This window comes from Pelodiscus sinensis, chromosome 29 (assembly GCF_049634645.1).
Source record: "Pelodiscus sinensis isolate JC-2024 chromosome 29, ASM4963464v1, whole genome shotgun sequence".
Classification (NCBI taxonomy): Eukaryota; Metazoa; Chordata; order Testudines; family Trionychidae; genus Pelodiscus; species Pelodiscus sinensis.
In genome coordinates, this window is record NC_134739.1 from 10,046,539 (window position 1) to 10,114,881 (window position 68,343).

Consider the following 68,343-nt stretch of genomic DNA (forward strand, 5'->3'; position numbering starts at 1 on the left):
GAAATTGAATTCTCCAGGCAGATATTTTTGAAAACCATTTTATTTAAATAAGGGTTTAAATACATTACATACATTAAAACGGAAACCAAGAATCTGTTGCTTCACAGGGCATCGGGCAGCAATTATTAGTAACATGTAAGCTGTGCAGCTTTATCTACAATTATCCAAAAATTGATCCCTTGTCAAAAGTTTAACCCAAGGTAATGTTTCCTTTCAATACTCTACCCCCATATCTTTGGGTTTAATACCAACAGCTGATGCGGCCTGAGGTCAAGAGAGTCAGCCTTGCAGAAGCGTTCTTCCAAGAATCTCCTAAGATAGGTTTCTTCAGTTACTCTTCTTGATCAGTGTCAGTTTTCAGCCAGACCTCCAGAAGCAAGCCCTGCCTACAGGACGCTATTTCCCCATTCAATGTCACAGCTCATGTTTGGTGCCTTATGCCATTTAGGACCACAGCAAGCATCTCAAGTATTAAAGTCCATTTAAAAGGAAAGGAATCGAGACTGAAGAGATTCAGATGGCCTCTGGACAAAGATGTTGAGTCCCTGGACTTAACACAAACTTCTGATTTTTAGCTTCAGGCTGGACACTGCCTGATTTACCTTTGTTTAAATGAGGGACAGCAAGACAGGACAGCATGGCTCTTGCCAGTTTATTACATCGCTGAGTTACACTACCAGTCCAGACTGAAACAGCGGACTTGAGATGGTTACATTACACAATCCAGCTGGTTTTAAACTTATGACAAGGGACAGAAGGGGATTTTATTCATTGCAAGGCAGTCCTCTTACTTAGTGACCCACAGGCACTTAAAACCCATGGACCTTCAGCTGGTCGTCTTTAGCCAGACCAATCTGTGGAAAAAAAAAACAAAAACACATGACTATGCCTTACCGAACATGAACCAGGTTGGCTTCAGACAGATACTAGCTAGATATGAGATGATGGTGACAAGAACTATGGAAGCCAAAGGACAAAGCTACCACTAGACTCCATCCCTAGAAAAGCAGCACCATTGTAAGCCATGCAGAGCTTGGGAAAAATTCAGGGAATGTCCCGAGTACCTCTCCACCCCACCTCGTGATCCTTATTCTACCTTTGGTTAGCAGGAAGTACCAAACCCAGTACTAACAGCTCATTAAGCCACAACAAAGGGAGTCATCTCTGAGAATGAGCAATTACACAGGAAGGCTGATTCTAGGGCACAAATTCTAGAAGGGAAGGTCATACCTCAATGAGGAACTGACATATGTTCTTGCGCTGGTCACCTTGCAGCTGAATCACTTCTCCATATTCAGGGTGTTCAATCACAGTACCATTGCAAGCAAATTTCTACAAGCAGAGAAATCACGTGTCAAATGCAGTGCGGGTCAGCTGTCAGCCTGTTCCACAAAGCAGGCACACCTCCTGCCAGGTCGTCATGCCACACAGAAACGTAGGCAGGATTTGACATATTTTATTCCTTTCCCGGAACCCTGGCTAAGAAGCGGAGCTTTGCAGCTGTTGCCTCAGAGGTTTGAGACCAGACACGCCATGGGGCACCGTGCTCCCTCAAGGGCGTTTTTGCAACCTGTGTTAATTTGGCAACACCCAAGTTTCACTGCAACCAGCTCCCCCCCCCCCGGTAAACCCCGCCCCAGAAGCCAGGCACAGCCCCCCACCTTTTTGAAGGCTTTCACCAGCTTCTTTTTATCGTAGTCATCCGCGATGCCCTGGACGGTGGTGAGGGTCTTGCGGCCGTTGCGCTGCTGGATCCTTATATGGATGTAGTCCTCAGTGCCGCTGGGCAGCAGGTCATCACCCTTACTTGCATCCGCAAAGGGGTCTGCGGGCAGACAGGCCGTGACGTCACGGGGCGGCGCCTGGGAGGGCCCGCCCCTTCCAACCGCCGCCAGCGAGAAGGGCGCGCGCCATTGGGCGGCGGCGTCGTCGCTCCCGGCCGAGCCCGCCCACCGCGCCAGTGACGCGGCCAGCCGGGGAATTGTAGCTGCGCCACTGGGAGGCGCCGCCCCTTTCCCGCCCGCTCGCGAGCCGCAGGGTGGCCCCGCCTCCGGCCCCGCGAGGCGCACGGACCGCGCACCCCGCAGGGTCTAGCCCCGCCCCTCCCCCACCAGCCGCCTCACGGGCCAACCCCCCCCCCCGGGGCCGCCCCACAAACCAGCCCCCCCGCCACTTCCCGCACCAACCCCCCCCAACACACGGACCAGGCCCCGCCCTCACCGCCCCCCCGCGCCGGGCCCCGCCCTCACCGAAGGAGTGGAGGTTCTGGATAGCGGACATACGATACGCTTCCCTTCCCTCGGTGGGGGGCAGCGGCGGGAGCAGGCGGCGGCGGCCGGGTAGGGAGACGGCAGCGGCGGCTCGAGCAGGGCTCTCGGGGGAAGCGGATGCTTTCGCTGTGGCTGCTCGAGACCGTGTCAGAGGGGCGGGACCGGCGCCGCCCGCTTATATAGCCGCCCCTTGTGACGCCAGCGCGCACGGGAGAGCGAGGGCAGCGATTGGCTGCGGCCGGGTCGCGTCACCTCGCACGGAGCGGGAGTCGCGCCCGTATGGGCGAGGGTGGGGCCGGGCGCACGCGCGCTGGCCACCTTGGGGCCCAGGAAGGGGCTCGACGCATGCGCATTGGGGGGGACACCGCGGGAGAGTGGCGTGGGGGCATGCGCAGTGGGATGGGAGCGGCCTTGGTGGGAGAGGGCCGCAGAGTGGGGGAGGGGAGCCGGGGGGGGGGTCTAGTTGCCAGGCACCGCCACCGGTTCGGGGCCTTGTGCCGCTTCGCGAGTCCGCACCGACCTGCGGCCCTTCCCCCACCCCTGCGACCTCCCGCCCAACCCCCCTCTCAGCCCCTCCCCCATCCCTTTGTATCGTCCTCAACGTCCCTCTCAGCCACTCCCCCACCTTTCCGCATCGCCCTCAACCCCCCTCTCATCCCCTCCCCCACCCGAGCATCGCCCCAACACTAACCCCTCCCCCACCTTTCTGCATCGCTCTCAACCCCCCACCCGAGCATCGCCCCAACACTACCCCCCACCTTTCTACACTGCTCTCAACCCCCCCCGCCCCTCCCCTACCCCTGAGCATTGCCCGCAACATTAACCCCTCCCCCACATTTCCACATCGCTCTCAACCCCCCTCTCAGCCCCTCCCCACCCAGAGCATTGCCCCAACACCCCTCTCAGCCTCTCCTGGCTGGGCATCACCGCCCAGTTACCCTCTGAGCTTCCTTAGCTCCTCCTGGAGCAGCTCTGGGACTGTGCCCTGTGCCGCCCACCTCAGTTAGAGCACCATGTACCACCTGCCCTGAGCCACATTCTGTCCCCAAGCTCCAGGCCCTGCCTTGGTGCCCCAGTGCTACACCCCCAGGACACAGCAGCCCTTGTTGTGTTCAGTGCCGGGTGTCCCCCACCCAGTGTGCCCACCATACACCACGGCTGTGTCTACACTGGGCCACTTATTCCGGAAAATCAGCCGCTTTTCCAGAATAAGCTGCGAGCTGTCTACGCTGGCCCTTGAATTTCCGGAAAAGCAACGACGCTCTACTGTACAAAATCAGCCGCTATTCCAGAAAAACTATTCTGCTCCCGCTCGGGCATAAGTCCTTATTCCAGAACACTGTTCCAGAAAAGGGCCAGTGTAGACAGCTCAGTAGTCTTTTCCGGAAAAAAGCCCCGATCGCAAAAATGGCGATCGGGGCTCTTTTCCGGAAAAGCGCGTCTACATTGGCCACAGACGCTTTTCCGGAAAAAGGGCTTTTCCGGAAAAGCAGCCTGCCAATGTAGACGCTCCTTTTCCGGAAAAACTGAAAACAGAATAGTATTCTGTTTTAAGCAGTTCCAGAAATTCATGCCAGTGTAGACACAGCCCACATGTCCAACTCCACTGAGGAGCAGCACCAGTGAAATATGCTGACCCAACTTGTGAAGGGCTAGGAGGGGGGCTGAAAGGGATGGGTAAAGCCAGATTGTGTGGGAACAGTTTATTAATTATCACATGTAATTCTGAGTCCCCAAAAAGCAGACAGGAGATAAAGTGGGGGATATCATAGTGTTTATTGGGCCTGCTTCTGTTGATGAGAGAGACTCCACTTTGGAGCTACAGAGACCGGAATAGCCATGTAAGCTGCAAAGCATCTCTCTTCAATCCACAAAAGAAGTTGTTCCAATAAAAGATATGCTCTCCCCCCTCCACTTGTTTCTTTAATATCCTGGGACCCCACATCACATCATCAACACTATAGAAGCACAGAGGACTGTTGGATCCTGTTCCAAGAATCTCACCCAATTAAAACTTGAAAACTTCAAAGTGGCCAAATGCTGCTTTGACTAGGAGCCCCATGAGCTGTGTCTGTTCTAGGCTCTAGTTCTCCCCTCCTGCAGTGCAGGACTTTTTTTCCTAAACCTGTTGGAAAGGATACAGACGTGGAATAGAGCAGATGATGTACAGGATGCAGCATAGCCTTCACTGCTTACAGCTCCATCCCCTAAGGATTGTATTTTAGCAGAGGCTTGAGTGTTTACTGTTGTTTCTTGGATATCACCATGATGATAGGTGTAGTGTGAAACGGAGCAGTTAGACCAGTGTTTCCCAATTTTATTTGGCCACGGAACCCTTTTAAACTTGAAAGAATTTTGCAGAACCCCTGATAGTCTAACAGCTGAAAAAGTAGACCACAAATAAGTAAGGATAATAATAAACAAATGCTAAACAAAGGCATGAGAGCAACATTTAGTTTAAATGCACATATTTAAAAACAAATCACATAACATTTTATGATTTAAAAATAATACTATTGTAATGGAATTTTCGTGCAGAACCCTTATTTTCACTTCACTGAACCCCAGGGTTCCGCGGAACACCTTTGAGAAACACTGAGGTAGACAGTGATTCAGAGAAGAGTGCCCACTGATTCCTTGTACTCTCTTCCAAAGCCGCCTTTGTGTAGCCAAAATGTACTGTTTAGTATTGGTTATAAGCAGGACTCGACAAATCATGTAATCTACTCGCCCGTAGCGAGTAGATTACAAGCCGGCACAGCCAGTGCCACGTGATCTGCGCAGCTGGTGAGCAGGGCATGCCGCTGCTTGGTGAGCCCACGTTATAAGAATATAAATATTATGTATAATGACTAAGTTCTGTATGCGTCTATTTCACCCTGTCACAATTAGACAATGTTTGCTGCAGGGCCTTGCTTCTTCTTAGCATTACAATTTAAGTTGTACCCCTTGTCTGCATCACAAACTAAGTTGTGCAAGATTCCTTTTTGTTCCTTTAGTAGCTGCATAATCCCTTCTAAACTCTAATCTTGTCTGAAACTCTCTGCAAAATGGTGTGGTGTGAGTGGAGGATGTATGTGTGTGAGAGCCCTCACAAATGCCCAGGCAGTCAAGAAGTGGGAATCTTGAAGATAATCCATTGTGTCTGAGGCTGAATTAAATTAGCAGAGTTAACGTACCCTGGAGACAGGCAGTCATCCCCAAGAGTGAGAGACAGAGCCGTCAAAGGATAACTGTGGAAAACCCCGAGATTAACACCATTGTAGTGACTGTAGCATGTTTCAGCTGCACCAGACTAACACGGCTACATTTCTACCACAATACCCATAGGGGTTTGGTTCAAACTAATACATCCCGGCACGCACTTTCACTTTTGGAACAGCTGTTGAGCAGAGTAACACACCGGTGAGATCATGCTAATAAAGCACAGGATATTTAAATCCCCGCTTCATTAGCAATTTCGGTCGCCTACGTTTGCATCCCTAGTTCAACGTAGACGTACATAGACTCCAATGGGAACTTACATGTATAAAGTGGGGGGCTTTTGCCATTAGACTCTGGGTTTGGGCCTGCAAGCAAAGCCTCAGAGGAGCCTTAAATTGCAATCGATGAACCCCGACTCCTCACTCAGTCAATTTTGCCTGGCCAGTAAGACTGATTTGAGCCATGAAAGACTGGTAACTACACCATCCGCAGGACCAGTGTGCGTGTGTGTGTTTGCATGTAGATCCAGATGCTGCTTTTCATGTTGTACTTTCAGTAAACATGGCAAATTGTCTTTCCCCCTGGAAAAAGATCCCAGGTGTCTCATAAGCATAACACTGGTATTAAAATCACACCAAACAGCAAAATCAGTAACAATTGATCTCATCACGCTGAACGCACCTACCGAGGTCCATCAACCTCTGCATTGGTTATTAATGCCGACTCCAGCTGGAAATTTGTCAGATCGCAACTGCTGGGTCTCCTTAGCTGCTCAAGGCACCCAAAGGTGCTGCAGGAAGTGGTACCACTGATTCCTTTTGATCCCAGATTGACCACTACCCTGTCGACTAACCCAGCCCCAAATGGGAAATGCTCATTAAACACATGGCATTAGCCCTGTTCTTCCTAAATTCCATTTGAGGCAATTGTATTAACCAACTTAAATTCACCTCTGGCATTTCAACAGTGTACAGTAGAACCCCCAAGTTACAAACTGACCTCACAACCACACACCCCATCTGGAACTGGACGTTCACAATCAGGCTACAGTAAAGACAGACAGACAAGACTTGACAATGCAAGGGAAGTTTCTGTGCTTGTTTCATTTTAGTTAAGGTGGTCAGACAGCACTTTTCTGCATTGTAAAGTTTCAAAGCTGTATTAAGTCAATATTCAGCTGTAAACTTTTGAAAGAACAACCATTGCACTTCGTTCAGAGACGATCAACCTCCATTCCCCGAGAGGTTCGTAACTCTTGAGGTTCTACTGCAAATCACTCCACTTCCTGTCCTAAACTGTTGTGTAGCGTTGCTGGCCCAGAGCAGCTATCCCACTCTACTCCAGAGGGAGAGGTGTGTTGGGCAGGGGAGTTAACTGGATCACCAAGTCCCTGGGAGGCCCGGCTCTGTGCTCTTCGAGAAGGTGGAGTCTTAGAAGGGTGTTCCCTCCACGCTGGCCCTCAGAGCTGGCTGGAGCACACAGTTTGGGGCTTTGGAGCACGCTACATGGTACTCTGGGGGCGATTCTAAAGGGCCCAGGACGCAAGAGTGGAAACTGGGAACCCTGGATCCTTTAGAATCTCTGGGCCCTGGGACAACTGACCCCTTTGCCCCCCCCCCCGCATCAGCAGGCTGGGAAGGTGGGTGAATTGATTGGTATATAGGTGCTCAGTTGAACTATCACAAAGCAGTAGGCTGCTGAGCATCCTGCCAGTGACCAACGACACCTTGGACAACATATCTCCCCCAGCATCCAGTCCGCTGCAGCCACCACGGCGGAAGCAGCTCCTGATAAACTGTAATTACAGTTCACGTCAATTGACTACTGCCCTCCAAACTGCAGAGTGGCAGAGCCGAAAGCAATGCCTTGGGCAGGGTTTTAGGACCAGCAGAGGCTTCCTTCCATCAGTTGTCCCATCCAGCGCCTTCTTGCCCGTGGCCCTTGGAAACGACGGACATTGGGGTGAATCTCTCAGCTCGGACTTGTATGAATCTACTAAGCCCAGATCACATGTCAGCAGGAATTAGTTGTGTCTCAGATCAAATCCGTTCCCTCCACCTTGTGAGGCTGGCTTTGCTGTGGCTGAATGCAATTCAAAAATAGAAGCATCTAATCTGGTTTAGAGCCTTCTACTTTAGAGGTGAAATGGCTGGTTCTCTACAGTCTGGTATGAGCTACAGGTATCAGAGGATGGATAGTTTTTCTGTTGTCCCGTGGTGGCCAAAACCCCCATTCTCAGAGAGGCTGGGAAAGGTCAGTCCAGACGCTATGGGCTTATCTACACTATGCGGATGACCAGCTCTGCCACAGATGAGCTTCTGGGATTCGAATTAGCGGGTCTAGTGAAGCCCTGCTAATTCGAATGGAGAAGGCACCCCCGTCAGCGCTGGTGCTCCTGCTTCCTCACGAGGAGTACGGGAAGGGAGCGTTTGCTCCTGGCAACCTCCCACTGTGTGTGTGCAAACTCCTAATTTGAACTACCGTTAAACCTCCTTGCATGAGGAATAACTATAGTTCGAATTAGGAGCTTTAATTCGAACTACCTAGTCCATGCCGCCTGTAGCCGTGGGCAGGTAGTTCAAACTACGGGGCATTTAAAAATGGCGGTACCCAGGAACATGCAAATAAAGCCTGGGATATTTAAATCCTGGGCTTCATTTGTAAGTTTGAATGCCTACATTAGCCACCCTAGTTCGAACTAGGGTGGCAGTGTAGACATACCGAGGGGGATTTAGTCTGGCAGGGCTGGTAATTACCAGCGTTGGAGAACATCCAATACTCCAACTCTTGTGAAAGGTGCCGCGGAATCAAATTAGGACCAGAATTGAGCACGGCCAAAGGTTCACACCCTCTAATACCTCCAGGAGCACTGCATTTGTGACTCACACGCATGACCACAATCACTTCCTGTGGCAAATGGATTGTTTTCTTGTACCCTGTCCCTACAGCACCCTGCAGAGCTATGTCCAGATATCAACCACGCCAACAGAGAAATCTGGCACCTGTGTCTCCAGCCACTGCCTGACAGTCTGGACTGAGCCCTTGGCTCAATCTTTGTCAAGCCTCCCCGGGAGCCACTAGCCATAGAGATTTGGGGACAAGGGACCAACTGACCCCTCCTGGCAGCTTCTGTAAACAGGCCAAGCCTGCTCAGCTGCTCCCTTGGTGCCCTGGCTGGGAGCCGCCCGACCACGCGGTGCTGCCAACCACAACATGCTGCCTTCGGCCCCCGAAACTCTTTGGCTGGGCCTGTTTGTAAAGGCTTTTTATGCAGCAAACTAGATACGACAACCCAGAGGGCACGTTGCCATTCAGAGCTACGCCCACAGCTGGCCGGGAACCAGAAACCTGCACTTTTTCGCTATTTCCCCTTTTTCGTCGCCACAAGTTTTCCAGCAAGCCCTAGGTCACAGGCCTCTGCCCTGATCACAGACTCTGCCCTCTTCTCTTGCACGGCAGCTTCGAACAGGAACACGGGAGCAGGGCAAAGGTACCTTCATCCCAACCATAAAGGCTAGAAATGTTTATTTTCTGCCAGGCCAGATAGGAAATGCCCTCCCTGGGAAAGCTTCTCTCTCAGGGTATGTCTACACTACCACCCTAGCTCGAACTAGGGTGGTAATGTAGTCAACCGGAGTTGCAAATGAAGCCCGGGATTTGAATTTCCCGGGCTTCATTTGCACGTTGCCGGGCGCCGCCATTTTTAAATGTCCGCTAGTTTGGACTCCGTGCCCCGCGGCTACACGCGGCACGAACTAGGTAGTTCGGGCTAGGCTTCCTGGAACGAGGAGTAACGGTAGTTCGGAATAGGAAGCCTAGTCCGAACTACCTAGTTCGTGCCGTGTGTAGCCGCGGGGCACGGAGTCCAAACTAGCGGACATTTAAAAATGGCGGCGCCCGGCAATGTGCAAATGAAGCCCGGGAAATTCAAATCCCGGGCTTCATTTGCAACTCCGGTTGACTACATTACCACCCTAGTTTGAACTAGGGTGGTAGTGTAGACGTACCCTCACTTGTTTGCCCTTTGCTTTGCGCAGCAACGTAGCGACCTGGCGGCTCCTTAACCAGGTAGCCCGGAATCCGTTCGATTTCTCGGAGGGGGAGGGGTGGAGAGGAGAGAGGGAGTCTTTGTTCCGGAGCCTCCACAAGGGGGCTTTGTTGATCTCTCGTGGGAGAGCAGTTCTGCCACCCCAACTTCGGTTATCAGATGCACGCATAGGTTCCCAAACTGGGGGGCGTGCCCCCTGGGGCTGTGTGAAGAAATTCCAGGGGGAGCGTGAGGCAACCCAGCCCCCTCCCGTCAATTCTCCCCCCGCCCCAAGGAGGAGCCCAGTCTGTCCAGTAAAAATTCAGAAAATACCATGTGAAATGTCCGGTATTTTCTGTTTTTCCTGGCTCTGGCATTTGCCAGCACATGTGCAGTTCAGGCTGGCTGGGGCAGGGGGAGGATGGAGCATCCCGGGCAGACTTCAAAATGCCTGCCTTAAAAGGGCAATGCCTGCTGTGCTCTTAAGGGCAACTTTTTTTTTTTTGGTCAACAACTTTTTCCCTGGAGTACCAGCGCCGCCCCCCCCCCCCCCCCCCCCCCCCCAACTGGTCTTGGGAATGAAAGGAGCCATGACTTTTTGGCCCCGGTCAGTTCCTTTTTTTTTTTTGCTCAACAAGTTTTGCTGCTATTTTTGTGGGGGAAGGGTGAAGGGCAGGGTGCATGAGGGTTTCTCAAAAATAAAAAAGGGGGCGTGATGCCCAAAAGTTTGGGAACCATTGCACTAGAGGATTTACAGTGTTGCTGGGGTCTCTGTGGGGGCTCAGGGCAGAAGGTGGGGGGGCTGCAATAGTCAGGGCTGGGGGCTACGAGAGGGGGCTCATCTGGGCCACCCATGATAGCAAGGGCGATGCTACTCTGGCAACAGTGGCTCCCTGGGGCACGCTGCCCCGCCAGTGGCTACTCCTAGGAGGCCAGGGCAGTGCTGCCTAACTCCAGCTCCTTGGGGACAGAGGGGAGTGGACAGAGATGTTCCGGTGGCCCCAGCTGGTGGCTCCCCCTGGGAGAGTGGGGGGGGTGCCCTGCCTGGCCCCTACCCATGGCTTCTGTGAGGATGGGGCTCCACCGCCTGGCCTGGCTGCTGGCGAGGAGTTTGGGACAGCAGAACCATTTACCTGTGGCTGTTGGCCGGCAATATGGAGAGCCCTGACCCCACTGGTCACTCTTCCAGGTGTGGCTGCCCCCCCTCCCCTGTGGTGACTCTGCAGTACAGCTGTCTCCCATGCTTGCTGCCCTCAGTGGTCATTGCAGAGCATAACTGTCCCTGCCCTCAGCCCCCTCCCTTTCCATTTTAAGGGGGAAAACAATCCCATTTCAAGCACTTCCTGTTTTCCTGGCACAGCCAAACCCTGACCTTGCTTTAAGCTAGGAGAGGAGGAAACACTAGAGGGCACCAACTACTAGCAAGGAAAAACTACTCAGTAGGGTAGGAAGACTGAGTATGCACAGTTCCTGCTAGGAAGAACAGAGGCCTGGCTCTCACGATGGGTGCAGGACAGCTCTCCAAAGAGAAACTTTCCACCTTCTTGTCAAGAAGCATTGGCAACAGTTAGGGTTGCCAGATGGTTTCAACAAAAATACCAGACACACTTGACATTACATCCCAATCTACATTACTTCTTAATTAGAAAATACAAATTTCTATTCTCTCAATTTGTTTCCTGAACAGAAAGCTCAAATACTGGACCGTCCAGTTCGAAACCGGACACCTGGCAACCCTAGCAACAATCCAGCATGCACAGCCCAGCACTGGAGAACAACCCTACAATCACAAAAGTAGCAGGCGCTGTTCAGCAGCACTTGCTTGGAACCCTAAAATAAACACGATGCTGGGATGTCTACGTAACAACCTGACCTACCTAGTGGCACGGAGACCATTTACGGAGAGGATGATGAGCCTGCTCTACAGCCTCAGCTGAGAGCCAGCTGGCTTTTAGCTCACGTGGTTGAGGCTCATGCACTAAGAGATCAAGTTTGATTCCGCCTGTTGGTGCACAGCTGCGACTACTGCGTATCCCACTGTTCATTACAGTCTCACTCTTAGGAACAGGCCAGACTGGGTCAGACCAAAGGCCCATCTAACCCAGTGTCCTGTCTGCCGATGCCCGATGCCCCAGAGGGAATGACCGGAACAGGGAATCATCAAGTGATCCCTCCCCATCACCTATTCCCAGTTTCTGGCAGAGGCTAGGGACACCATCCTATTCCCTTTGCTCCATCGCCGACTGTTGCATCTACCTGTGAACCCTCATGACCAGGGCTTGCCCGTGGCGAGTAGATTGTATTGTCACGAGCAGGGCTCGACAAACACTTACGCTTGGCTGACACTGGAAAAGTATCGGAGGGGGAGCCGAGTTAGTCTGCAGCTAGAAAAACTTAAAAAACAATGAACAGTCTAGTAGCGCCTTAGAGACTAACAAAACATGTCGATGGTATCATGAGCTTTCGTGGGCACAGCCCACTTCTTCAGATGTCTGGAGTATTAAAAGTCCAGATCCAAGACTAAATAAGGGAAGAAAAAAAAGACAGTGAATAGGTCAGCATAACTATGTCGCTCAGGGCTGGGAAAAAATCCACCCCGGATGGGTCACTTAAGCCAGCCAAAGTCCCTGTGCAGACTGTGCTAACGGAACAGAAGGTTCACCTGTCCTAGCTGCTGCCTCTTGGAGGTGGATTCACCAGAGAGCCACACATTGACCGTGCTGCATGGGTGCAGCTGCGCCGCTGTCGTGTTTGGGCTGTAGACAAGCCCTTCGATTGCAAGCCCTTCGGAGACAGGAACCCCATTGTTATCATGCAGGTGTGCAGCATGGGGGACCTGGTCCCCAACTGAGGCATATAGGGATCATGGCAATACACAGAATAGCAACCTAGCGAGCCAGCTCCCCGGCCTGCAGCCACCCCATGGAGGCAAAAGAAGCCAAAGAAATTCTCATTGTAAACCCCTTGAAACTCTCCAGTATACGTGAGAGGGGAGAGGGGGTTCCTGTGCCGTTAGTGGAGCTTGTTGGAAGCCATTTGCAAGCCCAGGGAATTATTGCTGATTAAACCCAGGGAGGACTTGTCCTTCGGGGAGGCAGACTGAAGAATATTGAGAAAGGGGGGAGGGCTATGAGAAGAGTCGTGAGAATAAGTAAAGGGCAGAAAAGCCTGCTTGGTAGAGCCTCCAGGAGCTCAAGGCGGGCAGTTTAACCAAGAGCAGGATGAGGGTTGAATAGAGAGCCCATAAGGTACCTACCCGGGGAATGAATCTTTGGTAATGGGCTTCAGGCTGGCAGACAAAGTTTAACCTGAGCTGGAAGCTGAAGCTAAAGAAATTTGGCTAGGAAATAAATTGCCGATTTTTAATGATGGGAAGGGGGGAGGGGGGGGGAGAACAGGGAGAGGAGGGAAGGCCGGAGTAATCCTGGAACCGTATCCAAGGGGCGGGGGTTGATTCTCCTTCTCTGTCCGTTTTTAGATTGAGATTGGCTGTTTTCTGTAGTTGGGACAGGCAGGAATTCGGGGAAGCCCTGTGGCGGTTCCGCAGGTCGGGCAGGGTTCCCGTCCGGCTTTAGAAGCAGTGAATGGATGAACCCCCAAAGCCCCCCTTGCCACTAGCATTTTTGTAGAAACAGTTTGTCCCCTTCTGCGAATGTCCAGCCACCCCCATCTCCTCAGCTGCTGCCGTTGGCCAGTGGCGGCCGCTGGAGCAACTGGCTTGGCTGGCTCCGGGGCTCGTACGTGTCACCGGATGGATGTGGCTGCAAGAGCCACAGGCCACTTGTGGTCTGTACACACCAGACCGGTGCAGGCGGGTCCTGAGGGCAGGCAACGTGCGTGATCCTCAGTATCCCATCCGGGACCAGAACCAGACAGTGCCGGCCACAGCTCCATCCCTGAGCACAGAAACAACCCCCAGGCACCAGCCCCACTGGTTCACCTTGTCAGAACTACATCTGCCGCCCCAGGAATGCAGGAGGGGCACTGGCTGGAGGCAACCCTACGTGGGCTAGATTAACCCCTTCTCTGCTGGCTGGGCCCCACGCCCTGCTGTAGGCTGAGACACGACAGACTGGGAGGCAGAGCTGTTCTGCATAAACAAAGCTGGTCACCCGGCACGGGGCTAGAGCACTGCCGGAGACTCAGGAGCCTGGGTGCTTGCCCCAGATTGGCCCCTGCAAGTCACACCCTGACCTGTGCCTCAGTTTCCCCACCAGTAAGATGGGGTTAATGATCCCGCCCTCTGTAAAACGCTTGGACTGCTCCCGATGGAAAGGGCGAGACAAACTTGGCTTGGGTAAATCTGGACTAACGAGCAGCGTTCACCGGCCAGCTTTTCTCCTCTCTCCCCCACGCACAGCACTGGCTGGGCGCTTCGTGGACGGCCCCATTCGAATGGGGCAGTAAGGGGGATCCGAGAGCAGGGGAGTCGCCTGTGTTGCCTGCTGGGAAGAGGCACACAGATTCAACAGGGCGAGAACCTGTGCCGCCAAGAACAGAAATTGCATCCGAGTGGCCTGCGGGGTTCTCCCAGACCCACGCGCTGGCAGTGGTTCCCAAACTTTTTGGCATCACACCCCCTTTTTTAATTTTGAGACGCCCTCACGCCCCCACCCCCGCATTGCAGCAAAACTTGTTGAACAAAAACAAAAAAGGAACTGAACCAGGGTAAAAAAAGATAGCAGCAAAACTTATGGGGGGGGAGGGGGGGAGCACTGGGTCACCTCACACCTCCCCTGGAATTTCTTCATGCCTCCCCAGTTTCCTTCCCAGTTTGGGAACCCGTGCACTAGAGGTTCCCACCAGGTGCTGAGGGTGGGGGGTGGAGGTGGGGAGATAGAGAATTCCTGGCAAAGCAGATGAGCTCCTGGAGCTGCAGGTGCCTTGCCCAGGCAGCCTCCCTGTCTGACACTGATATTTGCTGGAGTGCACCGGACCCTCCGTAGCGTCGTCTCCATAGGGCACCTATTCCAGTGGGTCTTGCATAGGGTGCAGGCCACGGCTCCCCCTGTTCGCACGTGCACGCTGAGAGCACATTGCTCGCAAGGCGGGTGCAGCTGCGGGATCGCAGCACCAGCCGCATGTGAGGGGGGCCGACTCACCATCACGGTGCCCGACTCATCGTCACGGTGCCACCAGCTGGCTGTCCTGGGATTTAGCTCTTCTTGCCTTGCTGGATGCCTTTCTCCAGGTGGTATCACCCCCACATTGCTCCTCACATCCTCTTCCAGACACTGCCCTCCGGCAGACAGGGATTTCCCTACACTCCCCCATGGGGTGTATACCCCCCCAAATTTCCCCAACACCCCTCCAGTTTTGTGAACTATGGTGCCATACAGCCCACCTTGACCTTCATGGTCTCACCCCTCATCAGCCCTGACACCCCCCCATGTAAATTCAAACACCCCCCAATTTCAATTTCTGGGGAGGCTACGCCCCACACCAGTGTCCAAGCCCCTTCCGGGATAGGTTGTTATTCCCTCTGCTCACATCCCAAAGTCCTCTCTTTCTCAGAGCTCCCTGAGCTCTTTCTTAGGAACTAAAGCCTGGGAAATTGCTGCACCACCTATTTCCCTAGCAGTCAGCCCTCACCGCTCTCTCCTAGAACAGCTGTCCGTTCCCCTTATATAGCTCCGGGCTGGGCCCTCATCAGCTAGAACTACCTCAGCTGGAGCTTTGCTCCTAGCCGGGTTTTTCCCTTAAAGGGCCAGTGCAGGGCAAGCGCCCTGTCACACCACGCCACAGGCGCCATCCTGCTCTGCCGCCCGCGTGCTGGCCAGAGCAGGGGCCAAGAGCTGGCGGCGGAGGGACGTGCCGGCGGGCGAGGTCTCTGCTCAGGTGGGCCAGGGCACACGGCGTGTGCGCAAAGCCTCTGTCATCTCCTCCTGAGTGAGCTCAGCGGGCGCGGGGTGGCTTTGTGTGAGCCAGGCCGTGCGTCCAGGGCGGGGGGCTCCAACCCAGCCGGGGGCGTGGCTCAGGGAGGCTTTCCCTGGCACCCGCAATGCTGGGCAGATGCGGCCAGGCGTTTTATGCCCACGTCCCCTAGCACGCCGCTGGCCCCGGAGCAGGCTCTGGAGACGCCCAGGGACACGTTTCGTTCCCCGACAGCCAGCAGGAGAGCTGGGGGGGGCTGCCACAGATCAGAACCCCAGGCGCCGGCCTCCAGCCTCTCCCTGTAGAGCAAGTTGGGCTGGAACAAGGGAAGAAAACAAGTCAGGGGAAGTGTCTTTCGCCCTCGGGTGTCCGGGCGGGAGGGGAAAGGTCAGATGCCCCGGCTCAGCCCCTCCACGCCCTATATAAGGGAACTGCCCAGGGGGTTTGGTGCAGCCTGACTCCTGGCCGCTCAGCAGAGGGAGGGATCTGGGCTGCGAGGTGCGGGCCACCCGGTGAGCCAGACCATGGCCAGTCGACCCTGTTCTGGGGCTGCTCAGAGGCCCAGACTGAGCTGGGCCAGCGCGGCGGGGCTGCAGGGGGGTGTCCTGGGAGGGCTCAGTCCCCGCGGAGGGCCTGGGAGCCCCAGCAGCCGCCTGTTTTCTGTCCGTGCCAATACAGACTGGCTTGGGCTGGGAGGAGGGGCCTTGGACATGGGCCTCCTGGGCATGAATGGGAAGGATGCCATGCAGAACCTGAATGATCGCCTGGCTGCCTACCTGGAGCAGGTGAGTGTGGGCACCTGCCGGGGCGCGGCTGGGGGGCGGCAGCACTAGGGGGTCTGACGCCACCCAGCTCAGCCGGAGAGAAGGTCAAATCCAGCAGGCACAGCTCTAGGGAAGGGGCCATCTGCAGAGAATTCCTCCTGTTAATCCCAGTAACGAGAGGCCGGCTGAGACAGGGCCCTGGGGGAGGGGTGGGGGGCAGGGGAGGGGTGGGGGGCAGGGCAGCAGCCACACGGACCAGCAGGTCCTACAACTGCCAGCTGCATGTGCAGAGCTGGCTTTGGAGTGTGCACGAGCCTGGCTGGCCAAAGCCAGCGGGTGCAGAAATCTCTCTTGCTGGGCTGCCCGTCACCAGGGTATCTGGGCTCCTAGAGCGTTCTCAGAGGCTGGCCGGAGGCCGCTTTGAAACCCAGCCCCCCCATGGGTACAAACAAACCTGCTGCAAGCGAAGCATTTGCAGCCCAGCTGCCCCAGGGCCACGCCCCCCGGTTGTGGATGATCAGTGCCCGTCCCCGACAAGAGCCCAGCGCAGGGAAAGCTAGTCCTGACAGGCGCGGAGCCTTTCATGCCACCATCCTCTTGGGCCTTCACCCCCCGCCAGGTGCGGTCTCTAGAGGGAGCCAACGAGCAGCTGGAGCAGCAGATCCGGGATGTCTATGCCAAGAGGGCGCTGGCTGGGCGCCCAGACCTCAGTAGCTACTTCAGCACCATTGCGGAGCTCAGATCCCAGGTACTGCACCTCCCTGAATCCTTCCCCTAGCACTGACTTGTGGCTCCATTTCCCTCCTTGCCGCAAGGTTCTCGCTAATTTGTCCATCCACGTGCAGAATAAATTTTGTTCTGTGCACTGAGGCATGTGCGCCTGTGCGCCACCAGTAGAAACACCTGCTGCCGGCTGTGGGCGCTCGGCTAATCAGCTGGGGAGCATCTGGCTCTCTCCTGCGGGGAGGGGGAATCTTTTTTGGGCTGGGGGCCACTGACCCATAGAAAAGTGGGTCGGGGGGCCGCACACAAGTGAGAAGCAGGCTAGTAGATTCTGTGTGCTGCAGCCCCGTGGGGAATGGTGGGGGGCCCAGAGCACCAGCGTGGACTCCCCAATGCTGAGGGGAAATTCCAAGCCTTGGGGGTCGGATCCAGGCAAGCCGGGGGTCACATCCAGCCACCTGGCCTTAGGTTGCCCCCCCCCCCCGGATGGCTGCCCAAGTGCACAGCTTACAGGGCACTTTGGTGGGCATATGCCTCTGGGAATAGCCTCATGTTGTTACTGAATACCCAGGGCAGCTCTGTGGGGGCTTGGTGAGCCTTCCTATAAAGCACACACAGCCCTTAGCATTAGGATGCTAATCTTCCCCTTGGGATGCTGGTGTGGCTGCGGCAGAGATACCAGCCTGAGCCAGTTCAGCACTGGCCAATCAGTCTGAGTGATGTGAATTGTGCCCACTCATCGCAGAGGGGCGTTGACTCTGGTCCCTACTAATGGCAGCTGAACGGTCAGCAGCTTCCACTATTGCAGTGCTGAAATACAGACCAATGGCTTGTACCAGTGTGACGAATTTATGCACCTCAAGGCAGCAGCCTCTGCTGGCCTGACCCCTTCCCCGACAGCTGGAGTGGGGGGTTGTGATGGCCGCTGGTCACCACCCTCCTGCTAATATTTTCCCTTCCACGGCAACGGGATTTGAAGAGCCTCTGTTCTGAGATCCGCTGGCGCTGGTCACCTGGTCGGTGATGGTTACACACCTGAAAGCTGCAAAGCACCCACCAGCCGCCCATTCTCTCCTGCAGATCCAGGCCGCTTCAGTGAGCAACGCCCAGCTGGTCCTGCAGATTGATAATGCCACGCTGGCCGCGGATGACTTCAGAGTGAAGTAGGGAACCTCACGGGAAACCTGGCCCCCGCTCCTTCTCGGCCTTTTTCTTTAAGCACCGAGTTCTCACAGCAGCTTCTGAAACTGCCCCTGAGAAATTTGCAAGTGTAACCCCCACACCTAGTGTGGTTCATAGTCCCATGGAGCGGCACTTAGACCACAGACCGCAAGAGCTAAAAACAAGGGAGCTCTAGGGCCAAAGCTGAGAGCCAGCTGGCTTCATAGCTCAAGTGGTAGTGGCCCCCGAGGTCCCTGGTTCGAATCTTCCCTGTGGCGGTTATGTAAGCATGTTCTAAAACAGACATTTGCGCATGCAAAGGAGACGTGATTTAGTTAGAGTTGCCGGCCGCCTGTCTGGGATTTGGTTTCTGTGTCCGGGTACCACTGAGGTCTGACGGAATCCCAGCTTTCAACCGGAAAGTCTGGCTGAAAAGGGGACATTGGTGACCCCCAATGGCACCAGAAGCCTCGTTACTGCTGGGCAGGGAGAGGACAGAGGACCCGGGTTATTAATCCACGCCAGATCCTGCTGTGCTGAGGCTGGGAAAGAGAGGCACAAGAAGGGGGTGGAACCTCCAGGGAGGAAGCGGAGTGGGGGCAGGGCCTTGGGGAGGGGGTTGGGTCCTGGGGGTCTGGTTACCAGCCATTGGAAAAGTAGCAACCCCTGTATTAGTTGATTTGTTTGGCACTAGTGCCTGGAGGCTGCCTGGGCCAGGGGGGCTGTCCACACGGGCTCCCTCGCGGCCACGGCAGCTGCTTGGAAACCCAGCTGAGGCGAATGCCTGCCTGGCTGCAGACGCCCGTGCGCTCTAGGCCCAGGGGTTGGCGGGAGGATCCCACAGCAGGGGCCCGCGGGTGGTTCCGTGCTCAGCCGGCCGGGTCCCTGCTGAGACGCAGCCTCCCGCGCCTCTCGCACAGGTTCGAGTCGGAGCTGGCCATGCGGCTGGGCGAGGAGAGCGACCTCGGCGGCTTGCGCAAGGTGCTGGACGAGCTGGCCCTGAGCAGAGCCAGCCGGCGGGGGCAGGTGGAAAGCCTGCAGGAGGAGCTGGCTCAGCTCCAGGAGAACCACAAGGAGGTGCGACCCCTTCAGAGCCCCCAGCAGGGCTGCCAGGGCTGGGCAGGGTCACCGGGGGGGGGGGGGCTGGCTTCTTTGGGGGGCTTTAAAGTCCTGAAGGGGAGGCCGACAGGCTGTGTGTGACTCAGCGGGGCAAACGCGCCTCAGATCCTGCCCCGCAGCCCGTGTTAGTCCAGCCCCGGCTCCTGCAACACCCAGCGGGGCAAGCGCCCTCAACGCCCAGCCCCGGCTCCCACGACACCCAGTGGGGTAAGCACACCTCAGCGCCTGCCCCACGCCCCTTCTGCTCCAGCCCGGGGCCTCTCCTGGAGGCAGCTTGCTCTGCCAGTCCTGCCACCTGGGATTAGGGGGGTGATGAACTGGTGGCAGCTGGACCAGCTCCCCACCTGCCGCGGAAAGAGGCTGCTCCGGTCGTCCGGATCAGCCCCTGCCTGCAGGACCGGCCCACAACATTTTGGCACCTGAGGCGGGGAGCTCAAATGACACCCCCAAACCCCTTTGCTTGGGCCAAAACTTTGCAAGGTCTCGATTCTGCCACTTTCCTGTTCTCCTCCTCTCCTGGCGCTGCTCTGCTACCTACCTACGCACCAGCAGCAGACACAATTTTCTACACTCTGGGTCCTAGTGGCTCCCCCCCTGAGCCGGCTGCCTCGGTTCGCCTCATGGTAAGGCCAGCCCTGCCTGCCTATGGTGGGGGGGAAGGGGGTGCGCTCCAGCCCAGCGATGGCTCCCATCCCCCCTCCCTTGACTCGGTTAGCCGATTAAACAATATGTTTAACGGGCTAACCAATGAAACGGGATTTTACATCCCTGCCTGGGCTGTTGTGTCCATGAACTGGACAAACCTCCCCCTGGGGACAATCTAACCTCCTCCCTCTGAGCTCCTGCACCCGGGACAGGACCCGCTGTTCTGCCCAGCTGCACCGCACCCCAGTCTCGCCTCCTGCCCCGTCTACCAGCGGCTGGTCCCCTTTGCATCCCCAGGAAGTGGCTACCTGCCAGGCTCGCCTGGGAGGCACGGTCAGCGTGGAGGTGGATGCTGCGCCGGGCGTGGACCTGGTGAAGACGCTGGCCGAGATCCGGGACCAGTACGAGGGCGTCATTGAGAGGAGCCGCAGAGAGGCGGAGGCCTGGCACGTGGCGCAGGTAGGGGCCTCTCAGCAAGGTGGTCTGTGCCCTCCTCGTGGCGGGCGGTTTGCTGGCTCCCGTGCGTTGGCGATGGGGTCGCATCCCAGTGCATGGCGGGGGGGCGGGGGCGGGGCTGCATTGACCCCAGTGTCTCACCCCTCCCTGCTCTACCTATCCCCCTCCCATACGAGAGAGGAGGCAAAATGTGCCCTGAGCCACGAGCTGGCTGCACCCAGACCCCTGAGCCTCCTCCCTTTGGTGCAGTGCGAGTCAGTGGCCCAGGAGGTGGCCACCAGCGCGGAAGCCGTCCAGGCGGCCAGGACGAAGACCACGGAGCTCCGGCGGGTGGTGCAGGGCATGGAGATTGAACTGCAGACCCTGCACAGCACGGTGGGTACTGCCCTCGCCCTATGTGCCCTGGCCACTGGGGAAGACTAGGACTGGGGCTGCCACATGACAGCCCTGGCCCTCCAGGTGGCCAGGAAGGATCAGGCTGGGAACCGGCAAAGTATGGCTCTAGAGGGAAAAGTTGCTGAAGGGGTGGGGCCTCAGGCAGAAGGGGCGTGGCCTCAAACAGAAGGGGCGGGGCTAGGGCTTGCCTTCCCCAGCTGGGCCTTCACCCGCTGCCCATGCCCTCGGGCCATCAGCCATTCGGGGCCGGGAGGCGGGACTCCCAATGGCTGTAGACCTGGCCCAAAGCGGCTACAGCTGTTTGCTTTGGGCCAGCCTGAGACGGTTCCCTCCCGTCGGTTGTTTGGCCGAACCGAGATGTCAGCTATTGGCCTCGCTCTAAGGAGCACACCGGGGTGTTGCTCCCCCGCACGCAGATCTGCAGCTGGGCACATCCCACCCTTGCTTTCAGAAAGCGGCTCTGCAGGGCACACTGGCTGAGGCGGAGGCTGGCTATGGGGCCAAGCTGGCGCAGCTGCGGGGGCACGTCGCCGGGACAGAGGCTGAGCTGATGCAGCTGAGAACTGAGGCCCAGCACCAGGCGGAGGAGCACCAGCAGCTCCTGGATGTGAAGACCAGGCTGGAGATGGAAATTGCCACCTACCAGCGCCTCCTGGAGGATGGCGACGTCAGGTCAGGTCTTAGCACCGGGGCGTCAGGCCTGGTCAGGTGGGACCCTGCCAGCGTGGCCTGGGTCAGGAGCCAGGGAGCTGGGAGCCGGGACGCCTGAGTTCCGCCACCGGCACTGCCTCAGTGTGTGACTTTGGGCAAATCCCTCACACTCGCTCTCTGCCTCAGTCTCCCCAGCTTTGAAATGGGGCTATTGCAACTGCTCTTCCCAGGAGAGAGAGAGAGCATGGTGACCTGTCATGTAGAGCACCCCCTAGTGGCCACGGATGGACACAACAGCAGCTTGGAACTTCAGGCAGAAACTGAAGAACCCATGAAGGGTGGGGATTGGCCAGGGGAGCCCAGAGACAGACGGGCCAGGCCCCGACCACTAGGCCGTGCTGCTTCCATGCTGAGAACAGCCTCTGTGCAGGAGGCTCCCTGCTGTTCCGGCCCCCCGGTGAGACTCCTGGCCTGGGGTCCCAAGCAGAGGGAGGTTGATCCCAGGGGGGCTTCTGGCAGCTGCCTCTGGCTTAGCTGGGTCCTGTCCTTTTCCCCTGCAGATCTGACGCCAACTCCCCTGTGAGACAGACGCCCGCAGGTGAGCGGAGAACGGCACCTGCCTCGGCAGCGGGTGAGTCCGAGGGTCACCCGGGCCCTCCGCACCTCGGCCCTCCCCACCCAGGATCTCCCCACCCCACCCCTCCCGTCTCTTTAGTCTCCCGCTAACTCTGCAGTTTGGTGCTGGCGGGGGACGGGGGCTGGCATCTGTGGCCCAGTCAGGCTCAGCTCCTCTGCAGGGGCTGGCCGCCGAGGCCGGGGGCAGCGCTGGCGCTGGGGAGAGCTGGCCACAGAGGGCAGGATCGAGCCCTTAGGAACAGCCTGAGCTCAGTTGCTGCTGCCCTGAGGCAGACGGGCACCGGCGGCAATCTTGGAGGCGGCCTATGCCAAGGGGGGAAGGGCTCCCAGCCAGGCACACCCTGCACCGCCTGGGCACCCACGGGGCGCCTGGCACCGTGCACGCCACTGGGTGCTCCGATTCCCTGTCCCGCCCCATTTCCCTCTGCCCCGCCCCGTTTCCCTCTGCCCCGCCTCCGCCGCACGGTTCCTTCCCCAGCCCCACGTTCCTGTTTCTTTCCCCAGAGGCTGCTAACAGCTCCACCACCTCCAGGAGGGTGACTACAGTGATCGAGCAGCTGCTGGAGGGCAGGATGGTGTCCTCCCGCACCGAGGAGGTGGAGCATCCCGTCTGAGGAGTGTGGGGAAAGGCAAAGGAAGGCGGATCCCTCCCACCAGTCAGGCCCCAGCTAGCCCGGCCCCAGTGATCCCCTGCTTGTTCTTCTGTGGCCGTGGATTCCAATAAAGCCAGTGGTGCAGCGTGGGCCCAGCGTGGGGCTGTTGTGTGGGGCTGTCTGGGGGGAGGCCTGAGGGAGACCCAGCATGTGAGTGAAGCCAGGGTCTCAGCCCAGGGCGAGTGCACCAATCCCTGTGCACAGCCCCACGTGCCCCTGCTCCCCTGTGCATGACCCCACCTGCCCCCACTCTCCTGTGCATGGCCCCATGTGCCCCTGCTCCCCTGTGCACAGCCCTGCCTACCTCCACTCCCCCGTGCACAGCCCCACCTGCCCCCTCTCCTCCATGCATGGCTCTGCCTGCCCCTGGTCCCCACTCCCCCCAACAGGCCCTGGGCCCCTGACCATTGGCCCGGCAGCCACGGCTCTGAAGCCAACCCCAGCCTGGGGCAAGAGAGGGGCTGCAGCTCAGCACCCCTCCCGCTCAGCACCACTGCCCCTAGGAGAGATCCCGTCCCTCTGGGTAGGGCAAGGTCCCAGGGAGAGATCCCAGCAGTCCTGCCTACAAGCACTAGGGGGCAGCAGCTACCTGGCTCACCCATCACCCCCTGGACCAGGGGGCTCCGAGGCCAGCTGGGTCCCTGGCTGGTATTTGTGGCCCCGGTTCGGCAGCAGCTTTGGGAGCGGGCCCTGCCCTGGCCCTGGGGGAGGTGGAGCCGGACAGTTCCCAGGGCCCCCAAATGTCTGCGAGGCAGGCGGAGGAGACTGGGAGAGGGAGCATGTGGGACACAGCTCGGCACGGGCAGCTCCTGGTGAGCAAGCCCCAGGCAGGGCAGGACGGGTCAGGGTTAACCATCAGCCAGGGCAAGGGGGGGGCAGAGTATGGGGACCGGCTGCTGGTCCGCACCGTCACAGGGAGCAGAGATCTGACTGCGGGAATCTAGGCCGCTGGGCCCAGCCCTGCGTGGGGAGGTGCCAAACGGTGCTTTTCCAGACCTATTTGCCACGGCTCCAGTGCTCAGTCACCCCCCACCCCCTCCAGGTCCCCTTGGAGCTTGAGCTGTTTGAGGGCTGGTGATGGGGCGGCGATGCCTTTGGCCCAGCAGTGCCCCCCCATATCCTAGCCGCGGTGCAAGGGGGGGGTTGGTTCACTTTTCCCTGCCACCTGCTTCTACTGAGAAGCCCAGTGATGCGCAGGCTAAAAGCCAGGACGCCGCCTGGGCGTTATCTTCCCGGCATGGCCACTGGGTGTCAGCACAGACCAAGTATGCACACAGCCACCCAAGGGCCACATGGCCCAGTCCCAGCTCCTTGCGCCCCTGCCTTGGAGGGGACAATGCCCCCCACCCCAGGCCGGAGCGGACAGCCCAGCCGGCCTCATTCCCTCTGGCCGCGATGGGGAGAGCAGAGCACCCACAGTCACTTTGGGTCAGAGTCATGACAGCCGCCCATTCGGGATGTGAGCCCCCCGCTGCCTGTGGCGGAGCTGAGCTCCAGGGAACGGCCGCAGGCTGCACGAGGCCTTTCTGAGGCTGGGAATCAGGCCCCGGTGCTGGTCGGGACGCCCTGGGGGGCCTGTGGGAGGAAAGGGCCTCAGGGCACGTGAATCTCTCACGCGGGGCTGCAGGGTTACCGGGGTGTTAATGACACGGCAGCCGGAACGGGCGCCTGTCAGGGCAGCCAGAGAGGTGTCAGCACCGGTCTCCAGTGGGACGATCCAAACAGGGCATTGGCTGAACCAGCATCCCCAGCCTGTGGTTCGGAGACAGGCTGCCTAGGCCTTACCCAGACGCAGAATACGCAGCTGCGTAGGGCACCCAAACATTCGGGGCACCCCTGGGTCTTAATGCCCACCCACCCGCCTCGTCCTATCCCTGTTCTGTGGCTCGGCGTCCTCCGGAGAGCATCTAGGTAACTTGCAAGTGACAAAACCTGCCCGAGCGATTAGCAGAACCTGGAACTAGCGAAAGCCAGTCGAGGGGGAATGCAGCTGTTTAATAGGCATGTGCCAACCCCCGGTCTACACAGTCAGTTCCTGGATTTACTGGGTGAGCCGACAGGGCCTTCGTCTAAAATTTGCTTTACAAATATTTCACTCATGTGGTGCTGAAGATGCTAAAATTGCCATCGGGCCGGGATACCAGCTTAAACAGTGCGGCTTAGAGCCCCGTAAACCCTAAGAAACCAACCAGTCGTCTTGCGGCATCTCAGAGACTAACAACGCTGTCTAGAGTATCCGGAGCTTTCGGGGGCCAAGCCCACTTCTTCCGATGAGCGTGAGTGGAGAAAAAAGGGGTTATGGGCAGCTCTGCCAGCAAAGAACCTCCTGGAGTCTGGCCAGCAACGCAGAGACCTTCCAAAGAATCCGCCCTCGCCTTGCCTTTCCTTCCCTTCAGGGGGGCCTTGCAAAGTCTGGTCCCCCCTTTCTCCGCTCTGGGGTGCGCAAACCTCGCTTGTCCACAGGATGGCAGCAGGAGAATTCTAATCAAGCTGGGGTCAGGTCCCATGAGGAACAGGCAGGTGGCGCACGCTGAGTTTAATACAGCATCTGGTGCGGCAGGCATTGCGGAGGGTAGGAAGGCAGCCTTGCCTAGTGGGGAGACCCACGTCTATTCCTTGGACAAATCCCCTGCCTGCCCACCCTTGGGACTGTAAGTTCTTTGGGGCAGAGCCTGGCTCTCGCTGCGTCTGTGCAGCGCAATGGGACCCGGCCTCAGTTGTCCCTGTCGTTGCCACTGTCGTATGACTTGTAGCAAAGGCGTTTTCCCTTCTCCCCGGCGTTTACTGCTCGTCTGCAGACTCTGCCTTGCCCGTGGCGCTGGGCTCCCTGCGCTCGGCTTGGTTGGTGGCACCGAAGACCCAGTGGGAGTGTTGGGTTCCATGTGCCACGGGCCTCGCCTGTGCCTGGGCTGGGGTGTGGCTGGGAGGCTGGAGCGCCGGCCAGCATGACCTCCGGCCATTCCCGCAGAGCCTTCCCCAGGGCCGCGAGGCTGGAAACCCGGAGTTTCTGCTCCCGCCCATGCAGGGAGCCCGTGGACACAGGCGGGTGAAAACCCAGCATCTTAGCCATAGTCAGTACCCTGCCGCCCCAACCCCCCTGCCATTCACACTGTGCCGGCCCTGCCCTTGCTCCGTGTAGTGTGGCCAAGGGCATGAGAGCGATGGGAGCCCTGCCCAGGACTGTTAAAGTCCCACCGGCCCAGGCACTAACCGGTCACACCAGGGGGTGATCGTTCCCTCCAGCTGGGGATGCCCATTGGGGTCCGTGTGCTGCTGAAACATTCTCAGGCCAAGTGTGAGCATCAGCCAGGCCTCCAAAGGGGGCCCCCAGAAGGGGAATCCGGTGGAATCGGCCTCTGCCCTGGGTCTGGGCCCTACGGGCCACCTGGCGCAGCGAGGCCAGAATGGAAGCTGCCAGGCAGCTTGCAGGGGAGACCTTGCAGATGTGCCAGAGCTGGCCAGGGCATGAGGGACGAAGGCTGAGTCAGGGTGTGGGCTCTTCCCGAACCATCCCACTGCCCACAGGTTGGGGGGGAGGGGGGGACGGATGGGTCATCCGGTCCGGCCACAAGAACTTGGTGAAGACAGCAGGCGATGGGGTGAGACAAGGGACATGGGGGCCCGGAAGCAGAGCCCTGCCACGTGCCCCCTTGCCACCCCGAGAGTCTGTCCGAGGGCAGAGAGGCGACGGATGCCCCTGGGGTTTCAGGTGCAGCATAAAGCTGCTGGTGGTTCTTCCAGCAAACAGCCCCCCGACCTTCCCCGGGACGGCTCCCAGAGTCACTGCAGAGGGGGCTGCTGCAGCCAGGGTGTCGGGCTCTGCCCCATCCCAGCTGCCTATGCAGGAGCAGCCCCAGAGACACCCAATGGGCTGGCGTGTGCTGCTGGGACACACGAGGCTCTTCCAGTACTTCTTCCAATGCCCTTGGCAGTGCAGGGCACCTGTGCTGGGCCGGCTGAGCACAAAGCTAGGATCCACGTGAGCAGGGACGTGCGAGGGTGCAGCCCACGTCCTGCCTGGGGTCCCCTCGCCCTGGTGGTGCGAGATATGAGGGTAGATTGTGGGAGCTGATACACAACAGCTGCCTCCCCGCGTATCCGTGCCCAGGGGACGTCAGGTGGGCACGGGGACTGCCAGCTCCTTTCACCAGGCCATTAGCAGCCAGGGCCGGAAGCCGATCGGACCCAGAGCCCGGGGGCCTCGGTACCCGAACACCCTCACGTGCCAAGGCGGCTCCGAACTGACCAACAAACGGGAGGGAACCGGTTTCCAAATGGGAGAGGCTGGGCGCAGGCTGGGCCTGACTTGAGGCAGGCTGGTTCTCCAGGGTGGTTTGCTTGTTCCTGGCCGCTGGGCCGAGTGCCCCAGCTCTGGGGCCTGAAGGACAGGGGGCCGGCGGGGGTCAGCTGGTCCACAGCGCTGCCGAAGAGCCTGCCCCATGGAGGCCAAGGACTCTGCGCTGCCAGGAGCTGCTGGTTGCATGGGGCCGGGGAGAGGGGCTGGCGACAGCCCACTGCTGCATGTAGGGAGCTGCAGGAGTCTTGTGGAGCAGCCTGGGCTGGTCTCTACTTGCTGTGGCTTATCCACAGCTCTGAAGGCTCGGGGAGGCCTGGGGTTTCGGAGAGAGCCGGGCAGCGGGGGCTTCCTCTGTGATTCGTGCTGTGCAGCGACCTGCCCGTGTGCCGCTCCAGGGCATTCACTGGGGCGAGCCAGCTCCCTCATGGGAGAGGGGAGAGCACAGGCCCCTGCGTGGGTCTCTCCTGCCAGTCTCCAAAGGGGGAGCCAGGAGGCACGTGAGTGGGCGGGGGGGGGGCCCTTAGGACATCTACTTCCAGGGCCCCCCTCAGCTCTCTGCTCCCCTCGCGTCTCAGCGTCCCGGCGAGGCCTCGCTCCGTGAGGAGGCAGGAAGCACAGGTCGCAGCGCAGGGAATGGCCGTTTGCTCTGCAGGCACAGGCCAAATCTTTAGGTAGGCCGCATTTGGGGCCTGCCTGACGTGCCCGATTTATCGGCCAGGCAGAACTCTTGCCCGGCCCGGCAACCTGCCTCTCCTGCCTTGCTACCTATAACCGAGCAGCCACGCAAAGAGCACGGTGGGAATCACACACAGTCCCGGCCGCGAGACGGGGCCTCTCCACAGGCTGCGTTTGGTGGGTTTCCCGGCACGATTCTTCCTCTGGGGTTGGGCTCCACCACGGCCGGGCGAGCGAGGAAGCGGCGCGCACTGGTGGCAGCAGAGGGGGCTGTTTCTGGGGGGGTGCGGATCCGTGTGTGTTTTCCATGCTGCCGAGGAGCCCAGAGGTGCAGGTGGGCAGGGGGAAGGAAGCAGGACTTGGGGGGAGCCCCCAGTTTTGCACTGGGTCTGTGCTGAGACCGCTGGACACATGGATCAAAGAAACCTCCCCCCACCCTTGGTAAGACCACACAACTGGTCTGCGCTCTTGACTCCTAGCTCTGGCAGCGAGCCCTGCCCAGGGAGCCGGTAATTACATGCCCAGGAACTCACCTGGCACCTGCCGCTCCACCCTCGTTCTCTGTTCCCGCTTGCCCGGGACCCCATTGTTGCCAGGCGTGTCCTGCTTTGCCGGAAGCAGTCGCGAAGCCCCCAGCTCTGTTGGATCGGTCTGGAAGGCACCAGGCTCAGCCGCCCAGGGAAGGGAGCTGCAAGCTAGGGAGGGCTCTGTCCAAGCCCCCGTTTCTCTCGAAACAAGCGAGACAAAGCAGGGCTGGTCAAAGCGTTAAAAAAACAACAACCCGTGTCTAGGAGTCCACGAGCGGAGCTGAAAATATCGGCTCCCCTGGGTTTGTGCATCCTGACCTCGGCGTAGGGCCATGTCGCTGGTAGGCGTCAGAAATGTCTCCTTTTCCTGCCTCCCAGAGGGCAGCTGGGTCTCATGCAAGTGATGGGAGGAGAGTGGGAGTCACACAGCTCCACATGGTATCTGGGGGCCACACTGGGGCTGCCAGCCACCTCCAGGCCCACATCCAGGCCTCCAACTCCCTCTGCTAGCCCAGGCCTGGGTCCACACATGGGTCGGCCAATGCTCTTTGTCCCCGACCTCCAGCCTCCTCTGCTACACCAGCCTCCCTCCATGGACTGACCCTCCCTTTGTTGCTCCGGGCCTGGGCCCACACACAGCTCTGCCAATACCCCTCGGTCATGCCCCATAGCCCCGCTCCTGTAGCCAGCCTTGGGCCCTCTCCCCTGGGCAGAAAGGGTCTGGTCTGCCAGCTGGCATGGCGGTTCGGTGATGGGGCCGACCAGGAGAAGGTAGAGAGCCACCAATCTCCCTGGACACACAGTAGCTGATTTAAAAGTAGCCACCCTGCCACAAAAAAACTTCAAAAACAGACTCCAAAGAGAAACTGCAGAGCTACAATTCATCTGCAAATTTGACACTATCAATTTAGGATTGAACAAAGACTGTGACTGGCTAGCCAACTACAAGAACAACGAGAAGTCCTGTGGCACCTTATAGACTAACAGATGTATTGGAGCATAAGCTTTCGTGGGCAAAGACCCACTTCGTCAGATGCACTTCGAGTAGCGCTTCCATGCCTGCCCTTGGGGAGATTTCAAACCCCGGGGCCTTTGTCTCTGGGCTGGTCCCTCAGGCCCGACCTTCAAGATGTTATTGGCTCTGACTCCAGAGAGTCACCTTCCCAGGTGCAGACCTGGGGCGTTGGTGCCACCGGGAATCGCTGGACTGGGACGTGAAGGAACAATAACTCCCATTGCCCGGCTGAGGCTGCCATGCCAGGGGCCTCTGTCTTCATGGTGCTTGCACCCTGTGCGGGAACCCAACCCAGGGCTGGCCTAACCATAAGGCAGAATTGAGACCTTGCAAAGTTTTGGCCCAAGCGAGGGGCCATGGGGGCGTCATTTGAGCTCCCCGCCTCAGGTGCCAAAATGTTGTGGGCCGGCCCTGACCCAACCCCCCGGGAATGAGCCCTTGCAGGGACTCACACGAGGGATTTCAGCTAATGTCTCTGTGCCGGGGGATTTCTAAGGCTTGGCGTGCACTGTGGGACTGGCTCCCTGTGGACGGCTCCTGCCCAGCGGGCACTGACTGCTTCCTGGCCCCTGCCCATGGAGGTTTGCTCCTGCTCCTTGGCTCTCCCTCTGCACCATCCCACACGTGCCACCCAGCCCTTCCCGGTGTGGGGAGTGGTGCTCAGGCCGGGGAGGTCCCCTACCCCAAAGGGAGCCGCACCTCTGGGGCTAGGTAGCCCTGCTGTTTGGAGCTGGGGTCACTTGTACTTGCCAGCAGAGCGAGTAACCCACACGCTGGCTTCCCCGGTCTCTGCGGGGCCTCCCTGGGCCGTAATCAGCTGGGAGACACTAGTGTGAACAGCGCTGAGGAAACCCAGCCCCCGAGTTCCTCTCACGGGCCCTGGTAGAATTCGGGGACCACTCCACCGCGAGGCCCGTTGCAATACCAGGGCTGCGAGAGGAGAGTCGGGGAGAGGCCCTGTGTCCTGTTCACCCCCAGGTGAGGGGGCGCTGGAGAGGACCCTGGCTCTGCCGCCCTGGCGGTTCTAGGCCTCAGTTCTTGGCTGGTTTCCTCCCTTTCCACATTCAGGTTTCCCTTGCTCGGCAAAAAAATCAAAGGGAGGCGAGTGCGTCTCAATCTGCAGTGTGCCGCTGGCTCCGGCCCAGCCCCTGCATTCTCCCAGCCCCACAGCCAGGCACCGAGCTGCTCCCTGCCCACACACCCGCCTCTCCCCGAGGCCCAAACACTGGCTGGGCTCCAGCGGCTCCCGCCTGGCAGTGGGAACATAGCTTCCCTCCTTGCACAAACACCCCGCCCGCCCCGTAAGGGGACAACGCCCAGCCAGCAGGGAGATTTCCATCCAGCACCTCACCCAGCCACTCGGAGGTGGGTGGCGGGGGGGAGGGGGTTAACTGGTTGGGACACACAGGGCCAGGGTCACTCCTGCCCCCCCCCCCCCACTCCCGCTGACTTCAGCCAGGTGCCTCTGTGGGGACAGATTTGGCCTTTGCTCAGGTGCAATCCCCAAGCTGCCCTCGGTAACCAAGCACCTTCCCTTCTTTGAAATGGCGGCTGCTTAGGGGCCCCAGCCTGTTGTGCCGTCAGCCTCCCAGGGCAGCCTGGGACCGGAAAGGGCTCTGTTTCCAGGCTTGGGGGTTGTGCTCGGGCAGGCGAGTCCCAGGCATCTGGCACGGGGGTATTTCAGCCTTTTCGTCCCCTTCTCGCTTAGGCCCTTGGCCTTGGAGGCTGTGGGGGACCCCAGCATGCCCTGAGCTGCGGGGGCCACGCCGCCCAGGGACCCCTGCTGCAGCTTGGTCCAGGGGGAGCCAGGGGCACGGCCGTGGGGGTCTTGCGATGGAGGGTTCAATGAACAAGGTGCCAAATACTGTTTAACATTCGCCAAGCACAGCACCCCAGGACACCGGGGGCAGAGTCGTGTGAGGCCAGCAGCAAGATGCATGCTGGGACAGCGTCTGGGGGGAGCAATGGCCAGGAGTGTGCGCAGTGACTGGGGGCTCACTGGGATGCTGTGGGGGAATGTCGGGGGGCCAGGTGCACAGGGCAGCCTGGGAACACACGAGCGTGTCCTGGGGCCCTTGGTCCCTGCAGGGGATGCAGAGCGGGCCTGGTGACGGGCACACGCAACAGTGAGCCTGCCGGTTGCCCGTCACTGGTGCAGTGTTGTCTGTCTGCAGCAGGTCCCCACGGGCACCCCGACACGCGATACCTGCGGCTGGCTTGTGGCTCAGGCCGCCCTCGATGGGGGGGGGACTTCGGGGAGCAGAGAAGTGGGGGGCTCTGAAATGCTGGGGATTTGGGAAGGTTGGATACGGTTAGGACTGGCCCAGATCTTCACCCACATCTTTGGAGAGGTCCAGGGAAGCTTGGCAAGGTCTGCAGTGTGCTTTGTCCTTGCCAGTCACCCAGTGCCGTCTGGAGGCCAAAGCACCGCACTCCCAGGAGAAAGGCTGCTCCGGTGAGCTCTCCGGCCTGGGGCCCAGCTGCAGGAGTGTCGGCGAAGAACTGGACCGTGGGCATTTCCTCAGTGGAGTCCCCAAGCTACCTGGGTGCTGCTGAGCTGACACACTTGGGGGGAGACCATGCTGGCCTTCCATAAGAGCGGCCAGACTGGGTCAGACCAAAGGTCCATCTAGCCCAGTGTCCTGTCTTCCAACAGTGGCCAATGCCAGGTGCCCCAGAGGGAGTGAACAGAACAGGGAATCATGAAGTGATCCTTCCCCTGTCACTCACCCCCAGCCCCTGACAAACAGAGGCTAGGGACACCATTCCTACCCATCCTGGCAAATAGCCATTAATGGCCCTATCCTCCATGACTGTACCTAGTTCTTTTTGGAACCCTGTTAAAGTCCTGATCTTCACACCATCCTCTGGCAAGGAGTTCCACAGGTTGACTGTGTGTTGCATGAAGAAAACACTTCCTTTCATTTGTTTTAAACCTGCTACCTATTCATTTCATTGGGTGACCCCCCTAGCTCTTGAGTTATGGGAACAAGTAAATAACGTCCTTATTTACTTTCTCCAATCTAGTCATGATTTTATAGATCTCTGTCATATCCCCCTTTAGTCAGTCGTCTTTTTTCCAAGCTGAAAAGTCCCAGTCTTATTAATCTCCTCATGTAGCAGCTGTTCCAAACCCCTCCTCATTTTGGTTGCTCTTTTCTGAGTTTTTTCCAGTGCCACGCTAGCTTTTTTACCATCAGGTGAGCAGGGCCAGATTTAGGGGGGGGGGGGGGGGGCTAGCTGGGCAGCTGCCCGGGGTACAAGAATGGGTCAGGCCAACCCTGCAGGTGACATCTGCACACAGTATTCATGGATTTATACAGAGACAGTAAGATGTTCCCTGATTCTCTAGATTCTTAACGTTTTGTTTGCTTTTTTGACTGCTGCTGCACATTCAGTGGACGAGAACTCTTCTGACAGATTTAGCTGCTGCTTGAAGCTTCTTGTTTTTCCTTTCCCCGGAGACTGGTTTTGTATGAATTTTGGTCTGTTTTAGACACTGTCACTCGCCAAATCCCCTGCCGATTTTGTCCCAGATTCACTCCTGAGCAGAAGCAAAATGCACTTGGGACTCGTCTTGGTTCTGGGATTTTTTCCGAGTGCGAGGGGCTCGCAGTTGTCACAGCAGGGGCCAGACCTGCCAGCCTGGAGCGTGAGCCCTGGTGCTAGGGTCAAACGGATTTCTCGCCCCCCCTCTCCTCCTCCCCGGAAGGCCAGTGGCTAAGGGATGAGGCTGAGAGTGGGAAATTCCACATGCGGGGAGACTCCTCTTTTAGCTGATGTGTCTATTTGCTTTGTCTGGGCTGCTCCCCACCTGCTCACGCCTTGTGTGAGTCACTGAGCAGCGGGGTGGAGGAGATGGGGCCAGCGCCCTGGAGAGCTCCCTGCTGTCAGCACTATTTACGCCCAGGGCCAGGCTGCTCTCTCAGGCCTTGCCAAGCCGGGTGTGTCTGCACAACCTGCAGGATTGGACTGGCTGCTCCCAGCTCCCTCCCTGAGAGAAGCCGGTTTTTTTACCTTAGAAGGAAACAAATTGCTCCTGGCTGCTTGTGAACGCGTCTCAACTTGGAATGTCCCGACGCAGCAAGCTCTCCGCCCTCCCGCCCGCGAGGGCCCCTCTGGGGTCTGCACAGGGCACAGGCTGAACGACAGGGACCCTCAAAGGGATCCAAAGCCTAATGCTAGCCCTGCGGAACCTGACCGGATTGTGGGCTGCACACTTAGCAATGCCTCCACCGGGCCCAGCTGTCTGGCTGGCTCCTCTGCTCTGAGTGCTGTGGGCCTTGGGAAGGATTGAAGCAGGCTAAGGGAGACACATGGGGAAAACGGAACAAATGGAGCAAGGGCTTTGAGGTTGGAGCTCACTCGCTCTCCCCCCCACCCCGCCTTCGTGCATGCATGGGCCCCACTACCCCTCCCCTTCAGAGATGCCCCGGCAGTGTAGAGCAGCATAAAACTTAAGAACATAAGAATGGCCAGACTGGGTCAGACTAAAAGTCCATCCAGTCCAGTGTCCTGTCTGCTGACAGTGGCCAATGCCAGGTGCCCCAGAGGGAGTGAACAGAACAGGGAATGATCAAGCCATCTCTCCTGCCATCCATCTCCACCTTTGGACAAACAGGCTGGGGACACCATTCCTTACCCATCCAGGCTAATAGCCATTAATGGACTAATCTCCATGAATTTATCTAGTTCTCTTTTAAACCCTGTTATAGTCCTAGCCTTCACAGCCTCCTCAGGCAAGGAGTTCCACAGGTTGACTGTGCGCTGTGTGAAGAAGAACTTCCTTTTATTTGTTTTAAACCTGCTGCCCATTAGTTTCATTTGGTGGATCCTAGTTCTTATATTATGGGAACAAGTCAATAACTTTTCCTTATTCACTTTCTCCACACCACTTATGATTTTATAGACCTCTATCATATCCCCCCTTAGTCTCTTCTTTTCCAAGCTGCAAAGTCCTAATCTCTTTAATCTCTCCTCATATGGGACCTGTTCCAAACCCCTACTCATTTTAGTTGCCCTTCTCTGAACTTTTTCTAATGCCAGTATATCTTTTTTGAGATGAGGAGACCATATCTGTATGCAGTATTCAAGATGTGGGCGTACCATGGATTTATATGAGGGCAATAAGATATTCTGTCTTATTCTCTATCCCTTTTTTAATGATTTCTAACATCCTGTTTGCTTTTTTTACTGCTGCTGCACACTGCGTGGACGTCTGCAGAGAACTATCTACAATGACTCCAAGATCTCTTTCCTGATTAGTTATAGCTAAATTAGTCCCTATCATATTTTATGTATAGTTGGGATTATTTTTTCCAATGTGTATTACTTTACATTTATCCACATTAAATTTTATTTGCCATTTTGTTGCCCAATCACTCAGTTTGGTGAGATCTTTTTGAAGTTCTTCATCATCTGCTTTGGTCTTAACTACTTTGGGCAGTTTAGTATCATCTGCAAATTTTGACACTTCACTGTTTACCCCTTTCTCCAGATCATTTTTGAATAAGTTGAATAGGCTTGGTCCTAGGACTGACCCTTGGGGAACACCACTAGTTACCCCTCTCCGTTCTGAAAATGTACCATTTATTCCTACCCTTTGTTTCCTGTCTTTTAGCCAGGTCTCAGTCCATGAAAGGATCTTTCCTCTTATCCCATGACAACTTAATTTACATAGGAGGGGATCTTGTCAAAAGCTTTCTGGAAATCTAAGTACACTATATCTACTGGATCCCCCTTGTCCACATGTTTGTTGACCCCTTCAGGAACTCGGAATAGATTAGAAGTTTCAGGGGGTAGCCAAGTTAGTCTGTGTAGGATAAACTTAAAAAAAAATAGTCTGGTAGCACTTGAGAGACTAACAAAACATGTAGATGGTATCATGAGCTTTCATGGGCACAACCTACTTCGTCCGGTGACCAGAGTATTGGATGTCCCGGACCAAAATAAATAGGGACGAATAATACATTAGTAAGACATGATTTCCCTTTACAGAAACCATGTTGACTTTTGCCCAACAAATGATGTTCTTCTATGTGTCTGACAATTTTATTCTTTACTATTGTTTCAACTAATTTGCCCAATACTGACATTAGACTTACTGGTCTGTAATTGCCAGGATCACCTCTAGAACCCTTTTTAAATATTGGCATTACATTATCTTCCAGTCCTTGGGTACAGAAGCTGATTTAAAGGATAGGTTACAAACCATACTTAATAGTTCCGTAATTTCACATTTGAGTTCTTTCAGAACTCTTGGGTGAATGCCATCTAGTCCTGGTGACTTGTTACTGTTAAGTTTATTATTTAATTCCAAAACCTCCTCTAATGACACTTCAATCTGTGGCACTTCCTCAGATTTGTCACCTATAAAGGACAGGTCAGGTTTGTGAATCTCCCATACATCCTCAGCCGTGAAGACTGAAGCAAAGAATTTATTTCGTTTCTCTGCAATGACTTTATCTTTAACTGCTCCTTTTGTATCTCGATCATCCAGGGGCCCCACTGGTTGTTTAGCAGGCTTCCTGCTTCTGATGTACTTAAAAACCATTTTGTTATTACCTTTTGAGTTTTTGGCTAGCTGTTCTTCAAACTTTTTTTTGGCTTTTCTTATTACATCTTCATTTGGCAGTGTTTATACTCCTTTCTATTTACCTTACTAGAATGTGTTGTACCCTGTCGGGCAGGGCGAGGAAGGCCACAGTGCGTCTGACAGCACAGAGCAAGGACAGTTATTCTGTCTGCCTGGACTTTTGCCTCATTTCCATGTCAGACCTTCCTGCTCCGTCCCCCACCTCGGTTTCCACAGCTGCCTTGGTGACCCACTGCGCTGTAAAATCGGGTCTCAGGAGCTGTTACTACACTGCCCAGAGCTCTTCAGAGAACCAGACATTGGCAAAGGCCAATACAAATCTGATTATATATTTTAGAAAGGTGCATCTGTCTGCCTGTCCATCTGCGAGTCCATTTGTTCAAGAAGTCCTCTTAAACAGTAAGAGCTAGGACCATCCAACTTGGGAGGCAGTTTCCTTTTATCGTAACTTAAAGCAAGGTTGGGGTTTGGTTGTGCCAGGACAATGGGATGTGCCTGGAATTCGATTGTTTCTCATAAAATAGAAAGGGAGGGGTTTGGTAGGAGGGACGGTTATAATGTAGAATGACCACAGGGGGCAACAAGGGGCCAGAGATGGGGACTACGATAGCTATGACCCCATTGGGCCAGCAAGGGGCAGGGGTGGAGGAAGGGACAGTTATCGACTATATATTCCAGAGTAAACTTACAAAACAACAAATGGTCTGGTAGCACTTGAGAGACGAACAAAACATGTAGATGGTATTATGAGCTTTGGTGGGCACAACTCACTTCTTCAGATGGCTGGAGATTTTTCTTTAGGACGTGCAGACCCAAAATAAATAGGAGAGAAGGAAGGGGCGGGGGAGGAAAAAAAAGGAAGGGGGTGGGAAACAAGGCGTAGAGGGCATGGAAATATCAAAGGGAAAAACAAGTAGGCAGAACTGGTAACATATGAGCACCTGAAGACTGGATAGTTAAAAAGAAGCAGATAAGGAGTAAAGAGAATAGCAATAGATAGGAAGGGTACTAATGCAAGAATCAACACAGACAAAGAGCTGTTGGCACCTTCACTGAATGTTAGGTTGATACTGTCCCAGCCATTATCCCGATTGAGAAGATGATGATCAGAGTGAGAATTGAATATGTGGTTGAAATGTAATTCCAACACTATTTGACTAGTAGAATTGGTTTGTGACAAGACAGCCACCTGGAGATCTTTTAAAGAGTGATTAGGTAGATTGACGTGTTCTCCAACAGGTTTCTATATGTTCCCTTTACGTATATCTGATCTGTGTCCATTGATTCTTTCCCGTAGGGACTGTCCATATTTCAGAGAGTTTGTCTCTTTGCGTGTCTGTTCCCCAGCCAGGGGACATACACCCCTCCCCTATCTGTGCCAGCTGCAGCTTCCATGGAGAGGCGCTTCTCACCTGGCTCCCAGGTGCTGCTGTGAGAGAGGGCTGGGGTTGTCGTCCTTCCCTAAGGCAGCCTGCACACTGCATCCCTCCTCCCCAGCTCCACCCCAGAGCACTGATTTCAAGGAATAAAAATAAAACTTATTTGCGGGGAGGACTCAAGCAGCGCTGGGCTAATCTTCTATTCAAAGGATAAAAGTCGGCGGGAGATGAAACTGAGTGGGAGCACAACGGCCTGGGAAATTTGGTACCGTGGTTTAAAAGGCCACAAGGAAATGCACAAGGGCTGGCCCACAACATTTTGGCACCTGAGGTGGGGAGCTCAAATGATGCCCCCATGCCCCTTTGCTTGGGCCAAAACTTTGCAAGGTCTCAATTCTGCCACTTTCCTGTTCTCCTCCTCTCCTGGCGCTGCTCTGCTACCTACCTACGCACCAGCAGCAGATACAATTTTCAACAGTCTGGGTCCTAGTGGTGCTCCCCACAGTCTGGCACCTGAGGCGGCCGCCTCAGTTCGCGTCATGGTAAGGCCAGCCCTGAAATGTACTGTGATAAACTGACCCCAGAGAGTTGAACCATCTTCACCCCAGGGCCAGATGAAGAACAACACACACCGTAACGCTAGGGGTATGTCTAGACTACACGCCTTTCTCGACAGAGGCTTTGTCGACAGATACTTTCGACAAAGCCTCTGTCAAAAAAGAGCGTCTAGACTACAACCAGTTCTGTCGAAAAAGCAAGCTGCTTTTTGGAAAGAAAGTGTAGATGCTCTCGTTTGAAAAAGCACAGTGTGGATGCAATAGCACCCTTTTTCGACAGAACTCTGTTGAAAAAAGGCGTTATTCCTCATAAAATGAGGTTTACCACCATCAACAAAACTGCCGCGTTCTGCCAACAGAACGCAGCGGTAGTGTAGACGCAGGTAGAGTTTTGTCGACAAAAATCCACTTTTGTTGACAAAACCCTGTAGTCTAGACACACCCTAGGACCGCAGTCCTCATGCTGCTAGGTATTAGCGCCGTGGTGTCCAACACGCTCACCGCCAGCCACATGTGGCTCTTTGGCCAGTTGAGTGTGGAGAGTTCGCTCTAGCAGTAGCCACGGAAGAGACCCTAGTGGCTACAGCTGCAGAGCAGGTTGGACCCCCCACCCCGGCATGCGATAGACCCCGGCTGGGATCCAGAAGAAAAGTTCCTAGTGAGACAGGAGTCCAGAATGGGGTGTCTCATTGGGGGCTGGAAAATAGGGCTCTCTGCTTTCCAGAGACTCTGAGGACGGGCTCTCTCACTAGGCTGCCTGTCGCTCTCTGAAGAGGTGAAATGTACAGCAGGCGGTGCTGAGGTGAGCTCGCCCACCAGAGATGCCCTGCAGCACTAAGCTCTCGGCTGCGAGCCACTGGACCAAACTGCAAACCCTGGATATGCAGGAAACCGCATCAAGCCAAGGGGTGCGGTAGCACTCCCCTCCCCCCACTTCCAGCACCTCTGCTCCAATGTTCCCTTTATTTTTTTCCATCCATGGGCGGAATACATTTTATTATGTGCACCAAAGTGCATGTGGATGTGCACCACCAATAGAAACACGTTGCCAGCTGTGGACAGCTATGGGTGCTCTGCCAATCCTCTGGGTGGCATTTGGATCTCTCCTGGGTGGCTGCCCAAGTGCTCAGCCTACAGGGCACACGGCTTTGCGCTTATATCGCTGTGAGGCTGGTTACTTTGGTGGCCGCAATCCGAGTGCGAAGCTCATGGTGGTGCAGAACGCGAGGCCTTTGCTGCTCAGGGACACAGGTGCGAGAAGCCGAGGTCACGGGGTGTCCAAGACTCAGCCGGGTTCCAGATGGGCTATTTACCTGTGGCAGCAGCTGCTTGTTAATCCACGTTCCTTGTGGGAGGCCTCTTCATCCACACAGGGTAGCACCATGCACCTGGCTGCTAGGTATTAGCTGCTGGGATTCCCGCTAGCCCACCGTCCGGGGCTGGGACAGAGGGATGCTCTATGCAGGAAGGTGTGAAATGACTTGGGGGCTTTTGGGCCAGTCCCTGCTGCATGGATCTACCTCCCATTCTTGACACTAGTGGGGGCCCTTTGTTGGCCCTCTCAGAAGTGGGGCCCTGGGACTGACTGGCTGTCTTGTCCCTGCAGGGGGCGCTCTGCGTGGGGCAGTGTGAGTGGGAAGTTTGCCCGGTGGCTGCCGGAGCTGAGCCTGCTCTGAGATAAGCAGAGGCCTAGAGGCCAGGCATATGCTAAAGAGCCATTCACCAGCGTCCAGAGTACTCCAAAATGTGATTAAATACACCGGTGAATAAGCCAGACTAATGCCCTAGACACACGTGCCCCCAGCAGTGGAGTCCTGCACAGGTCTGGGGGGAGCGGATATCCCCTGGCCTGGGCCAGGGTCTGCACGAGAGGCGCGGCCCACGCCCATGTCCCTGCATGTTTCCCCGCAGTGCGCCACGCCCGTGGGAACAATGCACCACAGGGATTTGCTGGGAGCGGCTGCCGAGTTCACAGACTCGGGCGGAGGTGAGTCATGGAGCCACCGTCCCAAGCAGGCCCAGAGCGGCAGGTGGGACAGACGGATGGTAAACGGCCTGACTTGAGGGGTCTTGGTTATTAATTTCACGCACTGGCGGAGGCTGGAGCCCCTTGGTGCTCACCGAGGAATTTCCACGCAGAAGCAGATTTCATCCTGTGGCCCTTTCCCGGCCCTTCCCTGCTCCCTTCTGCCCCTTCCTGAGCCTGGTGCCGCACCGCAATTTTCAATAGCAGGCGCTGAAAACCCAGGCCACTGTCAGGTTGTCAGGGTGGGATTTTCATACACAGCCCAGTGACCTAGCAACCGAAGTCCCCCTGAAACACGATGTCCTGAGCAGTGCTTGTTGTGTGATGGTACGTACCGCTACGGCGTACCGGCACCTTTTTCTGGGTGCACTCGCGCCGCGCTGCTTTCCCTTGGCGGAAAAGCGGTGAACAGCTTAGCTGGGCTCGGGGTGGCGGGAGGGGAGCAGAAAAGCAGTCCAGGGCTTAGCTGGGCCATCAGAAAAAGCAGGGGAGGCTGAAAAGCTGCATGCGGCTCCACTGTTGGGGCAGAAAAGCAGCGCATGGCTCTGCTGGGCTGAGGGGTGCAGAAAAGCGGCAGGCAGTTCAGCTGGGCTGAGGGGTGCAGAAAAGCAGGGGGTGGCTCAGCTGGGCTGAGGGGTGCAGAAAAGCAGGGGGTGGCTCAGCTGGGCTGAGGGTGCTCAGGGAACCGACACACTGCTCAGCTGAGCTTCAGCGCGGCGCAAGTTCTCCCTGGACCAGCTGGGAAATGAGAACCAGCACCTTTTTTTTTTTTTTAAACAAAAAAAGCACTGCTCCTAAATCACTCGGGCCCTCCTGAAAATCCCACCCGTAAACCCTTCCTCAGGCCCTGAAACGAGTGGCCCGATTTCCCACGGGCGGGGGCAGAAATGGGGCCAACGGAACGGCAGTGACCTCACGGGGCTGTCACTTGGGACGTCGCTGTGAGGTCAAACCGAAGGGGGGCAGGAGCAAGTCTCCTAACGAGACACCACTGGCCCCACCAGCCCCTGGGCAGGTTACGCCCCCAAGGACAAGCCAGGGTACGGCTCTGGCCGTTCATCTTTGCACCTGAGTCTCTGGCTCGCTGTGCCGTGCAGCCCCAGGGGGAGAGGGAGGCAGGAGTCCACTCCATGCCAGGGGAAATGGGTCCGTTTTCCTTCATGGGAGCCGTGTCCAGAGGCTGAGAGTTCCCGCAGCACTGGGGAACGACAGGTCTCCAGGCATTGCCGGCCTAGGCCAGGCCAGACCGTGTGGAGAGCCCTCACGCTGGCCAGCGCTATGCAGCGCGGACATGCCTGGCCGGAACAAGGGGGGGTCCAGAGGCCCGTGCGAATTGGCGTCGGGGTCTGGAAAGAGGCTCCAGCGTGGCCACGTCCCGGAGACGGGGTGAACGGGGTGTCGCCGAGCCAGTCTCTGGGGAGAGGTGAAAAGGAGCCTGTGCCCATCACCCTCAAACCCGCAGCGACAGGGCTGCGACTCCCAGGGCCCAGGCTGGCCCCGGGGCCTGTGAGCGACGCCACATGCCCTCGGGAGAAAGTTCTCTCCCAGGGCTGGCCCCATGGGAAGGAATGTGAACCCTTTGAAGTCCTCACCCCGCCTGTAATCACCTTCGCACAGGTCTCAGCACGGAGACGGGAGGCCACCCAGCCTGGGAACAAACGCACGGGTCTGGGCCTGTCTATGGAACGCGCCTGAGTCACGGAGAGCCAGGCCCGGCTCTGTCTGGGCTGGCAGGGGGGTTACAAGAGTTGCCTCTGCCGGGCAGGCTCCGAGGCCTGCAAAATCCAAGCCGAGGGGAGCGGGGAGCCAGGGAAATGCTGGGTGGGAGCAGGTTGTGTGGTGACTGATCCATGACAAGCTCGGGGGGAGCCTCTAGCAGGCTGCTCAGGCCCGAGTTGCCTGCCTGGCCTGCTCCAGAGACGTTAACGTGGGTGAAAGGTGCAGGCTTGAGAGCTCGTGAGGCTGCTGGCTGCCTCTCCAGAACCGGCCCTGCCTGCTGTCCTGCCCTGCCCCTCCGCATCCCTCAGCCCTCGTCCCCCATCAGCTTCACTGCTTCTCCGCCTCTTCTCCAGTCCCATGGGCCGTGTCTGCAGGGGCTGGCTGGGATCCTGCCGTCCTTTCATAGGGTTGCCAGATGGTTTCAGAAAAAATAATGAACAAGAACAAAAACAAAAACCCCACGCCAGGAAAAAGTTTGTTGAGAGCAAAAAAAAAAAAAAAAGGACCCTGAGAGTTGTTAAGCAACTTTAAAAACCACGTGGTGAGGCTTTTTGGCCCTAACAGGCCGGGCCTGACAGCTCTCTGGTAAGCACTAGAACATAAGAACATAAGACCGGCCGTACTGGGTCAGACCAAAGGTCCATCTAGCCCAGTAGCCTGTCTGCCGACAGTGGCCAGCACCAGGTGCCCCAGAGGGGGTGGACCGAAGACAACGATCAAGCGATTTGTCTCCTGCCATCCCTCTCCATCCTCTGACAAACAGAGGCCAAGGACACCATTTTATCCCCTGGCTAATAGCCTTTTATGGACCTAACCTCCATGAATTACTCTTGCTTTTTTCACTAGAGTCGCCAGGATGCCTCCGTATTGAGCCGGACAGCCTGGGATTTTCGCCTCCTGGCCGGGAAAAAAAAATCAGAAAGTACCCGACATTTTTTTACTGGACAGGAGGCGAATGTCCGGGTCGATACTGGACACTGGGCAACCCTATCCCTTCGCCCCAGCAGGCACGGCCACCATTGCAAGCCAGGGCTTGGACACCAGTGCCTGGCTACCAGAGCCTTGCATGGGCCTGCTGCCCCCATCCCAACAAGGGGCAAGGGCCCATGGGAGCACCGTTCCTCTCCCAGGCTCTCAGTGCAACAGAGACTTGGAGGCGCTCCCAGTGCTGCAGAGCGTGAGGGGGGTGGGAGCTGGAGGTCTCAGGGGGCGTGTGGTGGTGGTGTTAGTGAGGAGGCCTGTCCAGGCCACACGCCGCTTCCAGGCCCTCGCTGCTTCGCCCTGCTGGGGCGAGCCAGACAGCGTCACTGCACGAGCAGCCTGGAGGGCGCTTCGGGGTAGGACCCTCGCACCGCGCACAGCGAGGCCCCAGCCTCCCGGGGCAACCACAAAGCGGTTGTAGCCACACACCTGCCGAAGGGGGGCGGGGGGGTTCGCTGTCCCATGGAGTGGCACTCACACCACTTATAGAGGGTTTGCTTCGCTGCCTTAGCAGCGCACCCGCCGGCTGGTAGCTCGTGCCCGGAGCTCCAGAGGGCCCAGGTTCGGTGCCGCCTGTCGGCGTTACAGTCGGTAATGACACCGGTACCTGAGGAGGTTGGGGGGTACCAGTGGGCGGGGCTCCCCTGCGTTAACCCCGACTCTGCCGTGCTCAGGCCATGCCGCAGAGGATTAGTGGGACGTGAAAGCTCCTCTGAGGAAGCCAGGGCAGAACACTCCCCAAGTCCATGGCAGTGGCCTCTCCGCTTCCTTGTAGACGGGCCGTCCCCTGCTTGCTCTGACACGCCCCTGGCCTGCAACCCCCTTTGCGGGTGACTGATACCAACTCCCCCTCTCCATCTCTCCCCTTCCAACCCTGCAGCCCCCAGGAGGGTGGGCAGCTTGTGAGCTGTACGTGGCGCTGGCTTGGGAACGGGTTTCCCTCTCAGCAGGGGCATCAGGCAGGAGTCACGCTGGGGCGTTTACGGGCCCACTCCGTGCTCTCACCGTGCTACCAGCCGCCACCCTCGGCAACCCCAGCACCGCCGAGCGGGACGGTTAAGCAGCGGTTTGGTGCCACCTGCGGGCACGAGTCAGTACAGCACTCCCGCCCCTCGGCGCGCCGAGAGCAGCCCACAAGCTGGCGAAGAAGGACGCAGGGACTGGGCAGCCCCTGGGCCATGCCAGAAGTTACTTCTCCGAGCCTTTCGCCAGAGACACCCCACCCCGCTGCCTGGGCAGCCCACAGCTCACGCCCGGCGTCACTGGTCCCAGGTGATGCGGGAAGGCACCTCGCCTGCCCAGAAGGGCCCATCCCGGGGGCTGTAAGACCGGCTGGGCAGCAGAACCCTTCCCTACGGACTAGGAGAGAACTTGAGGGACTCCTGCCTCCCTCCCACCCTGGTGCTTTGCCTCAGTCTCCCGTCAGTCCTCACACACAGTTGCCACAGACCCCAGGGCAGCCGGGCCCAGCCCGAGGGGAAGGTTGGAGCCTGTGCCTGTGGTCCAGCATGCGTGTGCCTAGCCCCACGTCCCTCTATGGCAAGCCCCCATATGGATACCACGGTGCCAACCATCGCTACAGGCAGCACGTGCACAAAACCCTGCTGCTTTGAACTAGGCTTCCCAGGGGCACTGCGGCCCTTTGAACTAGGCTTCACTGTGGCCCTTCCTTCCCCTTGGGAGCCTGTCTTGGCTCATTGCTTCCCGCCGCTCCCCTGCCAGCGCCGGGCCACTTGCTTTATGCTTCGAGCGTAAGCTCTCCAGGGGCTACCCCTGCGTTCGGTTTGCTCAGCGCCTCTCACAACGGGCACTCTGCCATGCCAATCACACACAGGGTGCTTTTCGGCCGCGGCTGCAGAGCGACTCACGTCCCTGCCACCCGCTAGGGGGCTAAACCCACGGGCATCCCAGCTCACTGCAAGGTGCCAAAGGAACCGTGACTCCCAGTTTCTGATACCACCCCTCTGGGTTACAAGGCCCCCGGTTTTTGCTTGGACAATAGGACACCAGGGCGGAGTGGGGGACAAAGTCTCTGACCGTCCCTGTGCGTGGGAAGAGACACCGTTACTTCCCTGCACAGGGAGGCTCACAGTGTTGCTGCTGCAGCAAGTACCAAAGGAACCGCCCTTTGCCGACCAGCAATGCCCGGAGTCACCAGGTGAGAGCGCTCTTGCTAAACATTTGTAACGGAGCCAGCCTCTCGCTCCAGCCCAGCTCCCCAGGCCTTTGAGGGCCAGGAAGGCTGCCAAAAAGTCTTTCCCTGACCCCACAAAGTGCTGCCACGGGTCAGTGTGCACTTGGCAGCCCCTGGCCGGAAAGCAGCGGGTACAAGCACCAGGGCGCAGCCGATACTTGGCAATAAGTGTGAGCAATACGCCAAAGCGCCTCTTCTCACTTTTGCGTTTATGCCCCCTCTGCTCTTCTGCCTGCGAGCTGAGTGGGGGATTTTCTCCTTTGGAACCTCTCTGGGGCCTGCCCCCCGGCAGGGCCACATTATGACTTTCGTGGGCCCTAGGCACTTTCGCCTTCGTGGGCCCCTTCCTCCATTAAGAAAAATATTAAACATTATTTTTGATATAACTTTAAATACATCATTTTATTTTTTTTCTGTTTTGGGCAAAATTTAATAGATTTTCGTGGGTCCTCAAAGGTCATTTTTTTTCTTCTGATTTTAAAAGAAATTAAAACATTTTCATGGGCCCTTAAAAGTATTGTGGGCCCTAGGCACTGTGCCTAGTGGATAAGCCGGCCCTGCCTCCCGGCCTGTAGTGCAGAGCGATGGAGTTTGGGGCCTAGAGGCAGGCGTGTCTGTGTGGTGCTGTTAGTGGCTGCACAGGGTCGGCTCTCACTGAGGAGGAAAGAGCCTGCCCAGTAGGGAAGTAAAAGTTGTAAAAAAAATACGAATTGTGTTACCCATCAAAATTCTCACAGGCTCCATCTAGACCAGTGGTTCTCAAACTTTTCGGCAAATCTTGATGGGGGGGAGAGAGGGGAGACTGGGTCAGCTAACTCCCCCCCTGGAATTTCTTCATGCCCCCCAGTTTGGGAACCCATGGTCTAGACTGCAGGCTTCTTGCGCAAGAAGCCTTTATCAGAAGAGATCTTCCGCAAAAACGTCTTGCGCAAGAGGGCGTCCAAACGGCAAAAGTGCAGCGAAAAAGCGATGGGCTTTTGTGAAAGAGGGCGTCCAAACTGCACGGTCGTTCTCTCGAAAGTATGCACAGATTGCTATGCACAGAATGGCCACCGGGGCACCTGTGCTTTTTCCTCTTCCCTCTTTTTGCGCAAACCCCTCTCTTCCCCATCCACACATGCCTTTTTGCAAAAGAGCTCTTTCGTAAAAAGGCTGCTTCCTCGTGGAAAGAGGAATACTAATTGCGCAAAAACCCCTCTGTTCTTTCGATTCTCTCACACAAAAAAGCGCTGAGCTGTGGAGACTCCACGAGTCTTTGCGGAAAAATGGCCGTTTTTGCACAAAACCCCGCAGTGTAGATAATGCCTCATTTATACGGTGAACTGTGGGGCTCAGCTGCTGGCTTCTGGCCTTGCGACGTGGTGCGGTGGGCCCAGCTGGGTTAGAGCAGCCCCCGCTTACGGCACGCCACGGACAGGGGCTGCTCAGGCCGGGCCACACGCCAGTTACCCAGTTACATCCCTATGTCCAGGAAGTCTGTGTGTGCGCGATACAGGGCTGGCTGTCCTCGCAAACCTCCCTGGCAGCACCCAACTGGGATCAGCTACACCAGCAAACAGACTTTTTTTGCGTCTACATTAGGGCCGCTGCTGGCCTGGCCTGTTGGTGCGGGGAGGGATTTCTGTCACATCCCTGGCCTGCTGGCAGGTGGGTCAAGCGTAGACCAGGCCTCACTCCAATGCAGCCTGGCTGGCTGTCAGTGCTCTCCTCTCCCTCAGAGCCAGTCTCTGCTACCGGGCTCTCAGCCCTGAGATCCCCCCTCCCCCGGCACTCACGCAAAGCCACTGGCTGGCGTGATCCTCACGGCACTGCAGACAGAGCTACTCAGCTCTGGGGCCTGACTCCGAGCTCCCCCTCTCCCCCCCAAACCACTGACATCACCTGACCTGCTGTCCCCGCCTCTCAGCCTCTCACCTTTGACAAACAGCAGCTGAGCCCTGAGTGGAAAGAGCCTGGAGCTTTTGCAGGGCACCAACCTGAAGACAAACAAAGCTCTGCAGTCTCTCTCGGGGCGTTCAGACTGCCCGGAATGTGAAACGTAAAGCAAAACGCAGGGAGCCTGGGACGCGTTCAGCCAGGGAGCCCCAGCAAAGGGACCTGACTGATTGACTGAGCCCCGGCTGGCTGGCGGGCGGGCAAGGCAGAGAAAAGAGAAGGAATAACAGGGGTGGGGATGGAAGCCTTTCTTCCAGTCTGATGGGAAGAGGCAGGTGGGAGAACGAGCGGGAAGACACGCCGCAGCGGGGAGCACCAGGCAAAACTGGCCAATTGCTACTCCGGGCCAGACGTGGCCACCCCCCCAAGTGACCATCCTGAAGGGTTGCTCAGGAGACCCTTGTGGCTCATGGACCCATGTGACCAGCTGACCTGTCCTGTCCATCGATCCATGTGGCCCTCACACCCACATGGCCATCACCCCTCTGGGACCATCCCTTGCTACTCACTGCACGGACATATAGACGGACTCCTTCAGCATGGCTGCCAGCCCAGCGGCTCTCGCCACCAGAGATTCACACTAACGAATCTCTCCACCCCCATTCCCAGCTCTTGAAGTTATAGGAAATTACAGAAGCTGATACCCGGGGTATTTCCAACTCTCTGTCTCCTCCTCTGCTAGCATTTCCTCCTGCCCCCAATCCGAACTCCCATCCTGCAATGTCTCGGCTTGACAAAGCCCTGGCCGGGTTGATTAGTTGGGATTGGTCCTGCTTAGAGCAGGGGGCTGGACTTGATGACCTTCTGAGCTCTCTTCCAGCTCTATGGTTCTATAATTCTAATGTCAAGGTTGGTCCATGAGAAAACTTGCTCCCCAGAAGGACAGTGGTTTAGCACCGTCTCCAAGGAGACAGCGCCCCCCGTCCATCACTGATACGTTCTCCTATAGCACATCACCTGGGATACCAGTGTAGTACTGCCCCAGGGCACAGCATGGCTACCGAGTCCCCATCCCAAACAGCCCATAGCCAAGCTGCAGTGTTCTCTGCCCTACCAGGCCAGCCTTCACCTGTGGGCCTTGAGAGCGCTGGCAGACGACCAGCAGATGCCCAATTAGCCCATGTTTACTCCCACAGAATTCAGGCACAATCCTGCCTCCCTAGACACTTGGTCTCCAGCAGCAGGTCCCAACAAGAATCTCTGCAGAAGTCGGCTTGCCTGCCCTGAGCCGCAGCGCTGGAGCTGTGTCCTCCCGGGACAGGAGAGAGACTTGGCGTGGGAGGGAACAGCTTTTCTTGGACCAACTTCTGCTGGAGGAAGAAATCAGCATTTGAGCTGCACCGAGCTCTTCTTTAATCTCTGAACCTCGCCTGTGCGCCACCAGAAGCTGGTCCAGGAAAAGAAACCCCTCCCTTACCCGGTCTCCCAGGAACGGCTCTGTTCCCAGCTGGTGGGGCGGCTCCTGAGTGCCCTCCCCGGACCCTTGGATGTTATAGTGGGGAGGGGACAAGTGTCGCGCTCGAGAACAGGAGTCCCGCTGAGAGGACCAGAAAGCCCTGAGGGAGGACAGAGGCTGACTAGGCAACAGGGTGCCGGGCACATGCTGAGTCCTGTGAGACGCACACGACTGGCATCCAACGTGCTACTCCCAGCGTCACCTGTGGGCCAGGGAGGACGTCAGGCTCGGCCACCCGCAGCCAGGGGGCCACGTGGGGTTCCACGAGTCACATTTCAGGGAGGGCTCGGCACGACCTGCAGCCAGGCCCTGCCCAGAGAGGCCGGGGGCTTTCAGGTGCCAACAGGAACGTCAGGGTCCCATTGGTGGAAGGTCCCAGGAGATTCCCGGTGGGAAGAGGGAAAAACGAGGCTTTACGACACTGGTGCACCTCAGCCCTTGGGGACTCCCACCCCTGGGGAGGACGCACGCCGTGCCTGGGGGCGCGTTTTCCAACGGGCTGCCACAGAGCTCAGCACCGATCAAGGCTGCTCACCGGTCCCTACCCAAGCTGGCTCAGGTGGGGCAGCTGGTGCCTCTCTGGCCACCAGACGGTTCCACATTCATTTTATCAGCTGACCCTCTGCTGGCCGAGACGGAACAAGCGGTGAACTCCAGCTAGGGCCCGTCTCCCACCTAGGGCTGCCAGCGCTGTGGGGTCGGGCCCGGAGTCTCTGGGAATCGGCACCACCTCCCGGGGACCATGGAAAGCCGCCTGGGAGAGCAGAACCGGGGAGTTTTAGAAAGGGGCGTTCTGTCATGCCGGGAAAAGTCTCCGGGGGGAGCTGCAGGCAGTGGGCAGCCCTCCTCCCACCGCGGCGCCTGAGCTGGGCCAGAGCCCCTGGGGAAAGACTCTCTCGGTGCTGCTCTTCCTTTGCCCAGAAAGGGCGCTGGGCATCTCCCCACCCTCCCAGCAGCTAAGCTGCCTGCCCTTTCTCTACTCAGAGCCAGGAACGTGACCTGGTTTCAGAGGGGCTCAGCTCCCACAGGGCAGTAGAATCCGACCTCTGTGGCTCCACTCAGCTTTGTGCACCCCCCTGCCCTGGGCTAGTCCCAGAGCAGAGCTGCTACCTGCGCAACACCAGCCTCCCAGGGAGAGCCACGCTTTGCAGGACTTAGCCCGTGTAAGGCTCCGAGCCCACGTGGGCTGGCCTGTCCCTGCCGCCCCGGGGGGACGGATGCCAGTTTCATTCCTTCCCCGGGAGACGTGGTAACACAAGCTCCCTGTCAACCGTCCCCTTCTCCCTAAGGCCGGGGCTTCTGCCATGGCCCGTTCCCATTCCCGAGGGTTCTGCCGGGCAGGCTGTCTGTGGGGCGCCCCCCAAGCCACGCACATCTCTTCCCCGCCCCGAGGCTCCCTGCTCTCAGCAGCCTTTTCCCAGCCCTCTCACAGGGCAGCCAGCTGGGACCCCCACGCCCGGGCTCGCCACAGGAGCCAGCCTGTTCCCTGCCATGCTCTTCTCCCACCCCTATCCCCTGCATCAGCTTCCCTACCTGGGCAGTGTCTTGCTTTTATAATCCCTGAGCCTCAGCTGGGAGACAGCAAAACAGGCACAGGTGAGGCTGGGCCCAGCTCCTTTCAAGGGTCAGCCAAGCCCGGACGGACAGGCAAGGCTAGAACTCCAAGGGGGGGCAGGTGTCTAGGTCTGATCCTCAGCCTCCTGCCCAACAACCACCTAACCCTCTAGGCACCTGTTTCCAGGGTGGGGCTGCATGCACAGCTGCCCCAGGCCTGATGCTGCTGAGGGTTTGCACCTGGCAGGGTCCTCCACCAAGGCATTTCCCTGCTCTCTTGCCTGCAGGGGCCTAGTGCTTGCCAGCTCCGGCCCCTCTTTGCCCACAGCTGAAGCGGGGATGGTGGAGCTGCCCCCCTTATTGCTGCTGGCCCATCGGTTAGCGTCCCCAGGTTCAAATCCCCCCTCTGCCTGGTCCAGAGCAGGGTCCTGACTGGAGGTTTTCCCTCTACTTAGTGACTGCTCCAAGCCCGGGACAGCTGGCTCTTGGCCTCCTGGTGGGACGCTTCCACTCGGTGTAAAACTCAGCGATCCCTGGGGCCAGAGTGAGCAGGAAAATGACTCGATGGGCTAGAATCATAGCACCCTAGAACTGGAAGGGACCTCGAGAGGTCATCGAGTCCAGTCCCCTGCCCTCATGGCAGGACCGAGCACCACCTAGACCATCCCTGACTGGTGTCTGTCCAACCTGCTCTTCAGTATCTCCAGTGATGGAGATTCCACAATCCCCCTTAAAAAAAATAAAATTAAAAAAATTTAAAGGGCCAGACCCCTGCAGCGCAGAGGATGCTTTTGACACTGTGAGCTGGGGGTTATGAGCCCAGACACCACTTCTGTGCCGCTCTGCCGGGGGCTCCCATGAGCATTCAAGCATTTTGCACCCAATGGAGCAGCTTTCCCTGGAGAGCTGGAGGCGCCTTCCCTGGAGCCCAGAGCAGGGGAGCTGAGCCCAGGTTGCAGCTTTGAATCCGGCGGAGCGGGAATTCGATCCGTCAGTGCTGTGACTGGGTCCACCCTGTGAGAATTCCCAGCTCTGGCTCCCCCTCTGGCCCGGAGGTCCATGCCTAGCGGCCTTTGAGAGGTTGTGCTCAGGCCACGCCCCTCTCCCTGGCATTTCCCTGGCTGGCAAGTTGAGGTGGCTCCCAGCTGAGCCCCCCAACTTCGGTGGGTCTCTAACGCGCCCCTGACTCGGGGCTAAGAGTTGGGTCTTTGCAACGCTGCACCCAAGGGCCCTTAGTGTGTTGGACTCAGAGGGCCATGTGCGCTGGCAGGAAGTAGGATCAAATCACAAAGATCCTTAATGTGCAAGCCTTGGACGTAGGCTGGCCACCGCCTATGCAGGGCTCTCAAAGTCCTGGCCCACGGGCCATCTCCAGCCCCATCCAGCTGGTGAAATATGTTGAAAAAGTTATTGAATTGGACCCACGTGACTACCAGCTTGGGGACTCACCCAAGCTCACGGCTTCCAGCAGCATCCAAGCCCCCACTGGCCACACGCTCCCAGCTGCGGAGGGTGCCGCTTGGTCCGGGAGACTGTGCTGGCTCCTCCCACTGCAACGTAAACTGCACAGGCCAGAGAACCACACTAGCTGAGGGGCTTCTGCAGCCAGTGGAGCGGGGCTGGGGGGTTTTGCTTTTGGTTACCCCCGGCGGGGGCAGCCGGGATCCCAGTGCAAAGGTGCGGCTATACGTGTGGGGTTGCGGGGGAAAGGAGGAGGAGGTGCTCCCCAGCGTGAGGACCTAGGGGTGTGAAGGTGACAACTCCGTTTCCGGTCTTTTGTAAGATCCTGGGCTCTGTCCGGGCTCCTGGACACAGGGGGAGACTCAATCAACATGCATGTCCTGTATTGCTAGCCCCAAGAGCTCAAAACTCAAGCGCTCCCTCACCCCCCAAAAGAGCATGGCTTCCTGAACTCAGATACAATACACTTGGGGATCTTTTTATTTGGCCTCTGGGGTTTGAGGTCTTTGGCTGAACTCAGGGCCCGTTTTCTACCTTTTCTCGATAAACCTTGGGACCTAAAGTCTTCCTAAAAAAAAAAAAAAAAAAGAAAAGAACGAGGCAGCTGAGATGCTCTTTTAATACCCTACACCTGCAACCAAGCATAACCTACTAAGTCAGAGCAATCACAGTTGACAGAGGTGCATGAGGCATCAGGCAGTGAAGTTCCTAGATCTGGCTTAATTCCAGCAACATGGCTGGGGCTTTCCAGGGGGAAAAAAAAGCCTCAATTATCAGGAGGCTTGTGATCAAAGCAGTAGAGTTGGCATCACTGATATCTGGGCAGTTTCACAACATGAATGAACTGTTTCACGGCTTACGCCTGCGGGAGGCTCTGCACACACCTTCCCCGGGCCACAGGGACGTGGCAGCAGCTGTGTGGAGAGAGGAGTTGGATGCCGCTCTAGCCTCAGTGCTCTATGGTGGTGGCATCAGAGGCCACCGCTGGGTTTAAAATGGTCTGGGGGCAGCAGGTAGGGCCAGGGGATGTGTGGGGAGGGAGGGAATGCACAGATCCCCCTCCCCAGAGCCCTGCCAGGACGGGGTGCCCACTGGCGTGCTAGGGGGATTGGAGGACTGGCACTGGCTCTAAGGTAAATTGAGTCTGAGACCCCAACCCATTGGTCAGAAAGCCCCTCTGTGGTATAGATCAGTGTTTCTTAACCAGTGGTACAAGCACCCTTAGGGGTACTCGAGAGAAGTCTGGGGGGTACGTCCACACAACTGCAATGTGGAGAAAACTGACTTTTTGTTTTAAGGTTTACAGCGTTTTATTATTTTTGTACCTTTTACACCCCAAAGTTTCATTGCCCGCCCGGCTACGATTAAGTTGTTTAAACAAATGTGTGGCAATGGTAGAAAAAAATGGTGTGTCTGAAAACTGTAGGTACTGCGTGTCCGTATAATTTTTTTAAAGGGGTACTTTATAAAAAAAGGTTGAGAAACACTGGTATAGATGACACCCTGAGATGCACAGGGAGCGGGGGGTATCATGGCTTTCTCTGTGTTGAAGCAAAGGCTTCCCTCTGTTTTGGCAGCTAACAAACAGCTTTATTGATCAATAAGGCAAAGTGAGCCAAACCTGACCCCAGCAGAGCCGGGCCCAGTAAGGCTGGCTAATACAATCAAACCTAGTATCTTTATACCCTTAACCAAACAAATCTGTCAGGATATCCAATTACAGAAATCATCAATTAAACTTAGAAAAGCGAAGCCTTATCAGCAAGGATGGTGGGCAGGTACTAGGGAGTAAGGCTCCCTTAATCAGCTCAATTAACACAGTCCAATAGCTCGTCTTGCAGGCCTCTGTCCTGGGGTAACAGAAAGTTCACTCTGGTCTACGTGCAGAAGCAGAAAGCTGAAATGGTTTTTGTTATACAAGATGGCTTCTAGCTAAATACGAAAACGGTTTCCACATCTGGGGTATATGGCATTGGCGACTGAGACAGCCCCCTGGATGAGGTAGAACATTAGTCTGGGGCAGGACACTGGACTACATGGAGCTCTGGACTTCTCTGGGCTGCTGGGCCAGACAGACCCGTGTGTGCGCCACACTGGCCCAGGATAGCAGCACTGAAATTCCTCTCACCCGGCCACGGGCTGTTTCCTGCAACGGTGAGCCCAGGTGTGGAGAGAAAGCCGGAGCTGATTCCAGAGACGCTGCCGCCACAGGCCAAGCCACAGTGACCGCGATGGGGCCGAAGCCATGGGCTGTGCTGCAGCAGAAACCAGGCGCTGAGCTAACCCGGAGAGCGAGTCAGGCTCCGAGAGGCTAATTGCACCGTCGCAGGCCCCTGTCTGGCAGCGTGGCCTCGTTTCCCCTTTTGAAGTCTTGCAAATAATCAGTGGCGCGCTGAGGTGAGGCTGGGAGCTGCAGCCAGAAGCCCTGCAGGGCACGGCCCAGAGAGCAGGGAGGGGAGAGTCTCTGCACCCCTGGGGAGGAATTCCCGGTGTGTGGCCATTATGCAAGGCACGCTGGGGAGTGCAGAGAGGGCAGCCAGCCAGTGGAGCGAGGGGATGAGCGTTCCCAAAATGCGGAGAGGAACTGCAACGAGAGTTGCTCGAAGGACGAGTGGGAACCGCTGGAGCATGTCGGGCTGATGTTGTTGGGATCGTGACACTGGCACCATAAAACAGGTTCCCAAACGCACCTTAACAGGAGGCAAAATGATTGTCGTAACACGGGAGGGCTCATAACGTCTAGCTACAGGAATTCCTGTGGGCAGGGCAAGGCAGGGGCACCTCAGTGATGCACAGGGGACAGTAGCACAGAAGGTGAGATGCTGATAAAGGCTTGCGCCAGGTTGGAAGGAGCTTGGGGTTCAGCGGGTAAATGCTCTTTCCTGTCCGTTCCCAGCCCTGGGACACTAACTCAAGGTGCCTTGGAGTGTGTTTATGTACCACCGACATCTAGTATAAGTGTTTTACCACACAAGGCACAACTAGCCCGTGGAAGTCAATGCCACTCACTATCCCCGAGGCCAAGAAATTAGCGGGATTCCAAAAGGACTGGACATTAACGAGAAAACCCAGCATTATAGTGCCAAGCATTAGAAAACACTGATTTTTGAAAGGGATCTGAACCCATCTGTTTCAGGGCATGAGCACCCTCGACCTGAAAGGTGTTAGGATGAAACTTCCCCAGTGGGCAGGTTAGTCCCTAATAACCCACTGCCTCATGAGCAGCTGATGCTGGCTCCAGTCAGAGACCGCAGATTGCGTGAGCTGGACTTGCCTGACGCTGCCTGGAGGTTCCTGGGCGAACTTTCTACAGTCTAGATCAGAAGCAAGTAAGATTCTCCCCCGAGCAGGAGCTTATGCACTGCAGTGCCCTGTAGCCCCAAACAGCCTTGGTCAGGGTCAGATTGCATGGGCAAACCCAGCCAGCTGATCAGATCCGGAGAGTTTCCAAACCCCGTAGCAAGTGGAGTGTCAGGTCCTTCAACCTTGCTCTAAGCCGGGTGGTCGTCCTAGGCTCGGTTGTTTTGCAGTGGGGGTGAATTTCAGCGGCGAGGGCTCTCTGCAAGTGTGGAAAATTGACACTGAAAAATGAGGTGGGAAATCCCCCAGACTATATTCTGCTAGACAAATGCCACAAATAAACACACTAGGACTCCAGGCTGCTGGCCCCATTGAGGCTACGTTCTGATTCTTTGGCCGTGTCTACCCTGGCAGATGGAAAGTGCTGGCAGTTACGGCGTTGCTCATGGAGTACAGCCGCGACAACGCTGTTGAGTGGCCACACTGTCCGCTGCCAGCGACCACACTTGTGCCACTTGCAGCGCCTTTCGGAGAGGTGCAGTCTGGGTAGCTGTCCCAAAGTGCCTCTTCCTCTTCGGCCACAGGTTGGTGGTAAACTTTCGGGTGAAGAACTAGGAAAAACTATTTCCCTAGGCGGGTGGGGAAGCACTGGGATGGGTTCCTAGGGAGGGGGCAGTATGGGGGCAGGCTGGGTCCTGTCCCAATGCCCCGTCGTGCATCACTTTGCACAAGGAACCCTTGTGCTTCCACCTGCCTTTGGTGCCATCTTTCAATGGCTTCTGTGCTGCGCACTCTGCCTCTTCGCCGGGTGGGGACGGATCCCCAGCTGTTGACTAAAATGCTGGTAGGTCTCATGAACCCATCACGTGTGGCCGTCGAGTCACTCCCGAATCATAGAACCATAGAGCTGGAACAGACCTCAGAAGGTCATCAAGTCCAGCCCCCTGCTCTAGGCAGGACCAATCCCAACTCAATCAACCCGGCCAGGGCTTTTCAAGCTGAGACTTAAAAGCGTCTAGGGATGGAAGCTGCAAAGTGACGAGGAGGAGTCTGAGCAGCGTCTGTATGACTCACAATTTCTTGTGGCGTTCACAGAGGTGCTGCCCACAGTGGAACGGCACCAAGCGGTCGGATCCCATCATTGTGCGAGCCTGGGATGATGAGCGGTGGCTGCAGAATTTTCAGATGAAGAACTAGGAAAAACTCTTTCCCTAGGAGAATGGGGAAGCGCTGGGATGGGGTCCCTGGGGAGGGGGTGAAATCTCCATCCCTAGAGGTTTTTAAGTCCCAGCTTGACAAAGCCCTGGCTGGGATGATTGAGTTGGGATTGGTCCTGCCTTGGGCAGGGGGCTGGACTCGATGACTCCTGAGGTCTCTTCCAGCCCTAGTATTCTATGATTCTAAGAAATCCTGTTTCCGGGGACTATGTGCAGCGCAAGGACACGCAAGCGAGAGCCACTCTGCAGGTGGAGAAGTACGTGGCGATTCCAGGGAGCTTTCACTTGGTCCCCAATCATTTCGGAGTGGCAAAGTTAACCGTTGGACTCATGCTGGTGGAAGTGTGCAGGGCCATCAGGCACATCCTGCTCCAAAAGGCCACAACTCCGGGCAACGTGTATGAAAATTGTGGAGGTTTTGCACAGGCGGGCTTCCCAAACTGCAGAGGGGCAATAGATGGCACGCACACTCCAATTCTGTCACCAGACCACCGAATACATTAACTGCAAGGGATGTCTCCATGGTTCTGCAGGCACGTGTGGACCGCCATGCGCGTTTCACTGACATTAACCCAAGACGGTCTGGAAAGGTGCATGTGGGGACTTTCTTCCCAGACCTGAAGATCATGGGGGGAAAGTGGAAATGCCCATTGTGATCCTTGGTGACCCTGCCTACCCCTTAATGCCATGGCTCATGAAGCCATACACACGGGCTATGTCTACACTGGCATGATTTTCCGGAAATGCTTTTAACGGAAACGTTTTCTGTTAAAAGCATTTTTGCAGAGAAGTGTCGGTGGCCAATCTAGACGCGCTTTTGCACAAAAAAGCTCCGGTCGCCATTTTAGCCATCGGGGCTTTTTTGAGCAAAACAGCACTGTGCTGTCTACACTGGCCCTCTTGCGCAAATGATTTGTGCAAGAGGGCTTTTGCCCGAACGGGAGCAGCACAGTATTTCTGCAAGAACACTGACGATCTTACATGAGACTGTCAGTGGTCTTGTGGAAATTCAAGCGGCCAGTGTAGACAGCTGGCAAGTTTTTCCGCAAAAGCAGATGATTTTGCGGAAAAACTTGCCAGTCTAGACACAGCCAGGGAGCCTTGACTGCAGCAAGGAGCAATTCAGTAACGGGCTGAGCAGGTGCAGAATGACTGTGGAGTGAGTTTTTGGCCGTTTGAAGGCCTGCTGGTGATGTGCAGAGGGGTAGGGGAAAGGGCCAGGACAGCCCTTGCTGTGGCATGGGTGGGGGTATCCCTTGGTGCAGCTGGGCAGGCGCAACCCTTGCAGCAGACTCACAGGGAAATCCCTTGATGCAGCCAGGCAAGGTGCCAGGGAGCAGGAATTTTCATGTGCGCCTGGCCATTATGTGATCTGGGCAGGTGTGAATTGGGGAGAGCACGGGGGGGGGGGGGGGGGGGAGCGGGATGAAAGTTTTACTAATGGCCACACATTACTGCAGCCTGTGTTCAGCCTGGAAGATGTTTCACTGCTTAGGGTGAGCAGGGAAGTGAAGGCAGGTCGTTTACTTGACTGCAGGTTCCATACATGGTTTGTCTTTGCGCAACGATGGTCCCCTCCCTCCCCTGGTGATGGCCCAGTGAGGAGGGAATGTCAGACGGCAGGGGTCAAATACTACGTTTGCTCTGAGAAGGGTGGCCCAGCAGCTGCACGAAGCTTTGGGTGAGGACTGAGAGGCAGGTTACCGAGACGTAAGAGATTGCATCAACGTTTGTTTGCCGTCTGACTAACCCTTTGCTGGTAGCAGCATCACACCGAACTCAGCCTCCTTTCTGTAACCCTCCCACTCCTGGCAAGCTGCTTCCTAACCCCCTTCCCAGGTGCATCAGCCGCAGCCTCCGAGAGCTGCAAGTGGTTCGCCTCTTCGGGGGTACAAGACAGCTCCTGGCTGCAAGCCTCTATGGATGCCAAGTCCTCCTCTGGCTCTGAGTCCCTCTCCTCTTTAGCACGCTCAGCCACAGTTTCCTCCTCCTGGATTGGTACACGGCCGGATGCCCCTGAACTCCTGAGCTGTCCACCCAAGTCTTCAGAGTGGATTTGTAGGGGTTGCCTACAAATATATCATCCAGCTCTCTGTAGTACCTGCAGCCATTTTGAATTCTGTTGGTCTCTGACTGTCTTGCAGCACACCCATGTACCACGGAACTCAGTTTAAGAAACACTGAGGTAGCAGGATGACCATGGAGCAATGGGATCGGGAAACCTGCATCATGTGACGCCGCCTGCACCATGCGGCATTGCAAACCCTTCCCAAAGCACCCTGTGGCCAGTTGCACAGTGGGACAGCTCCCACAATGCACTGCTCTCGGTGGCCTTGCAAGAGCTGCTCATGTAGACATGCTCCGCAGTCACAAGGGGAACAGTGTGGAGACACAGCACTGGTTTCCCTGCAACGCTCCTCTATAGTGGGTCCGGCTGTGTCACACAAGCAGGTATAGGAGGGCTGAAGGAGATGCCTATACTCAAGGTTGGTCACCATTTCATTTGTATTATTGAAGTAAGTGCGGTAAACGAGCGCTGCTCTTTAGAAGCAGAGAGTAAGACTCATTTCCCACCCTGAAGAACTTACGCTGTAACTGACAGTGACAGTTCCATGACTACGAGGGCAAAAGATTTGCAGCACATGAATGGGAACAGCTGGAGTTCTCATCTGGAGGTTGGTTGGTGCCGGATATGTCACCTATCTCCCAAGCAAAGACAAAATAATTGTCGATCTGTGCATTTCCCCTCCCTTTGGAGGAGGCCACTGAACCGGAGGAGTAACTCATTGAACTGAACTCATTGAACTCACAGCTGTGAATCACCGAGAATCGTTCACACGCACCCACTGCAGTGACAGGGATTCTTCAGCGCATGTTGCAACGGGCAACGGAGATGCAAGAGCCAGGCAGTTGCCCCTCTCTGTCAGAGAGGGAGGGAAGGAGTAGGCAGGGGACAGATAGGCTCTTTATGGCATGTTGATCCTGGGTGGAGATACGGTTGAAGGGCATGTTCAGGGCTCGACAAATCAGTGAATCTACTCACCCGTGGCGAGTAGATTTCAGCTGGTTGCCTCGTTCACCGGCAGCGCGCACATGCGCAATGAGGGTCTTGCACATGCGCAGTGCGGGGCTGGCGAGTAGATTTCGTTGTGGTTTGTCAAGTCCTGGGCATGTTGATAGGGGAAGAACCCTCAGGGTGCTATCCCTTACTGTTCTGCAAACAGCCCCTCAACATTTGAAGAAAAAAGAAGCATGCTGAGAGCCAAAGGGCTGATGTGGCATTAAGATAAGACGTTTCCGAGGGGTAGTCGAGTGAGTCTGTAAGGGTGTGTCGTGAAAAGAAGCATAAAGGATCTGCCGACAAAGGGTTCTGGGGTCAGCAGATCCCCGTCTAGATTGCTGCTCTGTACCGACAAAAAACTGATCGGCACAGCGCGGCGGCCGTTTTGATTTAAAAGAAGTGGTGATAATTTAAATCATCGCTTCATTTCCCTTTGTCGTCCTGCCTCATCGACATGGCTCCATCGACGGAGCCATGTAGTCTAGACACACCCTAACAGAAAACACTTAAAAAACAACCAATAGTCCTGCCACACCTTTGAGACTAACAAAAAATGTAAATGAGCTTCCGTGGGCACAACCCACTTCTTCAGATGACTGGAGTTTAAGGGGTCCAAGCAGGGCCGGCTTTAGGAAGTGCGGGGCCCAATTCAAACCATTTCGACGCGGCCCCAGCAGCCAGGATATTTTGTTGACCAAAAAAAAAAACCCAGCACACACACACACACACACACAAAAGTCACAGCCCCTTTAAATCTCCAGCTACAGGGCAGAATCCCACCTTCCCACCAAACCCAGGGGCCAACTCCTGCTCCTGCAGTGCAGGGAGATCCCTGCGCTTGACTCACCCCTCATGCGGTGCACAGAAGCCGCCACGCTCCTCCGGGGCCGAGGCCCCCTCCCGCAGCACGCCCGGCATGCCAGCACACTTCCGGATTTAGGGCACGGGGCCCTCTTGCTAAAGCCGGCCCTGGGTCCAAGTTCCAAGTAAATAGCAGAGAAAGGGAGGGGATGGGGAGAGAAAGGAAAGGTTAAAAACCAGTCAGTTAGGCTACGTCTACACTGCGAGTTTTTGCGGCAGAAAATATGCTAATGAGGGACTCCTTAGCATAAGTCGTGATCTCATTAGCATATTTTCTGCTGTTGAAGCAGTGTAGCCGCTTCTGGTTTTGTGCACAAACCCTGTTTTGTGCAAGAGCCTTATGCCTTATCCACTGCCCCACTGGAGAAGTCCCCCTCAACCTCCCTACATTCGGAGAGGCATAAGGCTCTTGCACAAGACGGGTGTTTCTGTGCAAAACGGAAGTGGCTACACTGCTTCTTTTTGCGCAAAACCCCCTTGCGCAAAAAGAAAGGGCAGAAAATATGCTAATGAGATCGTGACTTATGCTAATGAGTCCCTCATTAGCATATTTGCTGCCACAAAAGCTGGCAGTGTACACAGAGCCTTAGAGTTTCCATGCTAAATGAAGCTGACAGGGTTCTAAGTACGCTTAAGTATCTGGTGTTTGGCCTTAATGTTCAGACTTAGGCCAACATGTGTATTCTAGGTCCTAAAGGATAAGAACAGAGCTGGCCTTACAATTTGCAAGACCCCAGCCTATCTGGGATGGGGAAAAGCATCAGGCCTAAAATAGCGGTTTCCTTCCTGGTCCAGAGACAGAACTACTTTGGTTCCACAGCCTCCTTCTCCATTTCCACATGATTTCCCTCCCCCTCCACTCCAATCCTAACGGCAGGGGATGGGTTGGTCGATGAGGGTGTGGGGGAATGAAAATGAGCCGCCCCCACCAATCACGTGTCATGGTTTTGCTTACTGCCCGACTTGGAAGTTTTCCTTCAGTGCCTTTTAACTGTGGCTCTCAGAAGAGGGAAGATTTCCTGCCAGAGCCCGCCCAGCTGGGACGGGGCTGTACAGTACGGGCCGGCTGAGACGTGTGCCTCAGTTTGTATCAGGCGAACAGTTTAGCTGTTGTGTAGGGGCTGCTATGAGCAGACCCTAAATAGGAGCCTGGACAGACACCAAACCAACATGCCGTACTCACACCTTGGTATGTTACTGGCCGGCAAGCTCTGCAGTTCTTCACGGAGGCCTGGCACTGAGAAGTGGAGCAAAGCTCTGGCATTTCCATTCCTGCCTTTCCCTGAGACTTCCTCCGTGTAACTGAGCCACTTTGTTCAGGATCTGCCCTTTAGCTCGAGATTTGCAACTGGTGCGTCTTCTAGTCGTTTCTCCAGGCTGTGCGTATCACTGAACTGCACTCCCCAGGGAAAGGGCATCTCCAGTTGTTTCTAATCAAACAATTTCAAGCAGAGGTTCCTGGTCCATCATCATTTCTACCACTCAGGCCCTTACGCTGAACTGTGCGATTCCTTGCTGAGTCCCAGAACATCTAAGTAATTATTTCATTTTCCTTCCCAGGAGAGAACCCTGTTCCCCGTCATGTGCTCTCTTGCTGCTCCTCTGTATCTAACCTGAGGGAGGAGATAACATCTGCTAAGTGCTTCTTGTTGGAACACTCCGATACCATCTCCTGCACTGTTATTTGTTTTATCTCAAGTGGCAGGAGAGAGCCTCCTGGCAAAGTAAAACCAGAGCAGAGAAGGAAACAGCGCCCTGATCCTCGCCTGGTTTTCCTGCTGCTTCTTCACACCACTAGCTGCCCAGTACGGTTGTTATACTCACAACCCAGAATCCCTTCATAGCAGATTACAGGAGTGGCTCCTCTCTTTTCAGATGGCTTTGTTGCTTCATGAGTACATGGGCTTTCAGCCCTGCCCTGCTTTGTCAAAACTGTCTGCTTCCCGCTGACTGCTTAGCATCCAGGTGCTTTGTACCAGTGCAAACACCGCCCTGGACCGATCCCACTCTCTAAAATAACCTCCAGTTCCCTTGCTAAATTTGCCTGGAAAGCAGTCCCTTGTGATTGCAAATGAGCTGAAATGCAAATTTGTACAGAAATACAAAGGAAAACTGTCCATTCACCTCCCCAAGGAGCAGCATGCAATGTGGCCGGAGAGCTGGAATCTAACGTTGTATCAGTTTAAAACACAGTTGCACATTCACTCCCAGAGGACTAGATTCTGCCTTAGAAGGGCACCAGTGCCTACGTCTACCCTGTGGGCTTCTTGCGCAAGAAGCTTTTTGTGGAAGAGATCTTCCGCAAAATCATCTTGCGCAAGAGCATGTCCACACTGCAAAAGTGCATTGGACAAGCGATGCGCTTTTGTGCAAGAGAACATCCAGTCTGCATGGATGCTCTCTCGAAAGAAAGCTCCGATTACTATTCGCAGAACAGCCAGCAGAGCACCTATGCTTTTTTTCGATTGGCTCTTTTTGCGCAAAAACCCCGTCGCCTGTCCACACACACCTTTTTGTGCAAGAACTCTTGGGCAAAAAGGGGTTATTCCTCATAGAAAGAGCACCCTATCCCCTGAGCCACAAGGAAACCCACCCCACCTCTTGGTCATCCCTTATATCCTGTGTTGGCAGTCTGGTAGCAGGGCTAGAACCCACCACCCTCCACAAATGCCCTATCCCCTAAGCCACACAGGAACCCACCCCACCAAACTACCTGCAGGACCACCCTTATATCCTGTGGTGGTAGTTCGGCTGCTCCTGGGACAAAGATAGACCCTGCCATCCTCTGTATCCTAGGCAAATGCCATATCCCCTGAGCCACAGGGAAACCTACACTACAAAACCCCCTCTGTTCTTTTGATTTACTGTAAATTTACTTTCACAAAAATGCGCTTGAGGTGTGGATGCGCCACAGGATTTTGCATCAAAACAGCCGTTTTGGCGCAAAAACCCTGTAATGTGGACGTAGCCAGACTGACGTTCATCTACGTCTTTCCAAGCCCATCTCTGACTGAGTCAACATTGGTAGAAATTCTCAGTGGGAACAGACTGTGGAGCTTCAGTATTTTTGTCCTGCCAGCCTGAGAGAAGTTTTCACTGTGGCCTGGTCTCTACCTGTGTGGTGGATAACCACTTCAGGGGGCTTGTGCTTGTGGTCTGATCCAAATCGAGGATTTGTTCCCACAGCAACTTTCACAACCAGATTTGTAAATATTTCCACTTGATGTAAGCTGGATTCGCTCTCTGCGAAACTGCCGGGTGGAGTCGGTCTGTCTGCTGTAACACTGTAACATTGCAAAGGTATGTTAAAGTGTGGCCTTGAGCCATGAGCCTGCTATGCTGATTGCACCTCACCCTTCCCCGGGGAACACAAAGCAGACGTAAAGGGCGCCTGGGTGAGCTAAACCATTTTGAGTGAGTATGTGACAAAAGCATGAACAGATCAAGGAGAAAAACGATGACTCTGGAAGTTGGCTCAGACTCGAGGGTGATGAAAACCCTGGGGAATGTATGAGAGAAACAAGGACCTTGCAGCGGCAACGCCCCCCGTTGCAGGTATAAAAGGAGCCTCCGAGTCAGGGGAAGTTAGCAGCACTCTTCTTCTTTCGTAGCTGAGCTGGGTGACTGTTTTGGGCTTTCGATCCTCCACTGCCTTTCACCATGGCCACCAGCGTCAGGCAGTACTCCTCATCCACATCCCTCAAGAGCGTAGGAGGCTTAGGGGGCTTAGGAGGTGGCTCCTCACGGGTTTCCTCCGTGCATCTTGGTGGTCCATACAGAGCCCCAAGTCTCCACGGGGGATCTGGTGGCTATTCTGTCTCCTCTTCTAAGTATGTCTCTGGGGTAGGAAGCAGCATGGGTGGTGGCTATGGTGGGAGCTACTGCAGTGGCTTTGGAGGTGGCTATGGGGGTGGCCTTGCTGGTGGCCTGGGCAGTGGCATGGGCAGTGGCCTTGGAGGTGGCTTTGTGTGCGGCTTTGGTGGTGGTGATGGCATCCTCCCTGCGGGTGAAAAGGAAACGATGCAGAACCTGAACGACCGCCTGGCTACCTACCTGGACAAGGTGCGTGCCCTGGAGGACGCCAATTCCGATCTGGAGATTAAGATCAAGGAGTGGTATAAGAAGCAGGGACCCGGTCCTGACCGTGACTACAGCCCCTACTACAGGACAATTGAAGACCTGAAGAGCAAGGTAGGACACGCTTGTTAAAAGAGTCTGATGTCTCAAGCCTGAGACTTTTCATTACCCTGGCACAGGGGCACTGAATGAGACGTTTTCACCGTACATGCTAGGAAGCACAGGCCTTCCGAATGTCGCATGTGCAGGTGTCAAAGATGAGGATGGAGTAATTGATCAACTTCAGTTGTTTAATTACAGTCCTCCAGAAAGAACAAATCTCTCTTGGATTTCTTACTATTTGACTCTCTCATGAACCAGACGTAAAGAGCAGTGTAGCCACAGCGGAATCTCAGACCGTGACCTGTGTTGCTAAGACAGTAGCTTGAATACTCTCTTAAGCAAGCTCATCTGTAGCAAGCCAGGAAATCCTCAGTAGTCACAGAATCAACGGATACCCCTTTCGCTCCCTTGTGCTAAGCTGAGTGTGGAGGGTTAAAAAGGAAAAGATCAATTAATTCCCCAGCCTTCTTACTGGAATGATCACTGCGAGGCCTGACTTGTTCCATGATGTCAAAACCAGTTGCATTTGGAGCAATTTCTTTTGCCTCTCCAGGGGAAAGCCCAAGGTTGATTTTCTCCCTCCCCTTCTGTCATTACTGCTCGTTTACAAACCGTCATTAGTAAACAGAGGGGAAATCTGAGGGAAGCAGAAGCAGCCTCGGCAATGCAGGGGCAGGAGCAAACCAGACACATTATTTCCCCTTCCTCTCACTGGCACCTCTCTGATGTGCCTGGCTTGGAGTTCCTCTCTCTGCAGCCATCGGGTGGATTCTCTGTGCCTGCGCACGCAGCACAAAAATCACATATAATCAGCACTTGCTCGCTACACTTTGTTCATCTTCTGCAAGGACCCTGCTCTTAGGAGCGAGTGAGAATGAGCTTCACTGCAGAACAGGCTTTGCCATACACGAGCTCAACGTGCGACTACTAGTATTGCTCGGGGCAGCCACCGATACCTGGTGTTTCCTGAGGATGACTAGTGCGTCTTCCCCCCAGGATTCCTGGTATGGCAATTGCACACAGCAGTACATGGGGTGGGGCAGGGAGGGGAAGAGGGTCAGATCTTTCTTGAACTCTGTGGGATCAGCAAATGCCTGGAGGTATGACACAGTCAGTGACCTTATCAGGTCTTGCACATACTGAGATGTTATCCTGCTGCCTTTTGCAATTCATCCTGAGGGATAAGCAGGAAAGGGAGACTGCTTAGTCTAACTCAGTAGAGCTGCCCTTCTCCATGTACAGCGAGGTAAATCCCTTTCTACAGGAAAAACTTAAACAAACGAATAGTCCTGCAGCACCTTAGAGGCTAACTAAACATGTCAATGGTGCTACGAGCGAAAGCCACAACCCACTTTTTTAGATGAATGGAGTTTAAGGGGTCCAAGTTCCAAATAAATAGCAGAAAGTTCTTGGCCCCATTAAATTCCATTCATCTGAAGAAGTGGGCTGTACCCACAAAAGCTCATGATACCATCGACATGTTTTGATGGTCTCTAAGGGTACATTTACACTGCAACATTATTTCAAATTAACTAGCATTATTTCGAAATAACTTATTTTGTGTCTACACTGCCGGGGCAGTTATTTCGAAACAATGTTGGAGGACTTCCTCAATGTACGAGGAGGAAGGGAAGTCGGAGGGAGTGCTCTATTTCGAAATCACTGCTGTGTAGTCGCTCTCAGTTTTGAAATAAGCGATGCAATTGACGTAGCTCAATTTGCGTCGCTTATTTCGAGTTAAGTCCTGCTCTGTAGATGCACTCTCACAGACTAACCTGGCCACCCCTCTGAAACATCTCTACAGGGAGTTCAGTGCTGTGCCTGACCTTCTCCAAGCATTTTCCCTTGCTTGGATCCCACAATCAGCCACAGGCTGTTGAGGCTTCTTTCCCACTTGCTCTGTTGCTCTTTCCCCAGATCCTTGCTGCCACTGTCGACAATGCCAGGATCCTCCTGCAGATTGACAATGCTAGGCTGACGGCCGATGACTTCAGAACCAAGTAAGTGCTGCTCCCCTGGGAACGGGATCCGTATGGGGATCTCTTTGTGCGTGTCCAGCTTCCTCACATGCACCACGACTGGAAAAGAGGGCGAGTTCCTCTCCAAGAACATAAGAATGGCCATCCTGGGTCAGACCAAAGGTCCATCTAGCCCAGTATTCTGTCCGCTAACAATGGCCAATATCAGATGCCCCAGAGGGAGGGATCACAACAGGTGATCCCTCCCCTGTCTCCCACTTTCAGAGAAACAGAGGCTAGGGACACCATTCCTACCCATCCTGGCTAATAGCCATTGATGGACCTAACCTCTATGAATCTATCTAGCTCTTTTTTGAACCCTGTTAAAGTTCTAGCCTCCACCACGTCTTCTGGCAAGGAGTTCCACAGGTTGACTGTGCGCTGAGTTCAGAAAAACGTCCTTTTGTTTGTTTTAAACCTGCTGCCTATTACAATGGGAGCTTCCTCTTCATTACCAATGAGACAACCGAGACAGGCAGGCAAGCCCATTAGCAAGCAAGGCATTTCATACAAATGTGCCTTCTGCCCAGCAATAAGAGACCAAACGCCTGACAGTGCTTGGGAAATGTCTTGCTTCCAGGAGGATCTAACCCTTGATCTAATTTACATCACTCGGAACACACAGGCCTGGGGCAAAAGAGCTAGAGTAATCTAATGGGAGGAGAGCCCTCAGCATGGAGCTGGATACAGAACACGGGCCAAAGCTGCCTGGTAAAGTTACTGGTCTTAGCAGAGACATGACTGGGGCATTGGACACTGCACCTCCCTCACCGGGTGCCACATAGCACAGAGCCTTGGCAGACACTGAAAGGCTGGGGAGGGGAAAAGGGCAGCAGCTCAGCAGCTCCCGTTTTGTGCTTCAAGGTATGAGACGGAGCTGGCCCTGCGCATGAGCGTGGAGGCGGACATCAATGGCCTGCGCAGGGTCCTGGACGAGCTGACCCTGGCCAGAGCCGACCTGGAGATGCAGATTGAAAACCTGAAGGAGGAGCTGGCTTACCTCAAGAAGAACCACGAGGAGGTGAGGACCCCAGGCACAAAGGAGGGGGGTTAGAAGCTGTAGCTAAGGTACAAGGACAGTCAGGCCAATCAGCAAGGCTATTTCTAAATAGTAGGGCATCCGGGGATAAAGAAGTGGGGAATAATTCATTCTGGACGGAGCATGGCCTGTGTAGGTCAGACTCACGCACCACTAATCATTTCAGTAGCTTCCATGGGGCCAGGTCAACACACAGCAACAGAAACCTGCCTCTTGGGTGGTGAAGCCACCTGTTGTCTGGGAGTTAGTCTCTGGACAGGAGCAGCTGAATCCACAAAGGAGATGTCTTACGATGTTATTTTCATTATTTTTCCTTGTTGTCATGCAGGAGGTAGGGTTGCCAGGTGTCCGGTTTTCTCCCAGATAGTCTGGTAATCACGTCTTCTGCCCAGTAAAAAAAAAAAAACAAACAGAAAATACTGGACGGAAGGCTGGTGGGGACATTTTTCCCCTTCCGTGTTTGGGTGGTAGGGGGTGGAGCAGGGGAATTTAAAGGTGCAGCAACCTCTTTTTGTTTTTTTTTGCTTAACAAGTTTGGTGCCCCCCCCCCTTTTTTTTTTCTGCTCAACCAATTTTTTTCCCTGCCATGTTCGGGATTTTTTGTGAAGCATCTGGCAACCCTAAGGGAGGTGTCAGCTAGGGTCACAGCCTCAAGGTGCTGAACAGACACACAGTAAGAGATAAGTGCTTGTCGGAAAAGCCATAATGTGGGAAAACCTCCTTAGATGCACTGTAGGGAGCCTGCACAGGTGAGATGCAGATGAACACAACATGTCTCTCTTGTCACAGGAAATGAATATACTACGCAGCCAGCTGGGTGGAGAGATCACGGTGGAGATGGACGCGGCTCCTGGGGTGGACCTGACCAAGATCCTGGCTGACATGAGAGAGCAGTATGAGAGCTTGGCAGAGAAGAACCGGAAAGAGGCTGAGCAGTGGTTCTACACCAAGGTGAAGAAAAGCACTTGCCACGTACTGATGCCGGTGGCAGGGCTTTGCACACGCAGTGAGTGCAGTAACTAAGTGGTTTCCCCTCGTTCCAGACTGAAGAGCTGAACCGGGAAGTAGCCATGAACACGGAACAGCTGCAGAGCGGCAAGTCAGAGATCACGGAACTCAGACGCACGATCCAGGGTCTGGAGATAGAGCTGCAGTCCCAGCTCAGCATGGTACGGGCCATGGCACCGGCTTCCCAGGGAGACACACCCAAGGGCAGGCACGGAGATGAGCCACCCTCTCACTGAATTCTTTCCTCTCTGTTCTCCATTCTCAGAAAGCCGCTCTGGAAGGCACGTTGGCAGAGACAGAAGCCCGCTACGGCACCCAGTTGGCCCAGCTTCAGGCCCTGATCACTAGCGTGGAGGAACAGCTGGCTGAGCTGCGATGCGACATGGAGCGCCAGAACCACGAGTACAAGATTCTCGTGGACGTCAAGACACGCCTGGAGCAAGAGATCGCCACATACCGCCGCCTGCTGGAGGGCGAGGATGCCCAGTAAGTAACGGGCGTTGATTAGAGAGGGTGCCATGGGGCGGGGCTTGCTGATGGTGACACAGCTAAACAGCTGATTTGCCTGTGTTCTTAGAGGCTCATTTTGATCTAAATAGTCAAGATTCCTAGGTAGCCTTGAAGACCAGCTCAATGATTTATCCCCTGTTACCACCCTCAGTGTGAACAATGTCTTGGGAGGTGTTTATTGTCTGAATTATGGAGTGTAA

General features: G+C 55.9%; 3 protein-coding genes and 1 long non-coding RNA gene across 7 annotated transcripts in view; 2 read left to right on the forward strand and 2 right to left on the reverse strand.

Annotated features, from left to right (window-relative positions):
• Positions 1-626: 626 nt before the first annotated feature.
• Positions 627-2,438, reverse strand: LOC106731390 (eukaryotic translation initiation factor 1). Its single transcript, XM_075911281.1, has 4 exons — positions 2,250-2,438; positions 1,662-1,825; positions 1,231-1,332; positions 627-854 (listed from the first exon to the last, which is right to left on the reverse strand). The coding sequence occupies exons 1-4, from the start codon at positions 2,278-2,280 to the stop codon at positions 810-812; spliced, it is 342 nt and encodes a 113-aa protein (XP_075767396.1). The 5' UTR covers positions 2,281-2,438; the 3' UTR covers positions 627-809.
• A 12,479-nt stretch (positions 2,439-14,917) lies between these two features.
• Positions 14,918-22,872, forward strand: LOC102456433 (keratin, type I cytoskeletal 14-like). 3 transcript variants are annotated; one of them, XM_075911415.1, is made up of 10 exons: positions 14,918-15,339; positions 16,054-16,160; positions 16,759-16,887; positions 17,943-18,025; positions 18,944-19,100; positions 20,085-20,246; positions 20,493-20,618; positions 21,091-21,311; positions 21,851-21,921; positions 22,431-22,869. In XM_075911415.1, the coding sequence occupies exons 2-10, from the start codon at positions 16,086-16,088 to the stop codon at positions 22,538-22,540; spliced, it is 1,134 nt and encodes a 377-aa protein (XP_075767530.1). In that variant the 5' UTR covers positions 14,918-15,339; positions 16,054-16,085; the 3' UTR covers positions 22,541-22,869. The 3 variants fall into 3 exon arrangements, with proteins under 3 accessions (XP_075767530.1, XP_075767529.1, XP_075767528.1); XM_075911414.1 differs by lacking the exon at positions 14,918-15,339 and having other exon boundaries at positions 15,396-16,160; positions 21,851-21,888; positions 22,431-22,872; XM_075911413.1 differs by lacking the exon at positions 14,918-15,339 and having other exon boundaries at positions 15,401-16,160.
• Positions 22,873-52,518: 29,646 nt separating this feature from the next.
• LOC112544311 (uncharacterized) lies at positions 52,519-62,844 on the reverse strand. Of its 2 annotated transcripts, XR_012898025.1 has the most exons (3): positions 62,504-62,844; positions 59,376-60,819; positions 52,519-53,640 (listed from the first exon to the last, which is right to left on the reverse strand). It is a non-coding gene; the product is annotated as an uncharacterized LOC112544311 (long non-coding RNA). The 2 variants fall into 2 exon arrangements; XR_003087646.2 differs by lacking the exon at positions 62,504-62,844 and having other exon boundaries at positions 59,376-62,496.
• Positions 62,845-62,957: 113 nt separating this feature from the next.
• Positions 62,958-68,343, forward strand: part of LOC102453866 (keratin, type I cytoskeletal 14-like) — a 6,945-nt gene continuing 1,559 nt past the window's right edge. Inside the window, exons 1-6 of the mRNA XM_006114298.4 lie at positions 62,958-63,580; positions 65,486-65,568; positions 66,451-66,607; positions 67,415-67,576; positions 67,669-67,794; positions 67,899-68,119. Coding sequence (XP_006114360.1) covers positions 63,050-63,580; positions 65,486-65,568; positions 66,451-66,607; positions 67,415-67,576; positions 67,669-67,794; positions 67,899-68,119 — 1,280 coding nt within the window. The 5' untranslated portion in view covers positions 62,958-63,049. The remainder of the gene's footprint in view (positions 63,581-65,485; positions 65,569-66,450; positions 66,608-67,414; positions 67,577-67,668; positions 67,795-67,898; positions 68,120-68,343) is intronic.

Coding starts and splice junctions, on each gene's coding strand:
- LOC106731390 (XM_075911281.1), bottom strand. CDS start 2,280: ATGTCCGCTATCCAGAACCTCCACTCCTTCG. Junction 1,826..2,249: donor CCAGAACCTCCACTCCTTCG/GTGAGGGCGGGG, acceptor GTCTGCCCGCAG/ACCCCTTTGCGGATGCAAGT. Junction 855..1,230: donor TATGTCAGTTCCTCATTGAG/GTATGACCTTCC, acceptor TTTTTTCCACAG/ATTGGTCTGGCTAAAGACGA.
- LOC102456433 (XM_075911413.1), top strand. CDS start 15,900: ATGGCCAGTCGACCCTGTTCTGGGGCTGCTCAGAGGCCCAGACTGAGC. Junction 16,161..16,758: donor TGGCTGCCTACCTGGAGCAG/GTGAGTGTGGGC, acceptor ACCCCCCGCCAG/GTGCGGTCTCTAGAGGGAGC. Junction 18,026..18,943: donor GCGGATGACTTCAGAGTGAA/GTAGGGAACCTC, acceptor CCTCTCGCACAG/GTTCGAGTCGGAGCTGGCCA.